General features: G+C 38.2%; 1 protein-coding gene across 1 annotated transcript; it reads left to right on the forward strand.

Annotated features, from left to right (window-relative positions):
- Positions 1-30915: 30915 nt before the first annotated feature.
- LOC111915032 (uncharacterized) lies at positions 30916-59746 on the forward strand. The gene is made up of 4 exons (XM_023910735.2): positions 30916-31427; positions 36828-36909; positions 57947-58076; positions 58131-59746. The coding sequence occupies exons 1-4, from the start codon at positions 30916-30918 to the stop codon at positions 59744-59746; spliced, it is 2340 nt and encodes a 779-aa protein (XP_023766503.2).
- The last annotated feature ends 11617 nt before the right edge of the window (positions 59747-71363 follow it).

Consider the following 71363-nt stretch of genomic DNA (forward strand, 5'->3'; position numbering starts at 1 on the left):
TGTAGTATACCTTATTCGCAGCAATGGTCATGTAGTAGTCTAAAGTACTGTAACTTTGTTGATGGTTGCACGGTTGTGTTTTGTTTGTAAACGCCTTATGTTCAAATCTAATGTCTTTAAGTTTCCGTATGATTCCGACATTATCATACGACTTGATTCAATATGATCCTTGATATGTGCATAATTTGTTCATATTAAGTATACATTTTTATTCATTTATTAGCTTAATTATCGCATATTATGGACAAAAGGTACTTAAAAGTGTTAAATTATGTTTTTCAGTCCAAAGATGAAGCTCGGAAGCGAAAGGAAGCGGGAGAAACAGTTATAAGATCGAGAATGGAATAAAGAAGAAAAACACTAAAAACGGCACCTACTCGGCGAGTCAGATCGACTACTCGGCGAGTCCAATCGAAGAATCGAGAAGATAATGACTCGAGATCCCATAGAGTTATCGCAATACGGGGAATGTGAGAGGGACTCGACGAGTCACCACTTGACTCGACGAGTCGATTCATATATTTAAAGATAATTCCATAGATCGATTGAGGGGAGTTTTGGGACGATTCAGAAGTACTTTGCTACGATTGAGAAGCCAGAAAAACCCTAGAAGACGACGAAGGAAGCTAGAATTCAATTCCAGAGAGTAATTAAGGCAAAATTTCATCATTCCACTTATTCTTTTGTTTTATCATTATGATTAAGCAACTTGACTTTGTTTATTTGCTGTTATTTACTTTAATTATGAGCTAAAACCTTTAGACTTCTGTTTGGGGATACAAAGTTGACAATATGGTTTGATTGATTGGTAGGATTAATTCCAAGTTGGTGAATTTTTGTTATTTTAGCTTGCTAAAGAACCTTGTGTGTGAATAATAATTAATTTTCTGTTAATAGGAAGATAATTGATTAGCATGAACATCTATTGATTATTGACCTCATATGCTATGTGATCACTATGCTATATGTCTAGGATTAATGAATATGAAACTAGAATTAATAAGAAAATTGAGTAAATTCATGTGCAAGCTTGTAAGATGACCATCAAACAAGAAGTTAATTAAAAGAACAAATTAGTTAACTATTGCAAGTCTAACTTAACCCGAATAATTAATCTAGTGAATATAATTAAATTAGACAATTGGCCACTGTTTAAGTTAGTTTATTTGCTAAGGATTAGGATAGTGAACACGAATCTAATCACTTGAATCGGTAACCAACGAAAGAATTAATCCATTGCACCATTACCTTGAAATCAACCATAGAGTTAACCAAGTTGAACTAAACAAAAGTTCTTTTCCAATTATTGAATCTAGTTAAGTCGTTATTTTCTAATCTTAAATTTGTAATAGTTAGTAAGTTTCTAGTCTTGTAAAACTAGAGAAAAACCCCTACTTCTTAATTAACTTAGATAAAATTAGTTTTTAATTTAATTTGTCGTTCCTTGTGTTCGATACCCTGCTTATTTAGCTATACCATAATTGATAGGTTCACTGCCTTTTGTGTGTTATTTGATAATTAAAAGTAGGTTTAAAACTAAGTGAGTTTGCACACATCAAGTTTTTGGCGCCGTTGTAGGGGAACGGTTCTAAAATTAGTATTAAATTCTAGTTTAATCGATCCTTTGTGTGGGATTTATCTTACCCAAAGTTATTTACAAAGTAATTCAGTAAGTAGAATTAGTTTGAATAAAATTTTGTTTTTAGGATAACTAGAATTTTTTTTTCAGTTTTTGCTTTGAACTCGCCGAGTGCATTCGTGCCGACTCAGCGAGTACATCGCGGTTTCAGCTTTAATTTTTTATTCCTTTTTTGTTCTTTTTACGCGTTTCGTTTCTTTTGTTTCGTTTTTTTCAGTTGTTTCATGACCCGAGAATCTGATACACCTCTGGTACCTCCTTTGGAAGACCCAGAATCCGCACTAAGAAGAAGCAAAGGAAACGCCGTTGGAGAAACCACATCTTCAAAGAACTCACCAATCAAAAACTTAAAATCCGTTTTCAGCAAGAAGAAGAGCAGCAAATCAAGAGCATCCAGTGCCTCGTTGACAGTTGAAGAACCAATTCAAGAAGATATCGAGTACGAGACCAAGGAAGAAGAAGAGCATACTTACGAGCACGAAACCGATTCCGAAGAAGAGTTAGCTATCACAATGGCTAACATTGATGAAGTCCCCATGGGGGAATGGAAGAAAAGGATGCATGATGACACCGGGCCGGGACTTGTGCAACCCGCAATTCCCGCGACCACCACTTTCAAACTAAAAGGCCATATTCTCACCCAACTCAAGGAGATTCCTTTTTACGGGAAGGATCACGAAGACACTTACAAGCACTTGGACGAAGTGAATGATGTGGCCGATTACTTCAATGTCCCAAATGTTCCACACGAGACCCAGCTTCTTCGAATGCTTCCTGTCACATTTAAAGGAGCTGCAAAAGATTGGTTAAAGTCACTTCCTCCCGGATCGGTCACCACATGGGCCAAGATGAAAGAAGAGTTCATAGACCATTTCTGCCCGCCCTCCAAGATAGCCAAGCTAAAGAAAGCCATTGCCAAGTTTGAGCAACAACCCAGAGAATCTCTTTATGAAGCTTGGGAAAGGTACAAGAGCCTACTTAGAAATTGCCCACACCATGACCTTAATAGCCAACAAGAGGTCTCTATTTTCTATGATGGAGTCAATGTCACCACAAGGCAATTACTTGATTCTCAAGGCCCGCTCACAAAGAAGGCGCCCCCGGTAATTATAGAATTAATTGAAGAATTCTCTAAGCACTCTAGAGAATACCACAATCCGAGAAACGAAGTAAGTCGAGGGGTAGTAAACGCGACAAATGATAGCATGGCGGCAGTGATAGCAAAGCTTGATAGTCTAGATCGAAGAATGACAAAAATGGATCAAGCAATCCATGCTATTAGGTTAGGATGCGAAAATTGTGGAGGGCCCCATCTCACAAAGGATTGTGATTTGGATGAGAATGGAAATAAGAAAGCTCAAGTCTTTTATTCAAGTGGTGATCGATATGATGAAAATTGGCGAAAACCTAAGAAGGATTGGCTACCATATGAGGAGTATAAGAAGGAAAAGGAGGAGAAATACAAGCAGAAGGAGAGGGGACCATACCAAAAGGAAGAACCGATAGAAAAGAAAGCCGATTTAGAAGAGTTATTCACTAGATTCATATCCGCGTCCGAAAAAGGAAACAATGATCACGATGCTGCCATACACGAGACCAGAAACATACTTAGGAATCAGCAAGCATCAATTCTTAACATTGAGAAACAGCTGGGGCAGCTTGCGCATCAAGTGAATGATAGAAGACCGGGTCAACTTCCGAGTAACACCGAACCCAATCCAAGAATGGAGAATGTAAGTGTAATAACTGTTGGATTAATGTCTAAGTCCATAACTATATTTGGTAAGACTTGACCCGACCCGGCATGGTCCATTTGGGTTGCATACCATCATGCACTTGGATAGACTATAATGAGAGAAATAAGACACTTATGGTTATTAATATATTATAAGTTCTAGTATATTAATAATAAGAATAATAAGATTATTTAATTAGTATTGATCAAGAATTAATCTAGGATTAATTAAGTGATCAAAAGAAGAATAATTAAATATATGGGTTGATTGTGTAAATCATCCATTCTTGTATAGTGGGCTAATGCTCCACGGATAATCAAGTTGGGCTAAAACCCATAGGATGGTCCATGGATGCTCCATGGTGTATTTGTACCCATGGATCATGGAAATGAAAGGCCATGTCAATTAGGGTTTACATGGTGTAACCCTAACTATATAAGCATCTTATTCTTGACCAAAATTGGTCACTAGTGTGTGAAGTGAAAGGGCTAGCCGATTTCATGAGTTGTAGAATTCTCTCAAGCTATTCTAAGTGTTTTGATGATTGTGATTCCATTTGAGGCTCCCACACTATTGGGGCTATGCACTCAAGTTTCATGAAGACTTTCTACATCAAGAAAGGTATGTAGTCTATCTTGTTACATTCATTGTTTTGTATGCTAGATTAGGATAATACCTTGGAAGTTCTTATTTGCATGTATAATAGAGAAAACATAGATCCAAGGTATTTAGGGTTGCATGTACACTTAGGAGTGTTAGAATGCTCAAAACCCAACAGTGGTATCAGAGCATAGGCTTGTTTTCTTGTTATACCTGCAATAGAAGCTGAAAAAAACGAATTTGGTGCTGTCTGATCATCAGACTCGGCGAGTCCATCAGAGGACTCGGCGAGTCCATGCCTAAAATGTGATCAATTCGATCCAACTCGCCGAGTTGGTTCATGCACTCGACGAGTTGGACCCCCAGACAGCATATTTTCGAGTTTTTTGGCTAGAAATGGACTAGGAACATTACCCTAGGTTGTTTTTGAACTTATAAACTTGTTTTTGATGTGGTAATGTTCACGCTAATCCATTTTCAAAGATAATTGTCAATAGATTCATGTTTTGTATTAGTTTAAGGTTTAGACTAATTACATGAAAAAGTTTGATTTGAATTATCTTGTTCTTATGAGTTGCTTAGATTAATAGAAAAGTTAATTGAAATAGTTGTTTTCAATCCATTTTAATCTAAGAGTTGAGTATAAAATGTGTTTGTGTAACTTGTCCTCAAGTTACATGAAGAGTCACATTAAAGACTCATAAAATTCATAAAAGTTGGCAATGGTTACAAAATGAAGAGTCTTGTGTCATTGAATAATTTTTTATGACTCCATAACTTGTCCTCAAGTTATGGAAGTTCAAGAGTCACTTCATTAAAGGAAAATATGTAACCATAATTAAATCCATAAGTTATAAAATAAAGAAATAGTTCTTTTATTAGTTTAAAGTCTTCCATAACTTGTCCTCAAGTTATGGAACTTGAAGAGTTTTTGGATTAAAACTACTTTAAACACATAAGTTATGGAATTAATTAGTTTTGAATAGTTTCAAAACTTGCCCTCAAGTTTTGGAATTTGAAAAGTTTTCACTTATGAATACTTTAATTCCAAGTTAGCCCTTAGAATTTTAAAAGTTAAAATTCAACCCTTATACTTTATAATATTATAAGTTAATAATATATATATGTATAAGAGTAAAGTCAGTCTTACCGCTAGTACGCCTCATTCACGAAGCCGGTCTATAAGGTGGGTATAAGGTTGTTGCCTATAAAATGGCAACTTAATTGGTGTCCACTCTCACCCACCGCTTGCTTGACCGGTGGAGGGTCGTTAGCCGAACGGGTTTGACAAGACTATAATTCTCCTTCATTAAAAGTATTAATGATAATACTAAGTAACTAAACTCTTAATAATACCCAATCTTAGTTACTTAGGAAAAATGTGAATAAGGTGCTAACCCATGAAATTACACTTTACACTTTGTCTAAGTCGTTAGTGGAGCGTGTGTGGTTAACCGGCACACTAACTTGGACTTAACAAGGTAGGTAAAGGGTGACTTAATATTTATCATAGTATCGATGGAGTGTGTGTGGTTAACCGGCACATCGATTGAGGGGTAATTTATTAAGGGTACCAAGTGATTTGCATGGTTACTTCACACCTTGTTTTGTGATCCTCGGCATCCCAGTCACAAAACCTGAAGGGCACACTCGAGATTGAAACATGCCTTTGAACAGTTCAATGAATCTCAAAGATCTAGGAGTTTCAAAACCAATTAAAACCTAATAATACATTTCGTTTATCTTGGTGGAAATTGGTGAATCGTCATTCACCTACCTTCAAATATTTTATAGCTTGGACTACGGCATACCTCTTCTAAGTTATAAAATAGTTTGTTGGGTCCTAGCCTTAATATTTCATATTGGGTGTCATATTAAGGACTTAAAATCAACTATCTTGAATATCTCCCAAAAGATGTCTGGTTTAGACACCTATGATCTTCCCAAATCTCTTGAAACAAGGTTTCCTAATGAAGATGATGTCCCATGGAAATCATACTTCATTCACCTCCTCCAATTATTCTCCCCAACCCACAAGTTCTTGAAAAGTTCAAGGTCACTCAAGCCCTATTGGCAAGGCAAGGTCTAGGTGTGATCCCATCTTGGAGATGTAGTCACATATTGACAAGCCGGGAGAGTTGGGTGTCAAAGTCTTGAGAAAGTTGGTGGTTCAATCACTTTCTAAGTCACATAGTGAGTTCTTTTGGAACACCTATGAAACAGACTATGACAAGACCCTTAATGATCTTATCTATTTGTTAAGATCAACTTCCTAAAACTTTATGGACATTGACAATGATGACATTGGATATCTAGTAAAGCTCTCTCTTCCCGGTGGAAAGGGATCGGCCATAGTCAACTCGGTTGACCAAATGGTAAAGAGAAAGCTAAGTCTGTGATAGTCATGTGTATCTTTATCAAAGGGTCCATATGTTTATATTGCCAAAGAAAGAGGCATTGGTTGCGAAGCTGCCAAATTTACCTAAGGATGTTAAAGTCCATAAGTTTGACTCTACGTCAGGTAAAGTCCACTATCTAACTCTGCTAAGTTTCTATTCTGAGATTCTTGATACATGATGTGACTGGGTCACATGGTGATGTTTTAAGAATCAAAGAAAAGTGAAGAAACTTAAAGAAAGAATATGCTGAATCTGATCGCATAGATGGATTTCTATCGCATAGTTTGAAAAAATCGGATTCTTGAGCTACTTCTTAGGAGTTATGAGATATTGCTTAAGGAATAGATAACAACAAGTTTTCATATGGGTTGTAAGGACAAGTTTTTCCGCAAAGTTTTAAAATAAAAGAAAATTTTTGATTTTATTTATTTTAAAATATCCTTACAATTGCATTTGAGGGAAAATTGTTGCTTATATGATTCCATTAAGAGCAAGAGTGGAAATATGAAATTGATTCTTTCATTTGTGGTAATGTCTATATTTACCAAATAAGGAAAGATTCTCATCACCCAAGTTTCAATTGGACCGAAACTTGGAATCATGCAAGTTGTATAGCATGATGAATGAGAACTTTCAAGTATTGGAAAAATTAAGACTAATTACTTGTTCACATGGATGTGTGAGTCAAGTAAAGGACTAAGGGATCGAGTACACATTCTTGTGCACTGATTAAGTCCACCACAAAAGTTTGATAAGACTATTCGTCATAGTTTACTAAAGCTCAGTAAATATGATTATACTTACAAGCTTAAGTGTAACTCTAAGACATTGGAAAAGGTTCCAATGTATGGCAGAGCGAATAAGAAGAATCAAATTAGGCAGAAGGATAAAAGTTTCTCAAATCTGAAAAGATGGGAGAGCACTTTAGTATCAGTTTTTGTGATCATCTTAATGATTAAGAAACCATAGCACAATTAGTTCTCTAAGGAAAATCTTAGTGCGTTTTTATGACTAAGAAAAGGAACTTGAATTGTTGAAATGGTTAAATCAAGAAGATGAGTCATACTTCGTTCCAATACAAGTCTTAGAGTCCTACTCCAAGATTATAACTTGAGTGACATGTCTTAAAGAAGGTTTAAAACACTTGTCAAATGTAAGAGTAAAAGTTTTCTACTCTTGTACATTTGAAATTAGTGGTTGTGATGTTTTGGATAAAACAAAGACCAACTAAGGCCAATTGTGTGAAGTGTTTGTCTTGATTAGAATCCGCACTATATCTTGGATGTTTGACAAGGGAGTCTTATATGTCAAGAGGACAGTGGGAGTCTTAAAGGTCTTGAAAGTCTCAAGAACTAATCAAGAATAAAACCTAAAGTTCTTCACTAGCACACAACTTGAGGTTCATAACCTATCGTGTTGACATATTGTGTGCCCATTCCAGTTAAAGTTGGCTTTGCATATGAGTTCTTAGAGTTCTCAATTTGTTGCACAACAACTTGGAAGTAATGGCAGGCCCTTGAGATGCCAGGTGGCAAGAAATTAAGATTGAGTTCAATCCATATGGTTTTGGATTTGTCATTATCTTTGTCTTGTGATTATGGTTTTGAAAAATTCATATGGGTAGGAACTCATACACCATATAAATCTAAGTGTCATAAGGTTTCTCTCCGATTCATGAAAATGATGGTGAGGAAACACTTTCACTAAGTAGATTTTAGCTAGATGACAATTGTGATATTTGCATTCTCAAAGTCGTTAGTGGAGCGTGTGTGGTTTACCGGCACACTAACCTGGACTTGTGAGAAGTGGCAAAAAGCTCTAACCATTATGATTACGACATACCTCTTCATAATTGTTTAGACACACAAGTGTGCTATCTAAGGGAAGGTGTATGGTTTTGATAAAGTTTTATCAAAACAATCTAGTATCAGAAATCTAAACTTTGGTAAGAAAGTCAATGAAGTATTGATTTCTAGAAGTCCAGGTGATTTCTGAGAACATGTCAAAGCTAGTGGGAGCATAAGTGTTATGCTAATAATCATCATGTTAGTGGGAGCATGATAATTATGATAAGTATTGCAAGTTAGCAATGTTAATTATAGAAAACAAAAGTTTCAATTTGGAAAGAGTTGTTATGCTATAATTAAGGGAGAGGAAATTATACTTCATCTCAAATCTATAAGCTTAGATCGTGAGGTTTTAATCATTTAGTCAAGGATATATATATGAATTTCATGTTGGAATGGCTCAACATAAGGAAATTCTGTATACGGTTATACTTCATCTCAAATCTATAAGCTTAGATCGTGAGGTTTTAATCATTTAGTCAAGGATATATATGAATTTCATGTTGGAATGGCTCAACATAAGGAAATTCTATATACAGGTCCATTATTTGCGTTCTAAAATTCGATTATGATTACGGCATCCCTTTTCATAATCTGAATTATGAGAACTTGGCAAATTGAAATGGTAATAGTATAGCAAAAGACTGGTTTAGTCTTTATGTGAGACATCATGAATCGTGTCCCATATGCTTCGGATATAGGATCGATTACATGTGCTATATTCATCCTTTCTAAAATTTTCCAAATGCCTGGGGCATTAAGAAGGGAAAAGGTTTAGAACTAGATATGACTAAAAGGATTAAACAATTGTCGAGAACAATCTAAGGTTTACCAAAGATTGGTTGCTCATGGATAGTTGGAAGTGTAGTGATAATTCTGGAAGGACCATATTGACATAGTCTGTAAGGAGGCAACTCTTGTTCAGAAGTGATAGTCAAAATGGAATCTGGAAATGTTTCAAAGTTAGAAATTATTCAATCTGTGTAAGATTAAGGAAACTTAATGCAAGAAGGATGTTTCCAAGGAGATGATCTCCTTTGGAATGCTCTGTAATGTTTGTTGTCAAGTCTTTCTGACTTTGTGCATAATCATTACAAGAAGATCAATGCATATAAGTTTAGAATCTGACAGATTTCAGTAAATGGCATGAATTTGGAATTCTTGCATTTGCAGTAAGGATTTGGGAGTGTGAAAAGAGAATCATTGAAGTTATGTTCAATTGATGTAGTTCACAAAGTAAAGGTCATAGACAAACATAGTATGCATACTTGGTGTATGGCATGACTAGTGTTTAAGAAAACATAGTGTACATGCTTGGAGCATGGGACAACTATTGTTTTAAATTCAAGAATAAAGTTGATAGCTGAAACAGTATACAATGAATAATGTGTAATGATATGGTGATAAATAAACGGTATTTTATTTATGTTCAAAGTGTTGATACCATATTGGATTCAATTATTGTTGTGTTTCATTTTGCATGTTTTGACTTCCCGAATAAACTGGGTTATTCTTCCGGAATGACTAAGTTATTCAAACCATCCACAGTCGATCATATGTTGGAAGTAGATATGAATTAAGACTGTCATGGGTTGGCTTGTAGAGGTCTAAGGTGTTGGACAAAGGGCTACAACACTCATGAGTGCTCATAAGTTCTGAGTATTGGATTCAACCCGCGCTCATTGGAATCACTTCATGGATTTTATCATGAGTGATCATGAGATGATAATATCTTATATTCTTCAAACCTAGAGATATGAGTTGTTACTATGAGTTGGTTGTACATTGATTGCACGAAAACGCATACGGTAACTCGGTGTTATAAAACGTGCCTTTGTGTATGATTCAACAAGTAGTAGAACAAGCCATATGAGTCGAAGTTTATCCATTCTTTTTACCTTCGGGATAAAAGCGATATCTGTGGGCCCCTCGATGATTTGATGATGACAAATGGAAGTGCTCGGCCGGGCCAGGACTGATTTGATTTGTTCAATTAGTCAGTCGTCATAAATTGAAAATCGGGAAACAACAAATGGACAGAGAGAATGATTATAATCCATGTCTCAGTCCATATGATATATAGAATGGAGGAATATATGATCCCTTATCTAATGGACAAGTCACTGACAAAGGTCAGAGTTCATCTACAAGGTCAGAGTTCGACAGAAGCTTTTGAGAGCTACGATTGCCAGTTGGTTCCTGAAGTCATACGCAATAATAGTTTTAGACTTATCCAAGTGGGAGACTGTTGGATTAATGTCTAAGTCCATAACTATATTTGGTAAGACTTGACCCGACCCGGCATGGTCCATTTGGGTTGCATACCATCATGCACTTGGATAGACTATAATGAGAGAAATAAGACACTTATGGTTATTAATATATTATAAGTTCTAGTATATTAATAATAAGAATAATAAGATTATTTAATTAGTATTCATCAAGAATTAATCTAGGATTAATTAAGTGATCAAAAGAAGACTAATTAAATATATGGGTTGATTGTGTAAATCATCCATACTTGTATAGTGGGCTAATGCTCCATGGATAATCAAGTTGGGCTAAAACCCATAGGATGGTCCATGGATGCTCCATGGTGTATTTGTACCCATGGATCATGGAAATGAAAGGCCATGTCAATTAGGGTTTACATGGTGTAACCCTAACTATATAAGCATCTTATTCTTGACCAAAATTGGTCACTAGTGTGTGAAGTGAAAGGGCTAGCCGATTTCATGAGTTGTAGAATTCTCTCAAGCTATTCTAAGTGTTTTGATGATTGTGATTCCATTTGAGGCTTCCACACTATTGGGGCTATGCACTCAAGTTTCATGAAGACTTTCTACATCAAAAAAGGTATGTATTCTATCTTGTTACATTCATTGTTTTGTATGCTAGATTAGGATAATACCTTGGAAGTTCTTATTTGCATGTATAATAGAGAAAACATAGATCCAAGGTATTTAGGGTTGCATGTACACTTAGGAGTGTTAGAATGCTCAAAACCCAACAATAACCTCCAGCAGTGAAGAAACAGTTACAGAAGCACTGAGAATCTCCAAGAAGAAGGCAGAAAAGGTAGAAGAATCGGACCCAGCAAAACCCGATCCGACTCGCCGAGTCACTCCAATGGACTCGACGAGTCCATGCGTAAATGAGAAAACTGTCAGTTCTTTGAAGCCTTATAATCCTCATCTGCCATACCCAATCAAAGCCATGCTTGCAGAAAAAGTAGAAGCATACAGAACCTTCATGACGCATGTTAAAGCTTTAGAAGGCAATGTGCCATTTGTGGAAACAATGCTACAAACACCTAAGTACTTCAACTTGCTTAAGGGCCTTTTTGCTGCTAGGAAAGATTTGGCTGAAATCGCGGAAATATTGATGAGTGAGATACCTGAAAAGAAGGGTGATCCGGGAAATACGGTGATTCCGTGCGAATTTGGTAATGAAGTTTTCACCCGAGCATTAGCTGATTCGGGGGCAAGCATCAATTTGATGCCTTTGTCATTCTTTAAGAAGTTGAATTTACCAGAACCAAGGCCGGTGAATATGAAGATCCATTTGGCGAACAAGACGATAATTCATCCACAAGGCGTTTGTGAGGATCTCCTAATAAAATCTGACGAGTTTATTTTCCCAGTAGCCTTCGTGGAAGTTGATATGAAAGAAGACCCCGAAATTCCAATTATTTTGGGGAGATCATTTTTGAACACCGCGTGTGCTTTAATTGATATATGTGAGTCTACATTGACATTAAGGGTGGGTGATGAATCTATAATGTTTAAAGCTATTCCAGAAGCCAAGCAAGAAGAGGAAAAGAATGAAGAAATCTCAATTATCCAATTGGATGATGAGATATTACAAAGAGAGCTTGAACTTTTGCTAAAAGATGATCCAAGCAAGTTTTTGATACACTCTGAAGAAGATGTAGATGTTTACAAGGACTTGGAAGAGTTAGAAAGGCTACTGGAAGGAGCCAACTCAGAAATCACCCAAGAAGTGATGAAACCTGATCAGACTCGCCGAGTCACTTTAATGGACTCGACGAGTCTAGTCGAATTTGACAAAGACTTGGCCGACTTAAATCTGTTTGTTACTAGTTCTTCACATACCTTGGATTTAGATAGTATTCATGATTCTTTATAAGAAAAAACAGCAGAAGGAGGAAAGGGAAGGAAAGTTCAATAGACCGATGTAGCATGTCTTGATACAATTCCATTTGAAGATGGGTTGAGCACTGGAAAGGATGAAGAGACAAAGGAAAGGAGGGTGGAAGCTGATCAACCATTCGCTACTAAACCTAAAGCATGAACCATCATGAAATGTGAAGTAATTAAATTTAAAGAGAAGGAGGTGCAAGAGAAGGTGAAAAAGAATGGGGTAAAGAAGAAAAAGAGGAAAAGGGAAGCCCAAGCAGCTGAGGATGAGGCTGTGAAAAGGAAAAGAGATGAATTGAAAAGGGCTTACAAGAAGAAGATTCACGCTTACAAGACCAAGTACAAATCACAAAAAGTTAGGCGTGCCTTCCCGATGCTCGGAGATGACGAAACGTAGACGGGAAGGAGTTTAGCTAATGACTCCTTAAAAAGAAGCGTTTGGCGGGACGCAACCCGTTATATAGAGTTTGCTTTCTTTGACTTTTTAGTTTTTTTTAATTTTCCTTCGTTTTTAGAATTTTAATCTTCCAAATCATCGGACATGTCTGCTTGAGAGTGTGCATAGGTTAAGTGTGGGGTGAAATGATTATAAATAAATAAAAAAATTTTGAAAATTATGAATTTTTTTTGCAAGAGACTCGCCGTGTCTGACCACGACTCGATGAGTCCATATGGATTTCAGAAAAAGTTTGACTTCGCGACCAGACTCGCCGAGTCTGACCCCGACTCGATGAGTCGGTATTATTTCCAGAAAAAAAATAATTTCGAAATTACTTTTACAACCGGTAACTAGGGTTTTAACCCTAAGAATCAGTTTTTCACATACACACTCGCCGTGCGCCTTTCTCTAAACTATCTCTCAAGCATTCATCTTTGTTCTTCAAGTTTTCTTCAAATTTCTCAAGTTCAATCTCAAAAGGTAACAAATTTATTCTTGTTTTCTGTTAAGAACGTGATTATAAGGCCATATATGGTAGCAATTGCATGAAAAACCCGTTTTTGAAAAGTAGTAAATTTTTAGGGTTTTGATTTTTCATGAATTATGTTGTTGTGACTGCTTATTTTGGCCTTAATACCTTAATAGTAAGTGCTTAGACAAAACCATTGACGAAATTTCCAGGTTTCATGGTCTAGTTTTCATCGACCCGCCGACTGACTCGTGCAGTTCGCGCGACTCGCCGAGTCGAGCCTGGACTCGACGAGTCGAGTCGGGAAACATATGGGAGATGTTTGTTTTTTAATTATATTCTGTGTTTTCTGGGTTTTGTGTATTTGTTTTGCAGAAATCATGTTCAGAAGGGGCAAAGTTCCAGCGGCAACCAAGGGGATTTTCCATGGCTAAACTTCCCACAAATCGAGTCCGCTTCGACATTGCGGAAATGGAAGAAGAAGCTGGCTGATATCAAGAAGAAAGAGGTCTATGTGCCCAACCGGATAGATTGGGATTGGCTGCAGAATGTTCGCTATGAGGAGGAGTTAGCTCCTTATCTCTTGAAGGAGTTTCACCATGATGGCGAAACAATGGTTTTTGACGGGTGGAGCCGGGTCTTCCGTATTCAAGAGCCGGTTTATTTGGAGCTTTGTTTGGAGTTTTTCTCCACGGTATCTTTCACCGGGGGAGTGGATGCTTATCACCCGTCCAGCTTCAGTTTTTGTCTTGGGGGAGAGTTTCGTCAATGCTCTATGGTGGATCTTGCCTGTCGATTAGCGGTTTATGATCAGCCCTTGGTCTCAACACCCATCTTTCGGGCCTTTTTGGCACAAACCCATATGGTGTTTCCCGAAGGAGTTACGAGTACCTGCTGGTGGAATACAATTGGTAACAAAGTCTATATTCCAAAGTCGGCACAGGAAGGGAGCATTCGATCCCCAACACATCGCCTCATACACCGCGTCATTTCATCCACCATCAATCAACGAAAGGATGATGACAAGGTTTCCAACCTTTACGTCTTCTATTTATGGAGCATCATTACACCCGACATTTTTTGCAACATTCCTTGGTGTCTAGCTTCATATCTCTCGGAGGGTGCGGTCAAGGATCGCAAAACTTCCCGAATTAATGGTGGGATGTTTGTCACCCGGTTGGCCAACTCATTCGGGTTGATGAACCGCGGTGCGTGGAACTTCATGACGATGATCCCTACACCTCCGTTCAATCCAATTCTTTTCCGGAGAGTGAGGATTATTGAAGATTATGGTGGTGGCCATTTTGCCATCCCGAATGATGATCCAGTTGTTGGTCCCGAAGCACCGGGGAGGAGGGTTCGTTCGAGGAGAGAGCGGGATATTGAGGAGGAGCCGCTGGTGATTCCGGTTGAGAATGACGAAGTACTAATGGATTGGTACAATGTGGAGATGAGGCGACTACAGGATCAAATGGCGTGGGGCTTAAATTTTAGCAACCAATCTCATATCCGACTTTTTAACCACTTTAACATTCCACACATCGATGGTGGTAACTTTCCATATATTCCATAATGGGAACAAGTGATAAGTGCAAGAAGAAGTGGGGCTGGAGGAAGTGGAGTAGGGCTTGATAATGATGATGAGGAGGATTGATTTTTTTTTTATGCATTTTTATTGAACAATTTTTAATTTTGTGTTTGTTTGTTTTATTTGGTTTGTTTGATGTTTTTAAAACTTGATTTTGATGTTTAATTGATGTTTGATGCTTTGACAATTTTTCAGAATTGAATTAGGAGTGCTAGCTTCAAAAGGGTTTAGAGTTATAGAATCAAAGTGAGAAAGAGAGTCAAGAAAAAGGAGTGTTAGAGTTAAAGTATTGAGTCCGGTCTTTAGAGATGTTGGCAAGGGAGTCTAGAAGTGAATAGAAAGTATAGAGAGTTTATTGGAAGCTGGATCAGATGCAGAATTCTATTATTTTCATTCAGTGACCAACTCGTCGAGTGCACTAAACTGACTCGACGAGTCGCCCTTAATTCTCAAAAATCCGAAGATTTCCCGAAGTAACTCGACGAGTCTGGTATACACTCGACGAGTCGTTTGGTTTCATGTCGAAGGGGCTGCTGATTTGATGCTAATTAGAGTACCACTTGACTATTTATTCTTTCCATATTAATTCCTGAAGATCTTACACTGTTTTCCACGTATTTGGAGCGACCCACACGAGACAAGACACCCAAGGCGTGGATGAGATGTTACCATGTCTAAAGTTAATTGAAGTTGGAGCTAAAATGAAAGTGATCAACCTATCCACTGCAATCCTAGGGGAGTTTGTTCCAATTCCCTCTTTAGTTTCTTTTTATGTTTTTATTATGCATAATATGCAATGAGGCCATTGCATCAAATAAGTGTGGGGTAGGGGGTTGGTTACATAATAGAAAATTTAGAGTCTTAATTTAGGTTAATTTTAAAATTTTGCATACCAAAAGTATTACTTAGGACTTATTTAGAAAATTTTGGTAAAAGTAATTAGGACTCCATGTTAGAGTTGTGTTGATAATTGCATGATAACCCAAATGTTTAGTTGAGCCTATATACGTTCTAGTGCATTTGTGGCTTCCTTATTCCAGTGAAATCATGGGACAAAAACACAACCTTGCTCAGCCCGAGGGATGCAATATGTTTAGCAGCCTAAACTTGAAATGTATCCAGGAAGATTGTTATCGTTAGCCAATAAAGGTTGAGATTGAGCGCCCCTGCTTAAGCATGTAAGGATTTGAGTGAAAAAAGTGAGGTACATGTTAAAAAACGAGAGAATTACAAGAGAAATTGTATGAATTCTGGAGCAATTAAAGTGAAGATCAAAAGATCAAAATTCCAAGAAATCCAAAAAGTTGAAGATACCCGAAAGTCGAACAATAAAGGTGGTGAATTCAAAGAGATCAAAGCAAATATCAAAGAAGAGATGAATTCAAAAGAGCTCCATAGTGGTATCAAAAAGTTGTAATTCTAGATTATGTACGCTTAGGTTGCTCAATTAAAAACACCTTGAGGGTAAGAGGTTTTCTGCGGATGGATTCAGAGGGTTGCATAAAATGAGCATAGTTCGGGGTGAGTGGGCAAGTGTTTATGAGGATTGTGAGTATTTGGAGTATGAGAGGTTTTTAGGAAAAATTTTAGACACAAATGCATGCGTTGCGGTCTTGGCATAATGGCTGGGTTAAATTGGAGTTATTATATATGATTCTAATCTGTTTAAAACTCAGTTTTGCTTGGGGGCAAGCAAAAGACAAGTGTGGGGTATTTTGATATGTGCATAATTAGTTCATATTAAGTATACATTTTTATTCATTTATTAGCTTAATTATCGCATATTATGGACAAAAGGTACTTAAAAGTGTTAAATTATGTTTTTCAGTCCAAAGATGAAGCTCGGAAGCGAAAGGAAGCGGGAGAAACAGTTATAAGATCGAGAATGGAATAAAGAAGAAAAACACTAAAAATGGCACCTACTCGGCGAGTCAGATCGACTACTCGGCGAGTCCAATCGAAGAATCGAGAAGATAATGACTCGGGATCCCAGAGAGTTATCGCAATACGGGGAATGTGAGAGGGACTCGACGAGTCACCACTTGACTCGACGAGTCGATTCGTATATTTAAAGATAATTCCACAGATCGATTGAGGGGAGTTTTAGGACGATTCAGAAGTACTTTGCTACGATTGAGAAGCCAGAAAAACCCTAGAAGACGACGAAGGAAGCTAGAATTCAATTCCGGAGAGTAATTAAGGCAAAATTTCATCATTCCACTTATTCTTTTGTTTTATCATTATGATTAAGCAACTTGACTTTGTTTATTTGTTGTTATTTACTTTAATTATGAGCTAAAACCTTTAGACTTCTGTTTGGGGATACAAAGTTGACAATATGGTTTGATTGATTGGTAGGATTAATTCCAAGTTGGTGAATTTTTGTTATTTTAGCTTGCTAAAGAACCTTGTGTGTGAATAATAATTAATTTTCTGTTAATAGGAAGATAATTGATTAGCATGAACATCTATTGATTATTGACCTCATATGCTATGTGATCACTATGATATATGTCTAGGATTAATGAATATGAAACTAGAATTAATAAGAAAATTGAGTAAATTCATGTGCAAGCTTGTAAGATGACCATCAAACAAGAAGTTAATTAAAAGAATAAATTAGTTAACTATTGCAAGTCTAACATAACCCGAATAATTAATCTAGTGAATATAATTAATTAGACAATTGGCCACTGTTTAAGTTAGTTTATTTGCTAAGGATTAGGGTAGTGAACATGAATCTAATCACTTGAATCGGTAACCAACGAAAGAATTAATCCATTGCACCATTACCTTGAAATCAACCATAGAGTTAACCAAGTTGAACTAAACAGAAGTTCCTTTCCAATTATTGAATCTAGTTAAGTCGTTATTTTCTAGTCTTAAATTAATAATAGTTAGTAAGTTTCTAGTCTTGTAAAACTAGAGAAAAACCCCTACTTCTTAATTAACTTAGATAAAATTAGTTTTTAATTTAATTTGCCGTTCCCTGTGTTCGATACCCTGCTTATTTAGCTATACCACAATTGATAGGTTCACTGCCTTTTGTGTGTTATTTGATAATTAAAAGTAGGTTTAAAACTAAGTGAGTTTGCACACATCAATCCTCACAAAAACAGCTTCATAGGTACATCTCTTTGTCAGTAAACGTCTTTTTAGCGAAACCGCCATTTCAGAACACTGAAGTACTCATGCGAGGAGTACCTCATAGTTCTTCTCTTTTCCGAAGAAATCCCCGAAGTACCACTCGTGCAGTACGTCAAGTTTAAGCCAAGGATTCATGCGGTTGATCTATCACTGAGGAAGGTATACATAAGAGTGATATATAATCAAGGTTGTACAAGTTTAGAATTGATGATTCCACTTTAACTTCTTTTCCCCATTGGGATGTGAGCTTAAAGAAGAATGAGTTATTCGACTACCTTTTCAATCTTAATTATATACGACTCATATACACGAAATGGTGATCGTTGAACCATGTATGAATTCTAATATGAACTTCAAGACGGAGAACTGTCCAAGACTACGAGTAATCGCATCGTCATGTGAACAAACTTAGAATCCAGTATGACCCCTGAAAACAGATCGCCCTACAGTCTAAACAACTACAGAGATACAAGAACAGCCCGGACAACTTAGCGAACTACACAAAAATAGAATTAGAAGACTAGGCTTCTCACCATGGAGAGCCCTGGTCTTATTCTTCCAGAGGTCGATGGATTGCATCATATGTACCTCTGATATCGACGACTCCGTCAAGATTTTCCATTAGAAATCATTGTATCTGCCTCGCATAGATGAAGTGGTTGAGCAAACGCAAGGAAATAATCACTTTCAGAAATGGACCTGAGATCCGAATATCACCAATTTGAGTGTGAGGGAAGGATGTTCGGAAGACTACCTTCCGAACTTAATTCGGACACTTCGAGTCCGTAGTGATACCCCTCGGATAGGACCAATACGCCCGAAGCATTCATGAGTTTAATGAATAAAGTCCGTCAATCTTACTTGGATCAGTTCGTCATTCTCCATGTAACAACTTACTTATCTACCCTAGTAGTAAGAAGGAACCCGCGAAAACATTACCCTCGGAGATACTTTTCGCAAGGTTCTCTGAACACGAGTTTTGGAATTGAAGAGTCAAAATTTCCTAAGACACACTATTAGTGATGTGGAAATTCTTGAGTATTCTGTCAATTTATCAAAACCGTTGAGAATTGGTCGACACCAGAGCCGCCGACAGAAATTCGCCAAATTCTAGGTCTTACATACCTACTGTCATAGATCATCCAGAACTCCCCGCAAATCACAGAAACCTTTACGACTTTGACCATGCAGAGGTGGCCCCCGACTGGGAAGTTAAACAAGAAAAAGAAACCTTGGAAATTCCAAGTGAGAGACCAAGTCCTTTAGGAAAACTCACTCTGGGAATGGCTTAATGCGCTTCGTAAAGCGTGGAAAGCTAAATCCAAGATAGTTAGGACCTCCGAGATTCTTACTAGAATCGGTCTTGTACCTCACAGACTAAACCTACTCCACGAACTCAATAGCGTACATTTTACCCTTCGCATCTCGAATTTGAAACCATACCTTTCCGTTAGGATTCTTGTAAGTCCACTCGTCGAGATCCTCGCCTTCGTATTAGAACCGTAGTGACCCTCGACAGAGAGGTCAAGCGGACGAAGCAACGCCGTCGCCATTTAGTGAAGGTTTGTTGGGATACCAACCAAGGACCGGATATCACTTAGGAGCGTGAGAACCAATTGGTTAGAAAGTTTCCACCTCATGACTCGATCATTCATACCTACTTCCTTACCTAAATTCTAATTTCGGGACAAAATTCCCTTTAACAGGGGGATGATGTGACAACCCGCAATTTCCATTCTGAACAAACCATATCAAGTCAATAGAAGTTAGAACAGTTACAGTGAAATTCTAGACTTTGGGTATAAGTTTGAGTATTTCAGGATTTGCACTTAAGGAGATATCAGGAGAGTGGATGCACTAAGGTTTTGTGCAACACTGTTATTCCAAAACTCTATGATATTAGAGTTCATTCCGGGAATAAAATATTTTCTACAAAAAGTCCCAGGACTATATATAGAAATTGGATCAAAACCCCAAGATTAGATAGCTTAGATTGTGAGTACTTCTATCTAGTTGTATTATATAGCTTAGATTGTGCCTAATAACATCAAAATTGGATCAAAACCCCAAGATTTGAGAGTTTACCGCCCAAGAACACTTGGAGAGTAAACTCTTTTATAAGGGCCAAAGTGTGCCCAAAGTCCCTCCAAACCTTGGAAATGAACCTTGAGACTACCCATAGCTGGTTTAGACATCCAAAACATTAAGAATCAAGCGTTGAAAGTGAGTTCACGGCCAAGGATGTTCTTGGGCCGTGAACTCCATTTTAAGGTGTCAAAATGCCCTAAAATCCTTCCTTAAGCCAAGAGACTAATTTATACATGTACCCTAAAGAGTTTAGGACTAGCAAACACCATTAGAACACCAAGAGTAAGGTGTTCACGGCCCAAGAAGTTCCAGGGCCGTGAACTCCAAACAATAGTGCCAAATGGTGCTATAAACTCTTCTAAATCCTTGTACACTAGCATAGTTTAGTTCCTAGTTAAATTAGGGACTTGAAAACACCACCAACACCCATCCAAGGGAGATTACGGCCGTAATCTCCATGGGATTTGGCCCATGAGTCGTGAACTCCTCAAAGGAGTTAAAAAGAAGCCCTAACACTCTAGTAAGCCTTGAAGCACTTCACCACTTGATTTGTAATAACTTTAAGCTTCATTTAGTGACCCCATAGAGAGTTTACGGCCAGGAGTTTACTCCCCTGGGCCATAAACTCCAACACACATGGTCTTTAGACCATAAACTTCCGTATGAGGTCTTGCACTCCTTTGTTGCAACCCATTAGCCTCCTAGCACTTGACCAAAGTGTTTTCCTCACATTAGGATGTTTATACATGTTTAATTAGTGCTATAATCACTAATTTTGTATATACATATGTCTTCATATGTAATTAGTGTTTGAAAAGTGTCTAAGGCTGCAACTATATTAGGCAAGTATTTGACCCGGTTGTGCATGGTCCTTTTGGGTTGCCTTCACCATAGCAACTTGGCAGGATGATTTATTATGAGAGAATAAATATTATTAATATATTATGAGAATAATATAAGGAGTAATAATATTATTATTTGATTAATATAAGTCATAAATTAATTAGGAATTAATTTGGTGACTTAAAGAGATTAATTAAATAAAGGGGCATAACCTGTCAATTGTTTGATAGTTGTAATTTGGGCTATAAATCCCTTAAGGATAAGGGGGGACGAATTTTAGGGCTTAGGATAGGCTTAGAATTCGTCCAAGGCTTATCAATTAGGGTATTGGATTGCTTAGGGCCTAAATTATCCAATAAGGGTTTAAGGGTGAAACCCTAGGAGCCTCACTAGTATAAATAGACCCTAGGGGTCAAGGGAAATCGACACTTGTGCTTTAGAAAGAAACCATGGCCGATTTTGATCCTCTCTCTCTCTCTCTCAAATCATCCTCTTGCTAGTTGGTGTTTGTAATCCATTAGAGGAGTGACAATTGTGACTCTAAAGCTCCAAGGGCAAGAAGATCAAGCAAGTGATTCAAGGTAAACTTCTAATTCTGATTTCATATTGTTATTATAGTCTATTAGCCATTAGAAGACTTGGATTCAATGTATGTTCAATTAGAGAAACCTAGATCCAAGCATTAGGGTTGCATGTGCACATAGGAATGTTCATATGGCTAAAACCCATCAGTGGTATCAGAGCCTAGATTGGTTTCTATTGAATTGATGCATTGTTTTCTTGTTTGATGCCTTCAAATTTCGAATTTTGTGTTTCTGTCTGATGGACTCGGCGAGTCCCATAGTGGACTCGACGAGTAGGCTCGACTCGGCGAGTCCATTGGGGTACTCGGCGAGTCCAAGCGTCAGAAAGAGGAAACTTCGGGATTTCTTGTTGTTTATCTTTGAGATACTTGCCTTAATCATATTAGATCAATATAAATCCGATTTTATGATATATATATATATATATATATATATATATATATATATATATATATATATATATATATGAGTATATTCTTGACCTAATTGAAGATATTTATCAATTAATAAAATATTTATTTCCTTATGTGATAATTGATCGATTATTTTAATTAAATTGGTAAATTGTTTTGCAAGATATCATTAAATAAATCAAATATGGATAATTATGTGAGTAAATGTTAATTTAGATTATTTGTTATTTGATCCCCTATGTTTTGAAAAGTTTAAAACTTGCCCTCAAGTTTTGAAATTTATGTTTTGTGATTAAAAGTTTAATTTAGACAATTTAAATTTCAAACCCTAGAATTTTACAAGTTTAAAATTCAACCCTATACTAATATAATATTATAAGATTAATATATATATATATATATATATATATATATATATATATATATATATATATGATTAAAATGCTAGTCTTACCGCTAGTAGGCCTCATTCACGAAGCCGGTCTATAAGGTGGGTATAAGGTTGCTGCTTATAAAATGGTGTTTAATGGGTGTACACTCACAACCACCGCTTGCTTGATCGGTGGAGGGTCGTTAGCCGAACGGGTAGGATAGGGCAACCTCATCTCTTCATTAAAAGTATAATATGAAATACAAAGTAACTACATGTTTTCCAAAAATTCCCAATCTTAGTTACTTTAGGAAAAGTGAATTGATGCAATCCTATTAAATTACACTTTGCACCATTGCTAAGAAGTTAGTGGAGCGTGTGTGGTTTACTGGCACACTAATTGGTTCTAATCAAAGGTGGCAAAGGGTGATTCATTATTTATCATAGTTCGATGGAGCGTGTGTTGTTTACCGGCACATCGAATAGGTGATTGTTACAATGAAGGCACCATGTGAATTTGCATGGTAATTCACACCCACTTTGTGATCCTCGGTATCCCAGTCACAAACGAGAGGGGCATATCGAGATTTAAACATGCCATTGAAAAGTTTCAATGAATCTCATCCAAACCTAGGAATTCTCAATACATTTAGAACTTAAAGTTATGTTTTCATGGTGGAGAATTAGTGAATCGTCATTCACTTACCCTCAAATTGTTTGCATGTTAGATTACGGCATCCCTTTTCTAATATGTAAATATCGTTGTTGGATCCTAGCCCTAATTTTTCTTATTGGGTGATAATTAGGGATTCAAATTCTAATCTATCTTTGTCCTTTCTATTTGTAGATGTCGAACGCGAATAATGCTGCTGCTAGTTCATTCACATTGATGAGCCTTTGTCAAAAGGTGACTTTCGATGGGACGAACTTTAGCGAATGGATAAGATACATTCGCACAATTGCTCGCTACGAGGACAAGGAGTATGTCCTCGATGAGAAGCTCGAGAAGATCAACCCAGAAATCGCTACTCCGGCTGAAATGACTGCTTTTGAGACTCATGAACGTGATGCAACGAAGGTACATTGCATCATGATAGCCACTATGAACGCCGAATTCCAAAAGTCCTATGAGGACATGTATCTGTACGAAATGCACCAAGACTTGTTGGAGAGATACCACCAAAACGCGAGGCAAGAACGTTACGAGATTTTCACTAACATGATTTCCGCCAAAATGGGTCATGGAGAATCTCTTACCATGCACCTGCAAAAGATGCAAAGGTATGTCGATCGTCTTCGCAAGTTGAATGTTGACTTGGGGGAAGACTTGGCGATCGACATTGTGCTTCACTCTTTGCCTCCGTGTTACAATCAATTTAGGATGACCTACCACATGAACAAAGAAGAGGTCACCCTAAGTAAGCTCCAAGTTCTCCTTAGGGTTGCTGAAAGCAACCTAAAGGAAAAGTCTGTTGCACCTACTCCCAATCCACCCGTTGCTCCTGTTTTGGCCATTGGGCAAGGAAGAGGCAAGAAGAGGAAGGCTCCGTCTAAGAGCCACCGCAAGGGAAAGTCCTGAGATGGTTCCTCCTTTAGTGGGACCAAAGTTGATCCCGCTAAGCCTATCCCCAACCCAAAGGAGGCAGAGTGCCATCATTGCCATAAAATAGGGCATTGGAAGAGAAGCTGCCTAGACTACCTGCAAGCCATAAGGGAAGGAAAGATCAAGCCATCTTTCGCAGGTATATACACAATTAAATCTAACGATTCATCTCATGCTATTTCTTGGGTCCTTGATACTGGTTGTGGTTACCACATTTGTTCTGAATTGCAGGGACTAAGAAAAAATAGGGATGTGGAGCATGGAAGAATAAATCTAATCATGGGGAACAGAAGATCGTCACCTGTGACCAAGATTGGCGTGTATTCTTTAGTGCTTAGGAATGGTTTATGTTTAGATTTGAACAATTGTTGCTATTCTCCAGAAATGGCAAGAAACATCATTTCATTTCATGGTTTGTTTAGACAAGGTTTTAGATTTTCTTTTAATAATGAGAATGGTTCTATTCTTGCTTATCTAAATGGTGTCTTATATTTTTAAGCAATACCGTGTAATGGAATTTATGAAACTGTTATGATTGTAGATAACTTAGGAAATGATGTTTTATGCATGGATTTTTCCAATGGTATGGATAGAGCATCCTTGTGGCATTGTCATCTTGGATATGTCAACAAGAAGCGCATAGCCCAACTCCAAAAGGATGGAGTGTTGGAGTCATTCGACCTTAGGGAAGATGACACATGCGAGTCTTGTCTGCTTGGAAAGATGACTAAGTCACCCTTCACTAGTACATGTGAAAGGGGTGAGGGTCTATTGGACCTAATACATACCGATGTATGTGGACCGTTTAGATCATCCACGAAGGATGGGAACCGCTTCTATGTGACTTTTACCGATGACTATAGTAGATATGGGTATATCTACTTAATCAAGCAAAAGTCAGAAACGTTTGAAAAGTTCAAAGAGTTCAAGAATGAAGTGGAGAATCAATTGGGCAGGAAAATCAAGATGCTTCGATCCGATCGAGGAGGAGAGTACCTAAGTCTTGAATTCCACGACTATCTCAAGGAGTGTGGAATAGTTTCACAATTGACGCCACCTAGGACACCACAGTTGAATGGTGTGGCAGAAAGGCATAATCGAACCTTGTTAGACATGGTCCGCTCTATGATGAGTCATGCTTCACTACCTATCTCATTCTGGGGGTATGCCTTAGATACTACCGCCCATATCCTTAACCGAGTCCCTACTAAGAAGGTTGCCAAAACACCTCACGAGATGTGGACAGGGAAGGCTCCCTCGTTAGCACATATCAAGGTTTGGGGTTGCGAGGCTTTCGTAAGATGAGATACTCACGACAAGCTCGAACCTCGTAGTGAGCGATGTATTTTCATCGGCTACCCGCAGAAATCCTTTGGATATCTCTTCTATAGACCGAAGGACAATGTTGTCTTTGTTGCGAGGAGAGGAGTTTTCCGAGAGCGAGAACTCATAAGCCAAGGAGATAGTGGGAGCAAAATAGATCTTGAAGAGATTCAAGAGTCGATAGATGAAGGAACCTCTACCGCTGGCACTCAACCTGAGGAGGAAACTCCGGTTGAACCGATTGACAAGTCCTTGCCTCTTAGATGTTCCGAAAGAGTTAGAGTTCAACCCCAGTTTTATGGTTTTCATATTACTACCGAAGGGGACACGTATATTAGTGATGGTACACTAATAAATCTAGATGAGCCTAATAGCTATAAGGAAGCCATGGCAGGCCTAGAGTCTGCGAAATGCAAAGAGGCAATGGACAGCGAGATCCAGTCCATGTATGACAACCAAGTTTGGAATTTGGTTGATAATGTGCCCAGACGTAAGACCGTTGGGTGTAAATGGATCTTCAAGAAGAAGACCGACGTGGATGGAAATGTACACACATATAAATCGCGATTAGTTGCGAAGGGCTTTACTCAAACTCCCAGAGTTGACTATGATGACACCTTCTCACCAGTTGCGAAGATAAAGTCTATTAGAGTGATGCTAGTTATTGCCGCATTTCATGATTATGAAATTTGGCAAATGGATGTCAAAACCGCTTTTCTTAATGGGAAGTTGGTTGAGGATGTTTACATGGCTCAGCCAGAGGGTTTTGTCGATCCGAAGCATCCAAATAGAGTGTGTAAGCTTGAGAAGTCCATTTATGGACTTAAGCAAGCGTCTCGCAGATGGAATCTTTGCTTCGATGAGAAAGTCAAAGAGTTTGGATTTGTACGAAGCGAAGATGAATCATGTGTATATGTCAAAGCCAGTTGGAGTATAGTAAGCTTCCTCGTTCTGTATGTCGATGACATACTACTCATAGGAAACGACGTCCCGACTCTGTAGGAGGTTAAGTCCTGGCTCGGGAAGTGCTTCGCTATGAAGGACCTCGGAGAGGCTTCTTATATTCTGGGAATAAGGATAGTGAGAAAAAGAAGTAAGAGACTAATAGGACTTAGTCAGAACACTTACTTAGATAAAGTACTGAAACGTTTTAGTATGGAAAACTTGAAGAAGGGAGAATTACCGATACAAAGTAATGCCAAGCTGAGTAAGACTCAAAGTCCGAGTACCAAAGCTGAAATAGTAGAAATGAGCCGAGTACCATACACTTCCGCAGTTGGCTCAATCATGTATGCTATGACTTGTACTCGCCCTGATGTAGCCTTTGCTTTGAGCATGGTTAGTAGATATCACGGGAACCCTGGCAGAGCCTATTGGATTGCGGTCAAGAATATCCTTAAGTACCTTTGGAGGACGAAGGAATGGTTCTTAGTCCTTGGAGGGAGTGATGACTTGAAGGTGCGGGGGTATAGTGACGCCAGCTTTCAGACCGACAGGGACAACTACCATTCGTAGTCGGGCTGGGTCTTTACCCTAAATGGAGGATCAGTAACTTGGAAATGTTCCAAGCAGGAAACCATAGCTGATTCAAGGTGTGAATCAGAGTACATTGCAGCGAGCGAAGCGTCGAAGGAGGCAATATGGTTGAAGAACTTCATTGGTGATCTTGGAGTTGTGCCTGCCATAAAGGAGCCTATGGAGATTTTCTGTGATAATGAAGGAGCGGTTTCCTTGACCAAGGAACCGAGGGATCATGGTAGATCTTGACATATCGACAGAAAATATCACTTTATTAGACATCGTGTAGAAGAAGGACAACTCGTGGTGAAGAGGATATCATCAGAAGATAACCCAGCAGATCCGCTTACGAAGGGACTGAGTAGGGTTAAGCACTTGCAGCATGCTAGGAGTATTGGGTTGAAGGATGATATTAGTATAGATTAGATAGTAGCAGAAACGTGTAATAGATAAATGTAATTAACATTTGATGATTAAATAAAAGAGTATTATCTATGAGTAATGTTACTGTCTTATGTTAATCGTTTAACTATTGTTTCTCTTTGCATGTTTTGACTTCTAGAATAATTGAGTTTATTAAGAATAATCGAATTATTCAAATTGTCCACAATCGTTCATATGTTGGAAGTAGGTATGAATGAAGATTGTCATGAATTGGTGTGTAGATTGTCTAAATGGTATTAGACATAGCAAAAGGTTGCTGCAACGTTCATGAGTGCTTATGAATTGGTTTTGAGCATTGGAACAAACTCGCGCTTGCTGGAATCACCTTATGGAATATGATAAAAAGGGTGATCGCAAGACGATAATATCATATGGTCTTAAAACCAAGATATATGGTTTGTTATTTGTTAATTGGTTGTACATTGATAATGCAAAACCGCATCAGTAACTTGATGTTATAAAACGCATTGTTGTGTATAGTTTATTAATGAATAAGTAAATGCATATAAGTCAAAGTTTATCTGTTACTTTTATCCTAAGAGGGTAAAAGCGATATCTCGGCCGCTCGATGATTTCATTTGACTTATGTGCCGCGCCTGGCCAGAACTGAATTGATGTGTTCGATTAAGTTCTATGTCAAATAAATCGGAGATCTAGAAACCAAATGCTAGACAAATTGGTTCCATAGAATTGTCAGCATGATATTTAAACAGAGGACTGTACGATCCCTTATCTAAACGACAAGATTGATTAGATCAGAGTGTGACAACGTCTTTGAGAGCTACGATTTCTAATCGGATTATACTTGTGCATATAGTTACTAGACTTATCCAAGTGGGAGACTGTTGGAATAGTGTCTAAGGCTGCAACTATATTAGGCAAGTATTTGACCCGGTTGTGCATGGTCCTTTTGGGTTGCCTTCACCATAGCAACTTGGCAGGATGATTTATTATGAGAGAAGAAATATTATTAATATATTATTGGAATAATATAAGGAGTAATAATATTATTATTTGATTAATATAAGTCATAAATTAATTAGGAATTAATTTGGTGACTTAAAGAGATTAATTAAATAAAGGGGCATAAACTGTCAATTGTTTGATAGTTGTACTTTGGGCTATAAATCCCTTAAGGATAAGGGGGGACGATTTCTAGGGCTTAGGATAGGCTTAGAATTCGTCCAAGGCTTATCAATTAGGGTATTGGATTGCTTAGGGCCTAAGTTATCCAATAAGGGTTTAAGGGTGAAACCCTAGGAGCCTCACTAGTATTAATAGACCCTAGGGGTCAAGGGAAATCGGCACTTGTGCTTTAGAAAGAAACCCTGGACGATTTTGATCCCCTCTCTCTCTCTCTCTCTCAAATCATCCTCTTGCTAGTTGGTGTTTGTAAGCCATTAGAGGAGTGACAATTGTGACTCTAAAGCTCCAAGGACAAGAAGATCAAGCAAGTGATTCAAGGTAAACTTCTAATTCTGATTTCATATTGTTATTATAGTCTATTAGCCATTAGAAGTCTTGGATTCAATGTATGTTAAATTAGAGAAACCTAGATCCAAGCATTAGGGTTGCATGTGCACATAGGAATGTTCATATGGCTAAAACCCATCAATTAGGACCATTATGTGTGTCTAAAGTCTTCACTTGACACCTAGTAGTCCTACGTCTTCAGTTCATCCGTATCACCCACAACAGGTGAGTTCATACCCCTTAATCAATGTTTTAACTATTATTAAATGTTTTATGGGGAGGGGATACAAGTAGAATCATGCTAGTTATTATATCAATCACTTGTGATTAATAAACAACATTCAAATGATTGGCTACTCATTAGCCGTTTTACCAAACAGTTTCCTTCAAATGTTTATCGTAAACACTTATTATGTTTAAAAATCCTTATTAAACTGTACATTTTACTCTGTATGTTCCATTCAAACTCATTTACAATTGTGTTTCAAACAAATGTTTCCTTATACTTAAACTGTTTTATCAAACCCATGCTTTCAAACCGTTGTATAGATTGACATCAAGTCGATCTTTTCTTAGATAATAAAACTTATTTTATGCTTTTATATTATCAATTGCATCCCTATATATGTATAGTATATAAGAAATGTTTAAAAGACTTAGGAAGGCTATCCACCCTATTTTCTTTTCGCGCTTGAGATGTGGTCTGGTGGGACATCGGGTATCCATCCGAAGGTTGTTTAAATATTAGTTATATCTCATATGTACGTATATAGTCATAAAGGTCCTTCCAGTTCATCCAATGCCCTTGGGTAGCAAGGGTATACATCCATGTCCATACGTACCAGTTAAATTACTAGGAAGATACTAGAACTATTACTAGAACACGATATCATATAATGAGTCAGTTCATTCATGAGTCAATACTTGCTAGATAGAGAGAACATACATTACAACTAGTACTCACAATACATTACTATACCTGCTAGATAGAGAGAGAACACACACATTACAGCTAGCACACGTAGAACGATTAACAATACATTACATATACAAATATACTAGAAGAAGAACATATACGATTATACTAGGAAGAGAACATATACAAACAATACTAGAACGAGTAACAATACATTACATATACATGAATACGTTAACAATTGTGACCCACTGTATCGGAGCATGCCTTCAATATCATGGCCCGAGTTGTAGCCAGAGTCTCTTGGAGGGAGAGCGTGAGTTTGTGTATAGATCTATACTGGATTGACTATCCTACACCTTGCTGCTAGCTACAGTCGGACCTACAGGTCTGCGGGTGCCAAACGTCATACCTTTTTACGACCTACATTTGTCGTTGTTACCTAGTTGATAGTATGGTACAATTAATCACATGATACCTTAATATAAATCTGGTTTAAGGTAGTTAGTATAGCAGTAGCTCCTATAATACAACACTACAATACTACATTAATTTCCCCTTTACATATATTTAGTGATCATTTCACTTAAACATTAAATGTACAAACTATATTTTTTTTTAATGATAGTTACACTTGGGAAAATTACACACTTTTACAAGAAACGAACATTTAGAACAGTTAGGTCTTGGTAGAAGACAACCTTATATAACAGTAGGAATCATAGGGATTTCTAGGGTTTTTCAAACGTTTACAGTTGTTTTACAAACATTTTTATACTTACAGTTCATATACAAACAATTTCTTACATATAAATTAAGACACTAAAATACTTATGATCTCACCAGCTTTAAAGCTGATACTCGCTTTCAAAATACTTGTATCCTCAGGTCATCAATAGACAGGTACCGCTGCAAGGTTTAGAGAAGATGGAGCTCGTTCAAGACTCATCTTTCATTTTGATTATACTTTAGTGTTTATCATAATTTGTCAGAACACTTGTATTAAAATTATATTATTAATGCAATGGATGATGTTGTTGCTTGTTTACTACTTTTCATTGTTGTGATACTGTACATGACGTCCTCCGCCCCAGAACGTTTCCGTCGTTCTTGGTTTCGGGGTGTGACACCAAGGTGATAGAAAAATTCATTCCTTAACACTCTACAAAGTCTGTGGAGAACTCCAAGCACAAGAATCCACCGTACTCAAAGACTGTACTGACTTCAGAGGACCTCTAGCTCTCATAGCACAAACCCCACAAAACCAATCTTACACTCCCTCGTATGATACTTCACCGCAGTCATATGAAGCTAATATGGAGTATGACGATGAAGAAGAATTTCAAAAGGCAATCGCTCTTGTCAGCAAACAATTCAATCGACTACCACCTCACTCCTTTCGCAAAAACCAACAATTCAACAAACCACCCGTCAATCATAACTTCAACCCACAAACAAATCACTCACATTATCAAAAAAATTCTCATCCACCACCGCAATCTCATAATACTCAACCTAAGGAAGCACCGCAGCCTACTAAAACCTCTGACTTCGGTACTCCCTCAGAAGACAAGATTGATGTTGTTTTTTGTCACAAATGCAACAAAGAGAACCACTTCGCAAGAGATTGCAAGGCCAATGTAGTTAAAGACAGATCATTCTACCTTAGAATGGCTCAAGAGCTGGAAGAAAAGGAGAAAGCAAGGCCATACATAGCCCATGTCAAGAGAGACCATCAAGTCTGGTTATCCGGATATGATGATGAAGCTATCAGCAGTGTTAATAGCAAAGGGAAAATCTGCATGATGGAAACTATGGATGATGATGGGTCTACAAACATGAACAAAAACTACTGATACATGGCAAAGGATGGAACTCTAAGCATCGTTGAACAGGTAAAACTCATGATCCAAACTCTAAATTATAGCATGCATGATTGTCAACCTTACATAGATAATTTTAATGACACATGTGTTGCCGTCCTTACAGACTATAACAAAGCCATAGATGAGAAGAACATTGTTTCCCAGGAGATGTTCCATGTGAGAGGACGACTAGATAACAAAAGACTCAAAATGACTATGTTAGAAAGAGATTTAGAGTTAGAAAAAGATGCAAGAACCGGGTTAATAGAGAAGTGAGACTTATGAGCCTCCTCCATGACTGTCTGTCTGACCCCACCAAACATCGGAACCCATACCCGACCGCATCGGGTCAATAATCCCCAACAATCCTGCACAAACCGGGTGTTCTCACCCCTGATCCTTTCCAGCTTCCAGTTCTTTGGCCGCATGCCCTCGACCTGAGCATCTTTGATCAAACTCACAAGTGGAGAATCCACCACTACCCTTATACATACCACTTGGGTGGAAGACCTAGCTGACTTGCGGCTCAAAGCGTCCATCACCATTCGCTTTACCGGGGTTGTAAAGGATCTCACAATCATAGTCCTTGACTACATCCAGCCACCTGCGCTGCCTCATATTTAGGTTCGACTGATCCATGATATGTCTCAAGATCTTGTGGTCCGTGTATATGGTACAACGGACCCCATATAGGTAATGTCTCCATATCTGAGAGCAAACACCACCATTCCCAGATCTAAATCATGAGTAGGATATTGTTGAAGCAAAAAAGTGATCCTCTTGAACTTCAGCTACCGCAGCCTCCAAGCCACCGCAGTCAAGCAAGCTTCATCAGCAATCATCAACCGAAGTCTTCAAAACCGCAGTCTCTATCTAGTTTAAATTTGTCTTTTCTGTAAAACACTTTATTGTCCAGTATGCCTTGCATGGCTACTCTTAGAGTTATAAATTTGTTATCTTTATGAGTCTCTATAAATAGAGCTCATTCACATGTATTCAAATATCGCATCCAATTCTAATACACATCTCAAAGTTCTCTTTCTGTCTTACTTGTTCAATCTTCTTACTCTCTTAATCAATCACAATCTCTCCTCGGAGCAAGTCCTTTGTGACTTAATCACTAAGTTTGATCTCACTTATTAAGTTGGTTTGAATGCACTCCTCGTTATGAATCAGCTTATGTGTATACTTGATATAACAATTAATGTCATTTACATTTCTTTACTTTTCCGCAACTAACTCTCTAACTTCTAACTCTTAATATTATTGTTGAGCTTTTAGATCCTTCGAGATTAACTATTCTGCTATATACTTGTTCTAACGTTCTTTCAAGTGTGTCTCAAAGTTTTTCTCTCAACAGATATCTCGTCTCATGCGGTTTCAGCTGCTGCGATGCGTAGGCTATCACCCATCCTCTCTGCATGAGGACTTCCGCCAAACCTATTATAGATGCGTCACAAAACACCACAACTGCTGACAGAGAGTCTCAAACGCCCTCTGCTGCTTAGGGCCCCACCGGAAATCCACTCCTTCCTCGTCAGATGTGTGAGGGGTACTGCAATCTTGGAGAAATCTCGAATAGATCTCCGTTAGTACCCTGATAATCCCAGGAAACTCCTGATATCTGAGGGAGATCTCGGCACCTCCCACTGCATGACTGCCTCGATTTTGGCCGGGTTGACCAAAATCCCCTCCTGATTAACCAGATGCCCTAGGAACTGGACCTCCCGCAACCAAAACTCACACTTCGAGAAATTAGCATACAATCGTTTTCGTATCAGAGGAGCTGCCTGGGATACCGCCAGAGAGGCAGGAGGAGTTCAGGATCGACCTGGTCCCTCGTGCGGCACCGATAGACAAGGCGATGTATCGGTTGGCTCCTCCTGAGATGCAGGAGTTGTCTACACAGCTGCAGGAGCTGTTAGACAAGGGATTCATCAGACCAAGCAGTTCGCCCTGGGGAGCCCCGATACTATTCGTGAAAAAGGACGGGTCACAGCGGATGTGTATAGACTACCGGGAGATGAATAAGGTAACGGCGAAGAACCGTTACCCACTCCCGATGATTGATAACCTCTTTGACCAGCTTCAGGGAGCATCTTGGTTCTCCAAGATCGATCTGCGTTTGGGTTACCATCAGATGAGGGTCCGAGATCAAGATGTGTAGAAGACTGTGTTTCAAATGCGAGATGGTCATTATGAGTTTTTGGTGATGCCTTTTGGGCTCACCAACGCTGCTGACGCGTTCATGGATCTCATGAACCGTGTGTGCAGACCAATGTTAGATCGATCTGTGATAGTTTTCATTAATGGAATCTTGGTCTATTCCAAGACTCGAGAGCAGCATGAGGACCACTTGCGGGAGGTGTTGGATACCCTGAGGAGGGAGAGCTTGTATGCCAGGTTCTCCAAGTGTGAGTTCTGGTTGTGCGAGGAGCAGTTTCTTGGGCACCTTATCAACCAGAATGGGATTTCAGTCGACTCGGCCAAAGTGGAGGCCGTGATGAAGTGGGAGGTCCCAAGGTCTCCATCTAATATTCAGAGCTTCCTGGGACTGGCAGGTTATGGAGATTCCTATAGGACTTTTGCAAGATAGTCGAACCCTTGACCTGATTGACAAGGAAAGTCGTGGTCTTTCGTTGAGGGCCTGAGCAGCAGGCCACATTTAAGATGTTGAGACAGCGGTTGTGTGAGGCGCTAATCTTAGCCCTGCCAGAGGGTGTGGAGGATTTTTTTGTGTATTGCGATGCGTCCATCTTGGGTTTGGGCGCGATATTGATGCAGAGGGGGCATGTTATCTCCTACGTTTCGAGGCAGCTGAAGCCTCATGAGGCGAGCTATTCAACGCATGACTTGGAGTTGGGGGCAGTTGTTTTTGCCCTCAATATTTGGCTTCATTACCTATATGGGGTCCATTTTACTATTTACATAGACCATAAGAATTTGAGGTGCCTTATGGATCAGCTGAATCTGAACATGAGGCGGTGTCGGTGGCTTGATGTGGTGAAGGATTACGATTATGAGATTCTCTACCACCCGGGAAAGGCCAATGTCGTGGCCGAGGCGCTTAGCCGCAAGGCAGAGCCGATTAGAGACATCTGCATGAGCATGACCGTGGTGACTCTGCTATTGAAGCGGATTCGATAGGCCCAACAAGAGGCAATGAAGGAGGAACATCGTAAGAGTGAGCGTATTGTGGGCCAGCTTTCCTCCTTCGATTATGACAGCCATGGATTGTTGACTCTACACCGTAGAGTGTGGTCCATATCATGGAGGTGTGCGCCAGGCAGTGTTCTAAAAGGCGCTCCATGGCGTGAGGCATGGCTCCGCCGTTACGAAAAGCCTCATAACGTTGCTGTTAGGCGTGGCGCGTGGCAAGGCATGATATGGCACGCCATGGCGCGTTATGGCGTGTTATGGCGCGTGTTTTTTCGTTTGAGACACGGTTTTTTGCTCTTTGTTATGTCTTTTCTAATCATTGATAAAGGCATTGTGGTTTTCGTTAATTTTTTATTACTAGTTATTGATCTAACACTTATAAAAAGTAGTTATATTTAATATAAATTTATATTTATGTGGTAATATAATTTTAAATTAATAAAAACTCGTCGCCTTACATCACGCCTTGAAAAACGTCATGGCTTGCCATGGCTCGTTAAGCTTGAGGCTTGACCTTCCCGCCACGCCACGCCTCACGCCATTTAGAACCTTGGCGCCAGGTACTGATGGAGGAGGCACATAAATCCAGGTTTTCTATCCATCATGGGGAGACGAAGATGTACATGGATGTTCTTCTTGATTATTGGTGGCCCTGCATGAAGAGGGACGTAGCTTGGTTCGTTGAGAGATGTCTGGCTTGCAGGAAAGTCAAGGCCGAGTACCAGAGGGCTCACGGCGAGACCCAGCCGTTGGATATTCCGTTGTGTAAATGCGAAGATATCACTATGGATTTCATCACAAAGCTTCCCAGGACCGCGTGGGGAGTGGATTCAATTTGGGTCATTGTGGAGCGGTTGACCAAGAGCACCCATTTCATTCCGATTCAGGAGAGCATTTCGGCCGAGAAGTTGGCCGACCTCTATATTAGAGAGGTAATGGCTCGGCATGGGGTGCCAGTTTTGGTGATTTCCAACAGGGATGTGCGGTTCACTTCCAGATTCTAGAATAAGTTTCATGAAGAGCAAGGTACTCGTCTGCACTTTAGCATCACTTTTCACCCACAGACGGATGGTCAGAGTGAGCGGACCATCCAGACTCTGGACGATATGCCGCGGGCATGTGGTTTAAACTTTGGAGGTAGTTGGGATACTTACCTTCCTTTGGCTGAGTTTTCCTATAATAACAGCTATCATGCGAGTATTGACTGTCCTCCCTTCGAGATGTTGTATGGGAGGAAGTGCATGACCCCGATAGGCTGGGGTGAGGTTGGCCAAAGGGTCGTGGGGAGTACCAAAGTCATACTCAAAACTATGGACAGGATCCAGCAGGTGCGGAGCAGGCTTCAGATTGCTCAGAGTCGGCAGAAAAGTTATTCCGACAAGCGTCGTTCGGACCTGGAATTCGAGGTCGGGGATATGGTGCTCCTGAAAGTGTCACATTGGAAAGGTATCATCCAGTTTAGGAAGCAACGAAAGTTAGGCCCCAAATACATTGGACCTTTTAGGGTTGCAGCCCGGGTGGGCAAGGTGGCATATAGGCTGGACCTACCAGCCGAACTCAGTCAGATTCATAGCACTTTTCATGTCTCCTAGTTACAGAAGTGTCTGGTGGATGATTCGGCAGTGGTGCCTTTTGAGGACATTCAGGTGGATGACAGCCTGAATTATATCGAGCGACCAGTAGCTATCCTCGACAGGAAGTCGAAGGATCTGAGGAACAAGAGGGTCAAACTGGTGAAGGTGCAATGGCAGCACCGCAAGGGCTCGGAATGGACTTAGGAGCCGAAGGACCAGATGAGGGAGCACTACCCCGAGCTTATTCAGGGCTCAGTAGTAGACTTCGAGGACGAAGTATAAAATAAGTGGGGGAGATTTGTAACACCCGGTTCCTAGTATGTATTTAAATTCAAGTATTGTTGTAATTTCCTCTGGGACTCGGTGAGTTGGAGGCCCAACTCATCGAGTAGACTCGACTTTTGATCGGGCGTTTAAGTGATCTACACGAAGAGTCAGGAGACCGACTCAGCGAGTAGGAGTTGTTTGGACAAAACCCTAATGTTTAGGGTTTGCACCCTATTTAAACACTTTATCTCGTCCCAAACCAGCCTCCATCACCCTCCCAACTCAGCAAAACTCTAGATTGAAACCCTAAACCCTTATTGAGTGTTCTTGAGCCTTTTTTGTGCTTTTTGTGTGTGTTTGAAGTTGGAGAAGAAGAAGGAAGCTTGGAAGTTCAAGTAGAAGCAAGGAGATCTATAAGTTTTACTTCATTCTCAGCTCATTCAAGGTAAAAAGTTGGAACCTTTACCATCTATCTCTTAGATTTTGATTTGGGGCTATTTCTACCTTTTTTATGAGTATAGAGAACCAAAAATCGGATTTTGTGGGTGCGCTTAAAGTTGCACTTCGGATCTGGGGCTATTTGGGGTCTTTATGGCATAAAGGTGCTTTGTTGCCATAAACACCCCATGCATCTTGTAGACCTCCTTTTATGGCTTTTTAAAGGCCCCATGCATGTACATCAAGTCTGTAGCTTTACGTACAAAATGGACCCTAGGAAGTCAGATATATGGTTTTCATGCATTAAGACCCATTATAATCGACTGTATATTTTTGGACAAAGAGGGACTCGACGAGTTGTTCTTGGGACTCAGTGAGTCGGGGTACATTTTCCACCAAAACCTTTCTGTTTATGGACCAGACATTGAGATCGAAGGTTCCCTAGTTGTTTAGGTTCACTAGGGACCTGGAAATCATAGGACAAAGCGAGTGGATGAACAGACTCGGCGAGTTCAAGGCAATGTCCCAGTCACATGAAGACGGGCTTGACGAGTTCAAAGGGAACTCAGTGAGTCATATACTGAACACCTTCTTATGGATGAAGATGAACTCGGTGAGTCGGTTGAAGATATTTTGATGTGTTGTTTGTGACAACCCGAAATTTCCATTTGTACGAACAATATCTATTCAATAGAAGTCAGTCCAATTTCAGTAATTTTCAGACTTTTCCGAACAAGTTAGTGTACATTAGGGTTTACACTTTAGGAGATATCAGGAGAGTGGATGCTTTTGGGTTTGTGAAATTTGAACATTTCAAGTTTCATAATGTTACAGTCCAAGTTCAAGAATAAAAATATTTTCTGTCAAAATATTTCAGGACTATAAATAGTTTTCTGAATTAATTTAATTCATTATTCACAATTCCAGCTAGAGAAAAGCCATTTTCTCTCTGACAGATCTTCGGGTTTTTATCCCAGATTGTGAGTAACTCTTTCTAGTAGTGTTAGAATACATATTAGATGCTTAAAACATGATTTAGATGGCTAAATCATGAGATCTAGGAGTTTACTCCCCAAGGTGTTCTTGGGCGGTAAACTCCCGAAACAAAGCCAAAACTGACATTGGTGCTAGGATAAGGCCTTAGAACATTAGGTATACATGTTAGGGACATGAAAACACACACAAATTCACCCAAGATTGGGAGTTTACGGCCCAGAACTCTCTTAGGCCGTAAACTCCATTTCCTAGCCCTAAATGGTGATTTGAGGACTTAAGGACTTTAAGGCTTGCATCTAGGTTATTCTCCCAAGTAGCTTAAGGTCTTAAACACATCAAATGACACAAATGAAAGTGAGTTTACAGCCCAGAACTCTCCTAGGCCGTAAACTCCATGTAAATGAGCACAAAGGGTGTTTTCAAGACACCTAAGGCCCTAGACCTTTACAAGAAATTGTACCCACTAAATGGAAGGACCAAACCACACCAAAATCACTTAACCAAGTGAGTTTACGGCCAAGACATGGTTCTTGGGGCATAAACTCCTAAAAAGGGCACTAAGTGGTGCCTAATGCCTTCATATGCTAGGATTAAAAGTCTAGAACACATCCCACTAGTACAAGAGGCTTGAAAGCAACAAAGGAAACACCCCAAGGGAGTTTACGGCCGTAAACTCCAAGGGGAAATGGCCTTGAGGCCGTAAACTCCTATTTGGAGTACTTCTAGGCCTTAAACCCTTCCAAGAACATAGCCACTAGGTTAGAATAATTCTAGAAAGCATTATGGACTTCAAAACACACCAAACACAGATGTTTGGGAGTTTACGGCCGTAAACTCAAGAGTTTACAACCGTAAACTCCATGTGTGATGGTTTATGGAGAGTAAACTCTCATATAGGGTCCTTTGGAAACCCTAAACTCAAGTATCCTGTCCCACAATAGCTTAGATGAAGTCCTTATGGCTTAAAACACTTATATAAATTGTTAACTATGTCTAGGATGTCTTAAACATTATCAATTAGTCTTTTGTGTCTAATTGAGTGCATATATGTGTGATTATATGTTCATTAGGATCGTAGTGTGTGTACAAGTCCTCACTTGACACCTAACAATCCGATACCGTTCAGTTCATTCCAATCACCAACTACAGGTGAGTTCATACCCCTAATCAATGTTTTAAATGATTTTAAATGCTTTAATGGGGGGGGGAATACAAGTAGAAACAAACATGTTATTAAATCATTGATATGTATTTTATAACTGTGTTTGTCATTTAACAGATTTCACATGCTACAAAATGTGATGCATGAAATGGTTTTACATCCTAAAAGCACATTGTTACCAAATGTTTTACTTTTGAAATGTTTATTCAAATGACATCAAGTCATTGTTATTTATTGTTCAAAACCCATAAGATGTCTTACAAAACCATTTTTCATTCTTGAACTAAACTATGCATATCCATTTATATTCTTATATATGTGTTGATGTTATAGTTTGCATCTTTCATTTAGTTTCTCACACCCTTGAGTAGTAAGAATGTGTAAACTTACATGATCAACTAGTTATATTATAGTAGATTATCATAGGGATAATGGGAAGATATCAAACATTACTTCTATTACAAGGAGTCACATAAGAGTCAGTTCATTCATGAGTCTATACTAGTACATTACCTGATACATGAGTACTTACAGATGTTTACTTGATACATGAATATGTTTACATATACTTACCTGTTACATGGACACACATACATGAATACCATACAGGAACACTTTCACATAGGTGCATTATCATGTATTCACTTACCTGGATACTTGTACTTAGGACTATGAGGATGATTTAGTAGTACATACTGTGTAAATTGTCTTCCTTATCCCGGTTCAATGGGAATAACTAGACGGGACTTACCATTCCGAACCCCACTGTTTAGCACCAGTGGTCGATGACCATCTTCGGAGGTCTAAGGTTACTACTTATATTAGGAAATCGATTTGGGACTAACCCTTCCACCCACCTGCTGCTGCTACAGAGGACAATTGGACAATCTTCGGATGTTCATTAGGTTGTACATTTCGCTTAATGCGATGTTGTGTTGGTCCTAGTACCCAGTGACAACACTTACAATATTATATTTTTCCTGTTTACTTTATTTTGTGACACATTCACATAAACGATGAGTTAGACTAAGCACTTTTAGTACTAGTCTACACAAAGGAAAAACTATCATTTTACAAACAGAACATTCGGGTCTTGGTAGAAGACTACACTTCATACTTACAAAACATTCGGGCCTTGGTAGAAGACTACACTTCATACGTACAGAACATTCGGGTATTGGTAGAAGACTACATTTCATACTTATAGAAAATAAGGGTTTTTCTAGGGATTTCATACTTACATCAACATTTTCATTTAAACGATTTACATGGCCTTCATAATAGATTTTCACAAACAAGGCAATGACACTTATATACTTATGAATTCACCAGCTTTAAAGCTGATACTCGCTTTCAAAATAACTTGTATTCTCAGGTCACCAGTAGACAGGTACGGAGGCCAGGTTTTGAGAAGACGGAGCAGACAAGTCTCGTCTTTTATTTTTGATTGTATATTTTTGGTGTCTTACTACAATGAAAGAACACACATGTATAAAACTTTACTTATAATGCAATGGATGATGTTGTTGCTTGTTTATTATATTACACTGTTGTGATACTGTACATGACGTCCTCCACCCCTGAACGTTTCCGCCGTTCGTCGTTTTGGGGTGTGACATTGTTGAAGGCGAACTCATCGAGCTCTTGCTAAACTCGACGAGTAGGGACGGGATTATTGCATTTTTTGGATATGGGGACACGACGAGTTAGCGGGCCAACTTGTCGAGTCGAGTCAACCAGATGTTGACTTTGACCAAAAGTTGGCTTTGACCAAGGATTTGACTTTGACTTTGACTTGGATTTGAGTAACTATTGTAAGGGTTATGAGTTTGATTTGATAACTTAGAAAAGTTGTCGTGTAGGGATTGAGGAGTTGGGGAAAGTCGATTTTCACACCGAGGGTAGTGCAGACACTACACGACTTTGAGGTGAGTTTTCTCCTAGTGGGAGTGGGTCTACGACCACAATGTCGGCCCATGAGTAAGAGTGTTGCATAGATGATTGTCTTTGTGATAATTATCCAGTGTTGATATGAGATATGATTACTGTGCCTGATATGATTATTGTGATTGATATGTTTACTGTGCTTGGTATGTGTTAGCAGTAGTGGTAGAAAGATACCGAAGGGGAGGGTAGCTCCCAGTTCCCGGTTGAAAGATACCGAAAGGGAGGTTATTTCCCGGTTACCGGTTGAAAGATACCGAGGAGGAGCCTGACTCTTGGATATGCCTGACAGTTACCGGTTGAAAGATACCGAAGTTTTTACATTATTTGGTATGGGTATGATGGGGAAACTCACTAAGCTATGTGCTTACGATTTTTATTTTTGGTTTCAAGTACCTCTTCATCTAATGGGAAGGATCCGGCAGGGTAGCAGCGCATTACACATTCACACATGATATTCCGCATTTGAGAAACCTGGGATTGTACTCTGATATTATACTATTTGATCATATGGTTTTGAGACTTGTGATTTGTGACTTTATGTTGAAATGATATCAATGTTGTTTTCCGTTAACTGTTTTTTACAAGTAATTTACTCTAAAACAAAAAAAAAAAAAAAAATTGGGTCTCAATTTTAGGATGTTACATGCCAAGTCACCTGAGCGACTCGTCGAGTTCCTAGAGTTTGCGGCCAATAACTCTCTGGCTAACCCGTCGATTTTCCTTGCAATTCCTCGAGTTCATGCATGTCCAAGGATCGGGAAGACCCTAGCTGACTCGCTGAGCCCAAGGCAATCTTCATCGGACTCGCCGAGTCACTCATCCGACTCGCCGAGCCTACGACCATCTTCATCGGACTCGCCGACTTGACCATGCCACTCGTCGAGTCCCTTCAGACCTTCATCCATACAGATGCTTTTTAATCCATGTAAATACTCCATATTGTAGATCCAACTTCTCAAGGCATGCTTATCACGTAAAGTTGCAAACTTTACATGCATGCAAAGCTCTAAAGCCTTAAAATGACAAAACTAAGCTTACAATGAAGTCTAGCACTTGAGGGGAGCTTCATACTTGTCAAAGCTAGCAACTTTATGGCCCTAGAGATCAAAGAGAGTTCAGATTTGAAGTTGCAACTTCAGATTTTAGCTCAAACACAAGAAAAGCTTCATCCAAAAGAGATCTAGGAGGAAATGAGCCAAAGCAACAGCCTAATACATTCAAAAGAGTGCCCACTGAAGTATATGTTTGATTCCCTACGAGTTCATTGCTACAATTTACTTGTTTTCCCCAAGCTTTTCCCACCAAAATCCTTCTTCAAATCTTAACACACCAAGAAAGCACACACACACACACACACAAATTTAGGGTTTGGAATGACAAGAGGCTGAAGAGGGGAGGCTGAGGTGGCCAATAACCCTTTAAATAGGGTGCAAAACCCTGGAAATTAGGGTTTCATCCTCCAGCTCCTACTCATCGAGTACCTATTTGGACTCGGCGAGTAGGTCACTTAAACACGTGAACCAACCCGTTGTTACTCGACAAGTCGAGCAACCAACTCTTCGAGTAGACCTTGAAACCACAAAGATCTTATAACAACAGAAATCAATACCTGGGAATCGGTGCATTACAATAAGTCGTTATTATGAACCTATAAAGAATATATGTGCTATGTATTATAAAATATAAAGTTTTATTATAATATCTTTTAACTATTCGTGGTACGGGGAATACAGTTTTGAAGGGTCGCGTAGATTTGTTGGATTTCAGAAGTGCTATAATGCCAAAATGGTCCTGCCCTCCAGTGTTTCATGTATGGACCCTGTCTGTATATAGGGGTTGAAAACTATTGTTTAACACTTATAAAATAATAATGCTCGTAAATAGTCGCGATAAATATTATACTAAAATCTTGTGGCAATAATACTAGGTTTCGTCGAAGGAAAATAATTTATTAGAAGCAAAGCGCTGCCCGAGTTCGGAATCATCACTATAACAAGTGATTGCATAGTTACTTTCATCTTACACATAGATATGAAGTATTTAATATAAATTACATGCTATGTGTGCATATTATTTGTGTTCCTGATATCTATGTTTGATGAATGATTTATACATGTTTTAAATGATTTAAACTTTATATGTATTCTATATCTACGGATATGTTGGGTAGAACATGGGTAGATGAAATAGTTGACGTGTAATGAAATAAAATGATGAGAGGCCTCGATATTTATGATGATCCAATCATCTAGCAGAGTATATATGACGACCAAAGACTATTCTAGATAGTCTAGTGGAAAGCTAGCAGGCTCGCAACCTGTAGGTGTTTGTGAACGATGTTTTCACCGGTGTGCTCCATCCCTTCTCATGGTTGCCTTATGGACATATATCATCAAGGAATCCCCTTAGCATTAATGTCCACCCTGATGAAAATCGTTAGGCTAGGTCCCTTGAATTAGATGCTTTAGGGACAGAAAGTGAGGATACCAGGAATGGGTAATCGGATTGATTGATGTGATAAAACTAATAAGCTTAATTATTGTGGTTTGAAAACCCTATGCGCTCACCAGGCTGCCAAGCCTAACCCACTCAGTTTCTTGCATTACAGGTAGTGGCACAAGGGCATAGATGTGATGGTCGGATGAGAGTTTATGGATTACAGGCCAATAGATATAAATAAATGTTGCAAGGCCTATGTTGTTCCAATTTATGCTTTTGATCTGAATTAACAATGACATCCCAATGTTTTAATATAATGAAATACATTTCTTCAGAAATGATTTGATAAAATCTTATGTCATATTTTGGGAAACAAATTCCGCAACACTTTCTTTAAAAAAGTTAATATGAGTTTTATATAAATCATAAACAAAATCGGTCTTTTCTGGCCGTGAAAATGGGGACGTCACACATATACTCAAACACTTGGCATGCTAGTTACAAGCTTGATTCTTGAAATACTCTCGAAAAACACAACAAATTTGAACTTTACAAAAACACATTGATGTTACAAAATGTTTACAAATCAATGTTTCCAAAATATTTATCCAATATCAGAGTATCCCAAAAGCATAAAAACCAATAACAAGGAGATGTTTATGGTTACATCTTCACCTTTCCACGATCATCCGGAGTACCTGAAATAATAAACTGAAACTGTAAGCCAAAGCTTAGTGAGTTCCCCCAAAGTACCAATACAAGTAGATAACATATACAATCAAACATGTCGGGTCCAATCAACCATCGGGTTGGAATACCCCAGGCCTTGTCAATCATAGGGTCCAGTCTTCTTCGGGATGGAATACCCTAGATTCAAATGCCAATATATATATATATATATATATATATATATATATATATATATATATATATATATATATATATATATATATATTGGGTCCAATCAACCATCAGCTTGGATTACCCCAGGCCTAGTCAACCATAGGGTACAGTCATCCTCGGGATGGAATACCCTAGGTTGGAATGCCAATGTCGGGTCCTGTCATCCATCGGGATGGAATACCCTTGGTCTATTGGCTCACGCACAAAGTAGTAGAGCCTCAACCACTAAGAAAATATGTGCACATATACTGATAAACATATAACCAGTCAACATACAATTAGCCATATCTACAGATCACTAAGCATAGCATCATACTACACATAACAGGATATATAATCCAATGGGTCGACCTCGGTGCCCTAGACCCATAAGTAAAGTGAGGAAAACTCACCTCACATACCGGATAGAAGTTGATGAGGTCTCGACTCCGAATCTTATCTTTAATCATCACCTATAAGCTACTTTTCCAACCCTGGAAATCACTCGAAAATGTCGAATATACTAGGGACCCAATTTCCCCATCTTATTGAAGCATATCACACCTTTACAAGGTGAGACCTTCAGTAATACCATATCACCGACTAGAAACTCCAACTCAGATCGGCGCCAATTGGCATAGCTCTTTTGCCGACTCTATGTTGTACGTATTCTCTGCCTAATTTTCTGAATAAGCTATGTGGTCTGAAGAACTACTTCAGTCCTTCCCATGATCCTACAACCAACCTCTCCCCCAACAATTCGGGGTACAACATCTCCAACCATACAAGAGCTCAAATGGCGGAGCACCAATGTTGGAGTGATAAATTTTGTTGTAGGAGAACTATGCAAGAGGTAGGTAGGAGTCCCAACTCCCACCAAAATCAATAACACAGGCTCGCAACATATCCTCAAGGGTTCGTATAGTCTACTTGCTCTGACCTTTGTTTTGTGGATGATAAGCGGTGCTGAAATGTAACCTCGTGCCCAGTTCCTCATGGAATTTCTGCCAGAAGAGGGAAGTGAACCAAATATCTTGGTCTAAAACAATAAAGACCGGAACCGCATGATGGGTAACGATCTCCTGGCTATAAACTTCGACCAACTTCTCGGCCGAATAGCTCTCCCGGATGGCCAAAACATAAGCACTCTTGGCCAATCGATCCACAATGACCCATATAGCATCAAAACCCTTTGTTTTCATCGGCAACTTGGTGATGAAGTCCATGGTAATCTGTTCCTATTTCCAGATAAGAATCTCTAGAGGCTACAGCTCTCCATGCAGCCTCTGATGGTCGACCTTAACCATCCTGCAGGTCAAGCACATCTCAACATACCAGGTAATCTCCCTCTTCATACACGGCCACCAGTAACTCAATCTCAAATCACGATACATCTTGGTGCCTCTCGGGTGTATAGAAAAACGAGACTTATGAACCTCCTCTAACTCAATCTGTCTAATCCCGCCAGAAACTGGAACCGAAACCCGACCACACTAGGTCAATAACCCTCGACTATAAGTTTCAAACTTGTCGATCTCGCCCCTGATCCTTTCCTGTTTCTAGTTCTCTTTCTGAACTCCCTCGGCCTGAGCCTCTCTGATCAATCCCAAAAGCGAGGAATCAATTGATATCCTCATACACACCTCCCCGACCGAAGACCCAACCGACCTGTGGCTTAACACATCTGCTACCACATTCACTTTACCCATATGGTACAGGATCTCAGAGTCATAATCCTTTACCACATCTTGCCACCTGCTCTGCCTCATGTTTAGGTTTGGCTGATCCATAAGATGTCTCAAACTTTTGTGATTAATCTAGACCATACAATGGATCCCATATAGATAATGTCTCCATATCATGAGGGGAAATACCACTTCCCCCAATTCCAGGTCATGAGTGGCATATTGCGTCTGATGCGGCTTCAGCTGCGGCGAAGCATAAGCAATCACCCGTCCTCTCTACATAAGGACTGCCCCCAAACCGGTGAAGGATGCATCACAGAACACCACAAAATCCTCGACCCCCTCTGGATGGCTCAATACCGGGGCCTCACATAACCTCCACTGAAGAATCTCAAACACCGAATGCTTCTTGGGGCTCCATCGGAAATCCACCCCTTCCTCGTCAGATAAGTGAGGGGTACCGCAATTTTGGAGAAATCTTGAATAAATCTCCGATGGTATCTTGCTAAGCCCAATAAACTCCTGATCTTTGAGGGAGATTTTGGAACCTCCCACTGCATCACTTCCTTGATCTTGGCCCGATCGACCAGAATCCCATTTTGGTTAATGAGGTGCCCCAGGAACTGGGCATCTCGTAACCAAAAATCACACTTCAAGAACTTGGCATAAAGTCATTCCCGCCTTGAAACCCCTAGAAGCTCTTGTAGGTGCTCATCATGTTGCTCTCTCGTCTTGGAGTAAACCAAGATATCATCAATAAACACAATGACAGATCGGTCAAGCATCGGCCTGCATACCCGTTTCATCAAATCCATGAAGACAGCAGGCGCATTGGTGAGCCCAAATGACATCATCACGAGCTCGTAATGCCCATAACGAGTCCGAAACATGGTCTTCTCCATGTCCTCCTCTCTTACTCTCACCCGATTATACCTAGACCTCAGATCTACTTGGAGAACCAAGATGCACCTTATAATTGATCAAAGAGGTCATCAATTCATGGAAGGGGATAATAGTTCTTCACTGTTAACTTGTTTACCTCCCGGTAATCAATGCACATCCAGTGTGAACCATCCTTCTTGACGAACAGTATCAATGCTCCCAACGGAGAATTGCTCGATCTGATGAAATGCTTTCCTAACACCTCCCGAATCTGAGATGACAACTGCTGCATCTCAGGCGGTGCCAAGCGGTACGACACCTTGGAAATTGAGGCCGCACCCAGTACTAGATCAATCCTGAACTCAAACTGCCTCTCAGGAGGCACACAGGGCAATTCCTCGGGGAAAACATCGGCAAACTCCCTGACAATTGGAACCTCTAAAAATGAAGTCTACTCCCCAACCTGGGTGTCAACCACATAAGCCAGATAACCTGCACACCCATGCTGAATATACTGTCGAGCCCTGGCTGCCGAGGAATACCCCAAACCAACTCTGGTACCTTCACCATAGATAACCAGCTATCTCCCACTTGGGGTTCAAACTACCACTCGCTAGCCCTCGCAATCGATCATGGCACCAAACCTACTCATCCAGTCCATACCTACTATCATGCAGACATCCCCTATGGGGATATGGATCATATCAATCGGATAAAGCACCCCGAAGATCTCCAAGACGCAACCTTGATACACGGTGGATGTAGAAACCCCGTGTTCGTTGGCGATCGAAACCTGCAACGAACACTCTAACTCCCGAACAGGCATATCAAACTCCCTATTGAATGATCGAGACACAAAAGACCGACTCGTACCCGAGTCAAATAACACAAGAACAGATGAAGAGTTCACTAAGAACGTACCTATTAGGAGCATAAACATGATCATACGATAAAACATAATTAATAGAATAATAAATAGAAACATATTGGTCACGACGTCTGGTTCCACCTTGGCCTCCTCTGTCGTGAGTTGGAAAGCATGACCTCAAGCCCTCAGGGGATATGCCCTACCCTGACTCCCATCCGTGATCCTCTGAGTATTTGGCGTTGTAGCCTGCGCCAACCTAGCAGCAAGCAAGGGGAATTGGGCCTTTTATGTGGCCCACCTATTCACAGTGATAGAAAATTTGAATACCAGGTATTGGAGCGTGTTTTCTACAATGTCTCGCAATGTGGCCCTGCTTGCCACATTTCTGGCATCCCGAAGAAGATCAACAAGCTCCATCACGAACCTTGCTGCACTTTCCTCAAGTGCAGCCCCTCTGACTTCCTGATCTAACATCAGCGGCCTTGAACCGATTTGGCTCAGGCTATGACAACGTCGGGGCCTATCTCTGCTCCCTGGTCTGGAGCTCAATCTCAATATCACACTGCCTAGCGGCCTCCTGTAACTCCAACAATGAGCCATAGCGTTGCGTGGCTACAAACTGTTAGATGTCTATCTTGAGCATTCTCAAGTACTGGGTCATCTGAGCCTGCTCAGAAACAATAAACTCATGACAAAACATGGCCCTCTTCGTAAACATCATGGTGATCTCCGTCACTGACTCAGTCCCCTGTCTCAATTCTAAGTACTCATTGGCCAACCTCTCACACTCCACCAGCAGAACATATCTAGAGCGGAACATCTATGAGAAATGCTCCCAAGTCACAGAAGCCTCTAATCAGAAGAATATGAGCTAGTAACATATCGATAATCTCCTTGATCTGGTCCTCAGTCACTACAGGCCTATCCTCGCCACACACTCTAGATCCTGATCTGGATCCTACCTCAAATCATCTTGTCATCACCATACTGTAAATAAACTAGGAAGACATCAAATAGAACACATATCATACTATGGGAACCAACTCGAAACAAAGCCATAGGGGTTGTGACTTCCCTGCTACAAGTACGGGTCATGTGCTTCCAGTAGTATGGGCCCATACTACCTTCCACACCTACCCATATTTGTCTCAGAGGACCATCATAATAGCCCTAACAATACTCACTAGAATATGCATACAATTTATACAGACTTTCCTAGAGGAAGGCTAAACATTGTGCAATTGGTCTGCTGACCCCACACAACTCATCCATGAAACTTCCACCAACCCTGCAATATTTTTGTATGATAATCATACATAACATTGGATACTATAGACAGTCAAATATTCAACCTAACCTTAAGCCCCAAAACAAAAAAGGAACAAGAAATAGAGCCAAATCGAACATTCTCAGGTTATAGAATCTTAGTTATGTACAACCATGATGCATACACAAAGCAACTTTAATAATGATGTCAATTTCATGTAAGGAAAACCTAGGCTATTAGGCATCATATAATCAGGCAATTCCATCTTGCAATTCCTGAAGATCCCTAACCTATCACTAGCATGTCATTATAACATATCACAATATCAAACAACATTATGGTAATTTGGGGTCTACTTACCGGCTCTGGTTGATCATACACATCGCATCTTCCTTGGTTATTTTGAAAACAATTTCAAAATCATTTTTAAAACTTTTTCCTTAGTTTGATACTGGATTCACACGAGTGTTCCTCGAATTCACTCAAACCAAGGCTCTGATACCAACTTGTAACACTCTCGAAAAACACAACAAATTTAAACTTTTCAAAACACATTGAGTTATAAAAATTTTACAAATCAATGTTTCCAAAATATTTATCCAATATTAGAGTATCCTAAAATCATAAAAACCAATAACAAGGAGATGTGTATGGTCATCATTTGTCTTTCCACGATCATCCGAATTACATGAAACAATAAAGTGAAACTGTAAGCCAAAGCTTAGTGAGTTCCCCCAAAGTACCAACGCAATTGATGCTTGATGTTTAATAATTATCTTATCCATAAATTGTTTCGAATATGTCGTATAATTTAAATAAACCAATAACTTATAAGAAATCATATGAAACTAAATCTTTGATATGATTAAAAAAGCATAATATATTGTATAAAGTCATAATAAATATTATACTTGGTCTACCAAAAATAAAATGTAGATATCCGAGATTTACATCTACACTTGGATTAAAACATGCAACCAAATGTTTAAAAAACATCTATTAAATACTATTACCAACTCAAAGTATTTTGATGATACCTCTGAAATTAACTTTTATGTATAAAGGTATCCAGAAATGCAATTAGAGCAACAAATTAAATAAATGAACAAATCCATACACTTTCGTGGGTAAAAAGAAACTTTATGGTATAAAATAAAGACAAAATTGCAAGAATGGTCCATATGGTATGTCAAAACTAGCAAGTTTGGTCCAAAATGGGTTTGGCCTGCAAGGATGGTCCAATAATTTCGTTTTGTTGCGAGTTTGGTCTAATTTGGTTTGAACTTTTTTGTAAAGAAGATTTTACCCCTTATTATTTAATTTTTCATTTTTATTTTATTACCAACAATTAAAAATTAATTTAAAATAAAACAAAAATAAACTACTCTCTCTTTCTTTCTTTCTTTCTCTCTCTCTCTCTCTCTCTCTCTCTATACGCCACTGGTGACAAAAAGGTGTACCGACAACCCTTCTCCACCCCTCCTTGTTGTCGATCGGAAAACACCCCCTGAGGATCGCCGCTTCTCTCAGCTGCTACGTCACCATTTGTTTCCCTCAACCAAACACCTCTGTTCTGATTCCATTTTTCTTCCTTCTCCCTTCGATCCAGTCGTTTCCCTTTCCCCCTTGATTTGTGGACGCTAACGAAGAGAGGAGAGCCAATAGGAGATCGTCGGAAATCGAATCCCTTTGCGTGATCTATTTGACCACCAGACCACCATTTTGACTACTTCCATTTGTATTACTTCTTCCTTCTCCCGATCAGCGAAGACGAAGAGTAAACCCACAAAGGGTTGTTGTTATCGACGGACCCCCTTGCACTTCATCGCGATTTCTCATCCGCATCGAAGCTCTCGTCGATCTACCTTTCATTCAAATTGATGGTGGGTTTTCATTTCAGGTAGGGTTTTGTGTGTGGTTTTTGTTTCAAATCTACCCTTCTTCATCTTCGTTTCAGATTTGGAACTAAGAACATACTCACCTTCAACTTTTAGATTTGGGTTTTATTTCAGATCCAAAATCAAGAACGCATAACACCCATTGTGTGTTTATGTGTGTGTTGTGTTCTACACTCACTGAAAAATGTTCATCAGAGGGATAAGAAGAGTTACACACATAGTTCGATCTTGAAATATTTCGCATGTACTCCGATCTTAAAAGTCAATTTCATCTAGGTTTACAACTTGAAGATCGTTCTTGAGTTCTTGAAGTTCGTTATTTAGTTCATGAAATCAAGGTTGAGTCTTGATTTGTTAAGAACATACAAGGGGCCACACACACACAGAGATAGAGAGAGAGAGAGAGAGAGAGAGAGAGTTTCTTTTTTTTATTTCTATAATAAAAAAATTGAAGAGGGGGAAATACCAAGGGCAAATCTGTCATTATAAAAAGTTTTAAAATTTTTGGACCAAACTCGCAACAAAACGAAACTATTGGACCATCATTGCAGGCCAAACCCATTTTGGACCAAACTTGCTAGTTTTGACATACCACAAGGACCATTCTTGCAATTTTGTCTAAAATAAAGTTGCAAAAATTGCTTCCATCAGAAGAAGACACACATTTCCCATTCCCATAACATATACATCCAAAACCAATAATTATATAAATCTCAAAAACTGCTTCTAACCTTTTTAAATGAACAACCCAAATTCTGAATTATATCTAAAATAGATTTTACCTTTGTTAATGAACATCAAATCTTTGTCAAGGTAGTGATGTAAACATTCTAATAGCAAAATAAACATTTTGGCAAAAAGAGACACCCCTGGTTTAAAAAAAATAAATAAATAAATAAACATAGTTGAGTTAACGCTAAAGGGAAAAAAATCTAAATGGTGTGGCTTATATATAATTACACAAATGTTCTAAATTTTCCACTTTTGACCTTACACATGTAATCTATGCAACCTAATCTTTACAATTTTGGTATGAAATTCTCACAATGTCCATAGCCGCCAACCTACCAGCTTCATGTTGAATAATCTCCATGTTACCTTTCACGAAAACAGTTGTTCTTTCAAGTAGTAATCAAGAATTTTAACTTTTAGTACATAATTAAAACACAAGGCACATGTAATTGGGCTCGAGTGGAGGATTAAAATATTGATATCTTGGTTGTGTAGTGTAAACTTTAACGTTATACTTAACAAAGTTAACATCCCTTGAATTGAATCAAAAGAACACTTATTTGAGAGACTAAATTACCTTTTTTTTAGATCCACTCGATGTTGTATTGTTACCTTTTCGACACCAAAAGTAAAATGGATGATGTAATCCTCTTTCTCAAAGAAGAACAAAATGAATTTAACAACCTCCCATTCTAGTAATTTGAGACCTACATCAAAAGGAAACACCAAAAAATACATGAACAATGAAAACTATGTACTTTTGTCCCGTGAACCTGAAGTAAAATAAGATTGATAAAAATAAATAAAAAATAATTTATTTTGGTGATATGCCTAATCTTGTTCCTTTATACCTTATCCTCAAAACTACTTATAGATACCTCCTTTTGCAAATTCTTTTCTTTGTCTCAGCTACCTCACATCCCTCTTCTCTTCTGTTGCTCGTTTCTGCACACCAAATGATCTACATCTAGTGCTCAAGCAGGGCCACATACACTCAATTCATAATAACATGCACACAACAACACACATATAGGCTTTATATCTCAATACCTCTTTGTGTTTAACTTTTAGGTAAAGTGTTAATATATCTCAATACTCTTTGTGTTCAACTAAAGCAAATAAGATTTATTCTCAACAGCCTCTTTACTTTCATTTCTTTTGATTAAAAGATATTTACTTCCATTATGATGTAATTTCTTGCTATTAGTCAGAAAAACATAAAGGCATCCAAATTCCTAGCTACTAAGTTTCTCCAAACATGAATTATTCAGTAGATGAAGAAAAACAATTTTGTTTACCAATAAAACATCATAACTGAAGGCAAAATCCCCAACCTTTGTTTCATTTGCAGATTTCTTCGTAAAAAATTTGCATATCAGGAAAAAAAAACTGCACATAGCAAGTTATAGTTAATACAATCAAGAAATAAGTCAAGCAACAAATAATTTTGCAGAGTGTAAACCTTTGTTTTTGTTGTAGACTTCTTGATAACAAACTCAACATACCAGAAAAAGCACCAAAAATAGCATATCCATAAATCAATAAATAATCTTAAGCAGTTAAAGGACCATCATCGGAATCTCCCAAATCTATAAAATCTTCAAACAGGGCATGAAAGGGCTGAGATGAATGAAATTAACAATAAAATTAGATCGATATAAAATGATTAGATTATAGACTTGTATCTTCTGATATATACACAACTTCAGGATTAGTAAAGTTAACATATAATGTGACAACCCAAAATTTTCTATTATGTACAACCCTTCACTTCAATAGAAGTCAGATCAACTCCTGCTAATTTTCAAGCTTTTGGAATAAGTTTGAGCATATTAGGATTAACACTTTAGGAGATATCGGGAGAGAGGATTCCCTAGAGTATTATGTGCATCTTAAAAGATTCAAAAATCTAGGAGTTTGGAGTTTACGGCTCAAATGATATTTTTGGACCAAAAAAACCCAAGGGTATATATATGGCCCTTAGCCATTTTTATTCATTTGTTCCATTTCCAACTAGAGAAAAACCCAATTCTCTCAAGGATCTTCAGTCTTTCGTCCCAAATCGTAAGTGCTTCTATCTTAGAGTATAATAGGGCTTGTTATATGTCTATACATCAAGAAATCATAAGGAATCTCCAAGATCAAAGAGTTTACGACCCAAGAACACCTTGGACCGTAAACCCTTCTTTAAGGGCCAAATGTGTGCCCTAGTCCCTTCCTATCCTTGTGAAACTAGTCTAGACTCATACCTTAATGTGTATAGGACTTGAAAGCACAAAAATACCATGTCCATGAGAGATTACGGCCGCAAACCCTAAGGGAATTGGTCTTAGGGCCGTGAACTCCTCAAAGGAGGTAAAGGGTGCCCTAATCTCTTCCAAGGACTAAACCATTAAGTAGAAATACTTCTAAGGGACATGTAAGGCTTCAAAATATCAAATGACCAAAAGCTTAGGAGATTACGGCTGTAAACTCAAGGGTTTACGACTGTAAACTCATTGTGTTATGGCCCTTTGAGAGTAAACTCAAGGAAGGGGTTCTTTTGAACCCTAAACTCAATAGCCTTGTCCTACAACACTTAGATGCACTCCTTATCACTTATAACACTTATATAAAGTGTTTATCATGTCGTAGGATGTCTTAACTTTGTTAATTAGTTGTTTAATGACTAATTGGATACATATATGTACTACTGTATGTTAACTAGGATCCTTGTGTGTGTATAAGTCTTCACTTGACACTTAGCATCCTATATCAGCAATATATCCAAACCATCAACTACAGGTGAGTTCATACCCCTTGAATTAACCTTTTAAATGTTTTTAAATGCTTTATGGGGGGATACAAGTTGAATCATGCTAGTTATTATATCAATCACATGTGATTAATAACTAACATGCAAATGGATTTACTATACGTTAGCTATTTTGCCAAACAGATTTCTTCAAATTTTTCATTAAACGTTTTTATATGTTTAAAACTCTTTATCCAAACCGCTTATTACACTGTATGTTTCTTTTCAAACTCTGTTACAAATGTATTTCAAACAAAGGTTTCTTTATACTTAAACTGTTCTATCAAACAAATACTTTCAAACCGTTTCTTTTCTTAGATATTAATCTTTTTCAAAGGTTTTACAAAACTTCTTTTATGCTTTTATATTATCAAATGCATGCCCATATATGTATAGTTATATAAGTAATGTTTAAAGGACTTAGGAAGGCTAACTCACTCTATTTCCTTTTCCTCGTATGGATGTGGCTATGGGGTATCGGTTATCCTTCCGAATGTCATCTAAATATTAGTTATATATCATGTATAAATATGTAGACATAAAAGTGCCTTCAGTCAGTTCGGTACCTTTGGCTAGCAAGGTATACCTTCGTTTATACTTGTACATTACTAGTAACTATTATAGGTATAGTTAGGAGATACTACTTGCTATTCCTATTACAAGGAATTACACCAGAGTCAGTTCATTCATGAGTCTATACTAATATATTACATGTTACATGAGTACGTTTACAAAGATTCGCTTACATGAGTACGTTTACATAGATACACTTACATGAGTTCGTTTACATAAATACGCTTACATAGATACCTTGTTAAAAGCATGCTTGTATATGTATAGTTATATAAGTAATGTTTAATGGACTTAGGAAGGCTAACCCACTTTATTTCCTTTTCCTCGTTGGGATGTGGTCTGGTAGGGTATCGGGTATCCGTCCGAAGGTTGTCTAAATATTAGTTATATATGATGTGTACATATACGGACATAATAGTTCTGTTCAGTCAATCCAGTACCTTTGGGTAGCAAAGGTATACGTTCATATATCCCTAGTAAGCTATTATAGGTATAGTTTGGGCTTGTATATGAGTTGGTAATAAATATGGATTTTGACCTAGCGATTCATTGCGGAAGTCACCTTTAGTTCCAAATGTAGAATAGGGACTACCAATCATATTATTACTTACTTACAACGGGTCTCGTGAGAAGACTACTTACTTACTAAGATGGGACTAACCATTACGGCACCTAACTGTTAGCAACAGAGGTAATGAACATCTACGGATGTCTACGGTTGATACCATTATAGGTATACTTTAAGGGACTAACTATTCCTACACCCAGCTATTAGCAATAGAGGTAAATGTACATCTACGGATGTCTTCAGTTAACACTATTAGTTATCCTAGTACAAAAGGATAATACTTAAGTTATTTATATTATTATTACCTTTATCTTGTGAGTCATTCACATAACCTATGAGGTGAATTATATTTGAGTATCCTAGTACCTAAGGATACAATGTCTTATATTAATAATAATAGTAGTACAGTCGAGTCTTGGTAGAAGACTACTTTCAAAATAGTCGAGTATTGGTAAAAGGCTACTTTCAAAACAGTTAGGTCTTGGTAGAAGATTTCATCTATACTAATAGGAATCATAGGGATTTCTAGGGTTTTTCAAACGCTTTCAATTACTTACAAACATGTCCACACTTATATGAACGTTCTTTCAAAACAATATCAAGTCTTTCATTACAAGTTTTGCAAATCAAAGAAACATTAATACTTATGAATTCACTAGCTTTTGGCTGATACACGCTTTCAAAATAACTTGTATTCTCAGGTCACAAATAGACAGGTACGACGACCAGGTTTTGTGAAGACGAAGCAGTCCAAACTCGTCTTATATTCTGATTATTCATTTTATTGTTGTATATTATGAAAGAACACACTTGTAATTAAAATTATACTATTAATGCAATGGATGATGTCGTTGCTTGTTTACTACTTTACATTCTTGTGATACATTACATGACGTCCTCCACCCCAGAGCGTTTCCGCCGTTCTCGATTTTGGGGTGTGACAGATTGGTATCAGAGCATTGTTTATAGTGAATTGAGTATATCAACCCATAAAAGATATAGAGACTATAAATACAATGGGATTAAAATACTCTGACCAAGAGTTAATACTTTAAATAATAAAATATTTAAGAAAGTATACGTGTCTGCATTCATACTAAAATCAGTGTCACAATGACAAGAACAAAAGTATTACGATTGTTGAATATCACAAGTAAGCTTGGGGATGTATAGTCGGTCTTGGGAGTGGCATAGCCTGATCAACTATGTTGGTCCGAGGAGTGATTAGCATATGCCCAAGAATGGTTGTGATGTGGAAACAAGTCTAAAACCTTACCAACACAACCACAAAAGAAATACCATAGGGGTATTTAGTGTTACTGTAATTACTTATTTGAGAACTAAATGGATTTTTATTAGTATGTCAATCAGGGGCGAAGTATATTAAGGGCCAAGAGGGGTTGTGGCCCCCCCTGATTTTTTTATTAGAATTGTAAATAGTCCATATCTTTTTTATCCATATTAGGCCTAGACATTAAAAAATTGGGTTGTGGCCCCTCCTGTGCTTTTCCAATAGTCCGAATGAAACAACAAATTAGATCGTCATTATCGTTTGTCCCTACCCTAGTGCCTCGTCTGAAATCTGAACCAAACACTCCTTAATCGTTGTTGTGGCATGCATCACTGCGTGTTGTCACACTGTTGCCTATGTTGCTGATCAGAAGATCAGTGAACGATACAAAAAATAACTACCTTATATTATTATATATTAATTGCGGCCACTGTATTTGATAATAAAAAGATTCATTATGTGACACTATAACTAAATTCTTTCCTATCACATAATACTCTTTTTGAGTGTTGGTAAATTGGTATGAATATGATGAAACCTGTTGACGTTTGCAAAAAACATAAGGTTATATTTGGTTACATAAAATACTATAGAATGTAACATATTCAGTGAGACCAATTATTTGTTAATTTAAGTATTTAAATACAATAATGATGAAGATGAATATCATTAATTGACCATTATTTGAATCTGTAGTATTTATGAAATTCCTACATGAACAATTATAAAAAGGATAGAGCAAAGTAATGATATTTAACCCCTATCAAAAAAATCTTATAATATAAAGTCTATTCGTGTGTCTAGATGTTTCTGCATTATTGTCCAACAATTTCTTTTTTGTCAAGAAAAAACTTAAATCTTACACACAAGTTGTTATCTATGTTAAACATTTACAACTGTATTTAAGTAATTTAGAATTTTGGAGCATTGTTAATTAACCGATTTCAGATTTTTGCAAAATTTTGCAAAAACATCAAATAAAATTTGTAGAAATAAGATTTTTTTGCAGAATTTGGGTTGTTAGTTTATGAGCTTATTATTTCACTTTTGATTTTTACAGATACAATCATATAAATCTCACAATTTCATGGGAAAAATGAAAACCATTGATTCTTTTTTCAAAAGAAAGAATGATGATGAAGAAACTCATAATGATAATCAACAGAGTAAACGTTGCAAAGCTTCAACAAGTGAGCCGTAACCACAAGAACATGAAAATCAACAAGAGAATGATATTGATGAAGCTACACAATCAAATCCTAATGAAGTGGATCTTAAGCATCTAGAAAGAGATCCCGCTAAACGAAAACAAATGTGGGAATATCCAGTTAATTTAAGGGAACAAGTAAGACGAGCTTATATGACTTTAGGACCTTTCCAAATACGTCTTCAAGAATATCATGCTAAAGGTTCAAAGAAACATCCTCGTAGATTCCAATATTCTTGGTTCAACATTTTCCCTAATTGGTTAGAGTATTCTCCAACAACACATGCTTCTTATTGTTTTATTTGTTATATATTTAATGATAAACCAAGTGTGTGCCATGGTTATGAAGCATTTACTGTTAAAGGATTTGACAATTGGAAAAAAGTTAATGATGGGAAAAATTGTGCATTCTTGAAGCACATTGGTTGTTCACAACATAGAAATGTTGTTACATTTGCTGAAAACTTGATGAACCAGGCAACACACATTGAAAATATTATAGTGAAGCAAAATGAAGCACAAATATTGAAGAACCAGTTACAATTAAAAGCTTCAATTGACACAGTTCGTTGGTTGACATTCCAAGCTTGTGCTTTACGAGGACATGATGAATCGCCTAATTCCAAAAATCGAGGTAATTTTCTTCAACTACTAAAACTTCTAGTGTCTTATAATGATGAAGTTGCAAATGTTATATTAGAGAATGCTCCTTATAATTCAAAGTATACTTCTGGAGATATTCAAAAAGAAATTCTTAGTATTATTGCAAATAAAGTTCGGAAGCATATTCGTAGTGAAGTCGGGGATTCATACTTTTGTGTCATGGTTGATGAGTCACGAGATGAGTCTAAAAAAGAGCAAATGGCCATAGTTTTGAGATTTGTTGATGCAGAAGGCATCATACGGGAAAGGTTCTTAGATTTGGTTCATGTTAGGGATACCTTATCATTAACCTTGAAAACAAATATGTGGAGACAACTTTTGCACTATCAGTTTGATGTTAGAAAAATCTGTGGCCAAGGTTATGATGGTGCTAGTAATATGAGAGGGGAATGGAATGGATTACAGGAACTTGTTCTTAAGGATTGTCCTTATGCGTATTATGTTCACTGCTTTGCTCACAGATTACAACTAACATTGGTGGCTGCTTCAAGGGAAATTATTCCTATACACCAATTTTTTACAAACTTAATTTTTACAATTAATGTAGTTTGTGCTTCCAGTAAGCGTCATGATGATTTACAAAAGGCAAAGGCAACTGAGATTGAACATTTATTAGAAATTGGTGAAATTGAATCAGGTAAAGGATTGAATCAAATTGGGACATTAAGAAGAGCTAGTGATACACGTTGGGGTTCTCATTTTCGTTCTGTTTGTAGTTTGCTTAACATGTTTGATTGTACACGTGTTGTTCTCCAGGGAATAATTGATGATTTATCTGCTACTTATTCTCAACGCGGAGATGCTGATGTAGCTTACTGTTACCTGAAATCATTTGAGTTTGTGTTTAGTCTTCACTTGATGAAAGAAGTCATGGGAAAAACTGATATACTTTCTCAAGCTCTACAAAAGAAATCCCAAGATATTCGTAATGCCATGGAGTTAGTTTCAGCAACAAATGAGAGTTTAAATGATTTCAGGAACAACGGATGAGATTCTTTACTTGAGCAGGTAAAGATTTTTTGTGAGAAACATCAAGTAGATGTGCCGGATATGCAAGCTCCATATACTTCTACTAGATATCGGCCTCGAAAAAACGATAATCAGTTTACTTTTGAGCATTTTTATCGAGTAGATTTGTTTACATTCACATTGGACAAACAGTTACATGAGTTGAATAGTAGATTCAATGATCAGGCGATAGAGTTGTTAAGTCTTAGTTATACTTTAGTTTCAAAAGAACACCCTAAAGTGATTAACATTGATCAGATTTGTCTTCTTGTTGAGAAGTATTAACCTGAAGATTTTACAGAGCAAGAGAGAATTCAATTACGATATCAGTTGGATATTTTTAATATCGATATGAAAAAGAATCCCAGGCTAAGTCATGTATCAACTATTTCTGACCTATGCAAGGGTCTTGTGGAAACTCAGAAACGTGAGACGTATTATTTGCTTGATAGAGTGGTCCGGTTAATCTTGACACTTCCAGTTTCTACCGCAACAACAGAGAGGGGATTTTCAGCAATGAAAATATTCAAGAACCGCATTCACAATAAGATGTCAGATGACTTTCTCGCAAACAACTTGGTGGTTTACATAGAAAGAGAAATTGCTGAAAACATTGATACGAAGTCGGTAATTGATGAATTTAAAGACCTTAAAGGTCGTCGGGCTGAGTTGTAATTCTTCTTCTAGGTATTTTTGGTATTTAATTATTGAAAAAAAAATGGTTTCTTTTTATGTGTAAGACAGTAACTTTAGGAATTTTTGGTGAGTAATTTAGGTATTTTTGGTGTTTAATTGCTGATTTTTCTTTTGGTTCTTTCATGTATAAAAATGTTAATTTTAGTTTGTAATACTTTCGGCCCCCCCAAGTCAATCGCTCAAGCTCCGCCCCTGATGTCAATAGTCGTTTAGTGGATACACTAAGGTTATATGTACTAGGATGTCATAGACCTAGAATCTGTGAATCTTTGCTTTATGTCCTGTCCTCGTTGGGTTGGGGGCTTAGGGTTAGGGTTACTTATTCGAAGGTCTATCCTATCCTAAATACATATAACTGGTATGCATTAAACAAGTATTGAGGCAATTGATAAGGATCATCTTATAATTATCTAAGTTAGTTCATCTATTTAGTTAGTTCTTATTATCCCTTTTCTCGTGTAGATATCATGGTTGGATTCCATCCCCACGACAACCCGTACTACCCGAACCACGACAATGCTGGATGGCTCAGAAAGGAGCCATAGAATGATCACCCAATCCCTTCGAATGATCACTCAACTGAAGACTATTCTGGTAGTTCTCGTCGCCGATAGAATCTCATCGACTTCTCCTTCGGATGTAACCTAGTTTATGTAAAACTCCGGTCTAATTTCCTATTGTCGTAAATCTTATATCTGTTAGGTCTTGATTAGATCGTTGTCCTGTCAAAACTTTCCCATCAATGGTTGATGTAGGGCCTACTCCTAGGCCACTTTTCCAGAACTTGTTACATCTATAATTCCAGTATTTTTAGAAAGATACCAAATCGTATGGACATTATTGTCCAAATGCTTTCACCTTTTGATACTAGATCATCATTCAAACGTGTTATTAAATTGTGTTGTTGGACTATGGAGAATTAGTCCATGAGTCACTCTCCTTATTCGTTTATTCTTACCGTATTGTCATCTTTTCATCGTATAGTCGAAAAAATGCCGCCTCGCAGGAATCCAAGGTGTAACCCTAATAATGAAACACCAATACCACCACCTCCTCCACCACCTCAACCACCTCCTCCTTTCAACACTGCCATGTTCCAAGCAGCCTTCATTGTTGCAGTAGCAGTTTCCATGTCAACCATCAATGCTCCTGTCCCTAGTGGATCGGGAATGGGTGCACCTCCTTCTCACCATGGTGAGAGCCATGGGCATCCCAGGGAATGCACCTACAAGGAATTTACAAATGCTAAACCCTGAAACTTCAATGGAACTGGTGGGGTCATGGTCCTAAGGCAGTGGATTAAAAAGACAGAAGCAGTCTTTGAGATCTGCGCCTGCCCGGAGGGCAACAAGGTGAAGTTTGCTACTTGTACCTTTTCTGACAGAGCATTAACTTGGTGGAATGGCCATGTTAAGCTCCTGACTATAGCAGTGGCAAATTCGATAAGTTGGGAAAACTTGAAGATCATGCTGATGAAAGAGTACTGTCCTCGAGGGGAAGTTCAAAAGCTCGAACAAGAACTTTGGAGTCTGGAAATGGTTGGTACCGATATATCAACCTATACGGGTAGATTCTGTGATCTGGCAAACATGTGCCCGGACATGGTTGCTCCTGAGAGCAAGAAATTAGAGAGGTATATTTGGGGATTGTCTCCCCAAATTCAGTCAAGTGTGTTAGCATCAAGGCCCGAGACTTTCAATAGTGCCAAAGAAATAGCACAATCTCTGATTGACCATGAAAACCATCAGAACTCAAAAAATTTTGTACAAGATCAACAAGGAGGAAACAACAACAAGAACAAGATGAAAGACGAGTCCTCACAAGGATCCTCAAGGAAACAACAACAAGTTATAGTCAATGCTGCTACAGTACCTACAATAGTCTCTACTAGCCCATTACCAGCAAAGCCATATGTAGGTAATTTCCCAAAGTGCAACAAATGCAACTATCACCACCATGGACCTTGTCGAGAGATGCATTGCTTAAACTGCAACAAAAAGGGACACACCATACATTACTGCAAGAGTCCAGCAAGTCCGATCAACCAAGTACCCAGCTCTGGTATGAGCCAGGCTTGCTACGGTTGTGGCAAGGTGGGTCACTACAAAAGAAACTGCCCAGGAGCAGCGAATACTGGCACATACGGAATGATGCTAACGATCACCGCCGCAGGAGAGGCTACTCCGGAACCACGTTAAAGTAATAAGGCGTTTCATTGTAACAGACTTATAAAATGTTTAGAACTAGTGCAACTAGAGTCTTATCTTTTGCGAGATCCAGTCAGATAAGGGATCCTCGTGTTGTGTATACTTGTCTTTTGTAGTATACCTTGTTCGCAGCAATAGTCTTGTGGTAAAACTAAAGTATTGTAGCTTTGTTAAAGGTTGCACTGTTGTGTTTGTCTGTAAATGCCTTATGTTCAAATCTAATGCCCTTAGTTCCATATGACTCCGATTTCATCATACGACTAAAGCCCATTCGATCCTCGCCATACCAGTTTCGTGCGTAAATCTCTCTTTCCGAAACCGTCTTTCTAAGAAAAGTCGTCGTTTCTAAACTCCGAAGTACTCATGCGTATAATACCTCATGTTTCTAATCCTTTCCAAAGGAACCTCAGCAAACCTCCCCAAGGTACCACTCGTACAGTACGTCAAGTTCAATTCAAAGACCCATATGGTTGATCCATCACTGAAGAATGTATGCAAAGGGGTGGTATATAATCAAGGTCCAACAGGTTTAGAATTGATGATTTCACTTTAACTCTTTTCCTCGTTGGGATGTGAGGTTAAATGGGAAGCATTTATTCGACTACCTTTTCAATCATAATTATATACGACTCGTATACACAAGACTGTGATCGATGAACCATGTATGAATTCTAATATGAACTTCAGGACGGAGACTGCCCAAAACTACGAGTAATCGCATCGTCATGTGAACAAACTTAGGACCCAATGCGACTCCTGCAACCAGAATCGGCCTGTAACTCACAAACCCAACCTACACCGCGAGTTCTATAACGTACATTTTACCCTTCACGTCTTGAACTTGAAAACGTACCTTTCCGTCAGGATTCTCGTAATCCCACTTGTTGAGATCGAGATCATTGTGAGCCTCACCTTCGTGGAAGAACCGTGGTGACCATGGACCAAGAGATCATGCGAACAAATCAGAACCGCTTTCCATTTGAGAAGGTTCGTTGGAATGCCAACCAAGGATCCGAATTCACTTGGAAGCACGGGAAGAAAATCGATTAGGAAGTATCCCCACTACTTGTCTCGATTTTTCATACCTACTCCATTACCTAAATCCTAATTTTGGGATGAAATTCCTTCTAACGGGGGGATGATGTGACAAACTGAAATTTTCTATTCTATACAACCCTTCGCTTCAATAGAAGTCAGATCAACTCCTGCTAATTTTCAAGCTTTTGGAATAAGTTTGAGCATATTAGGATTAACACTTTAGGAGATATCGGGAGAGAGGATTCCCTAGAGTATTATGTGCATCTTAAAAGATTCAAAAATCTAGGAGTTTGGAGTTTGCGGCTCAAATGATATTTTTGAACCAAAAAACCCCAGGGGTATATACATGGCCCTTAGCCATTTTTATTCATTTATTCCATTTCCAACTAGAGAAAAATCCAATTCTCTCTCAACGATCTTCGGTCTTTCGTCCCAAATCGTAAGTGCTTCTATCTTAGAGTATAATAGGGCTTGTTATATGTCTATACATCAAGAAATCACAAGGAATCTCCAAGATCAAAGAGTTTATGGCCCAAGCACACCTTGGACCGTAAACCCTTCTTTAAGGGCCAAAAGTGTGTCCTAGTCCTTTGCTATCCTTGTGAAACTAGTCTAGACTCATACCTTAATGTGTATAGGACTTGAAAGCACAAAAATACCATGTCCATGAGAGATTACGGCCGCAAACCCTAAGGGAATTGGTCTTAGGGCCGTGGACTCCTCAAAGGAGGTAACGAGTGCCCTAATCTCTTCCAAGGACTAAACCATTAAGTAGAAATACTTCTAAGGGACATGTAAGGCTTCAAAACATCAAATGACCAAAAGCTTAGGAGATTACGGCCGTAAACTCAAGGGTTTACGACCTTAAACTCATTGTGTTATGGCCCTTGGGGAGTAAACTCAAGGAAGGGGTTCTTTAGAACCCTAAACTCAATAGCCTTGTCCTACAACACTTAGATGCACTCCTTAGCACTTATAACACTTATATAAAGTGTTTATCATGTCCTAGGATGTCTTAACCTTTTTAATTAGTTGTTTAAAGACTAATTGGATACATATATGTACTACTATATGTTAACTAGGATCCTTGTGTGTGTACAAGTCTTCACTTGACACTTATCATCCTACATCAGTCAATACATCCAAACCATCAACTACAGGTGAGTTCATACCCCTTGAATTAACCTTTTAAATGTTTTTAAATGCTTTATGGGGGGATACAAGTTGAATCATGTTAGTTATTATATCAATCACATGTGATTAATTACTAACATGCAAATGGATTTACTATACATTAGCTGTTTTGCCAAACAGATTTCTTCAAATGTTTCATTAAATGTTTTTATATGTTTAAAACTCTTTATCCAAACCGCTTATTACACTTTATGTTTCTTTTCAAACTCTGTTACAAATGTATTTCAAACAAAGGTTTCTTTATACTTAAACTGTTCTATCAAACAAATACTTTCAAACCATTTTATAAACTGACATCAAGTCGATCTTTTCTTAGATATTAATTTTTTCAAATGTTTTACAAAACTTCTTTTATGCTTTTATATTATCAAATGCATGCCCATATATGTATAGTTATATAAGTAATGTTTAAAGGACTTAGGAAGGCTAAATCAATCTATTTCCTTTTCCTCGTTGGGATGTGGCTATGGGGTATCGGTTATCTGTCCGAATGTCATCTAAATATTAGTTATATATCATGTATACATATGTAGACATAAAAGTGCCTTCATTCAGTTCGGTACCTTTGGCTAGCAAAGGTATACCTTCGTTGATACTTGTACATTACTAGTAACTATTATAGGTGTAGTTAGGAGATACTACTTGCTATTCCTATTACAAGGAATTACACCAGAGTCAGTTCATTAATGAGTCTATACTAATATATTACATGTTACATGAGTACGTTTACATAGATTCGCTTACATGAGTACGTTTACATAGATACGCTTACATGAGTTCGTTTACATAAATACGCTTACATAGATATCTTGTCAAAAGCATGCCTATATATGTATAGTTATATATAATGTTTAAAGGACATAGGAAGGCTAACCCACTTTATTTCCTTTTCCTCGTTGGGATGTGGTCTGGTAGGGTATCGGGTATCCGTCTGAAGGTTGTCTAAATATTAGTTATATATGATGTGTACATATACGGACATAATAGTTCTGTTCAGTCAGTCCAGTACCTTTGGGTAGCAAAGGTATACGTTCATATATCCCTAGTAAGCTATTATAGGTATAATTTGGGTTTGTATATGAGTTGGTAATAAATATGGATTTTGACCTAGCGATTCATTGCGGAAGTCACCTTTAGTTCCAAATGTAGAATAGGGACTACCAATCATATTATTACTTACTTACAACGGGTCTCGTGAGAAGACTACTTACTTACTAAGATGGGACTAACCATTCCGGCACCTAACTGTTAGCAACAGAGGTAATGAACATCTACGGATGTCTACGGTTGATACCATTTTAGGTATACTTTAAGGGACTAACTATTCCTACACCCACTTGTTAGCAACAGAGGTAAATGTACATCTACGGATGTCTTCAGTTAACACTGTTAGTTATCCTAGTACAAAAGGATAATACTTAAGTTATTTATATTATTATTACCTTTATCTTGTGAGTCATTCACATAACCTATGAGGTGAATTATATTTGAGTATCCTAGTACTGAAGGATACAATGTCTTATATTAATAATAATAGTAGTACAGTCGAGTCTTGGTAGAAGACTACTTTCAAAACAGTCGAGTCTTGGTAGAAGGCTACTTTCAAAACACTTAGGTCTTGGTAGAAGATTTCATCTATACTAATAGGAATCATAGGGATTTCTAGGGTTTTTCAAACGCTTTCAATTACTTACAAACATGTCCACACTTATACGAACGTTCTTTCAAAACAATGTCAAGTCTTTCATTCCAAGTTTTACAAATCAAAAACACATTAATACTTATGAATTCACTAGCTTTTTGGCTGATACTTGCTTTCAAAATAACTTGTATTCTTATGTCACAAATAGACAGGTACGACGACCAGGTTTTGTGAAAACGGAGCAGTCCAGACTCATCTTATATTCTGATTATTCATTTCATTGTTGTATATTATGAAAGAACACACTTGTAATTAAAATTATACTATTAATGCAATGGATGATGTTTTTGCTTTTTTACTACTTTACATTCTTGTGATACATTACATGACGTCCTCCGCCCCAGAACGTTTCCGCCATTCTCGGTTTTTGGGTGTGACATATAACAGATCTATATCCAGGGTTTTCTTTAGATCACAATACATAAAACCAGATTATTGTTCGTTCTATAATAGAAAAGTGTTCCCAAATTAAGGAGTACATTGGTCAATCCAAGTAAACTGAACACAGCAAGAAGAAAAGAAAGTCGATGCCAAACCAGAACGCAAAAGAGATAATGGTGGCATATGACTTATCTGAAAAACAATCGATCTAGTATGGCGTCTGATGAAATAGACTGTGGCAGTGGGGATTGCGAACCCTATCAGACATATAATAGTGGGGAAGGGGCAAACTAATGCTGACGACGGAATACGGTCACAAGCGATGCCTATGTCTTCATAGAAAAGCAAGAGATATCAAAATAATATGAAAAGTGAGTGTGGGTGCTAGGGTTTTTAAAGTGTCTTGAAGAGATTCAATTCAAATTTTAAATCAAATGTGGGGTAAACGGAAATTAGGGTGGAGATTGTGGGATGATGATGGTAACAGGTGAGATAAGGAAAAGATTAGGGATTTCAACTTTGACTGATTCATTTGTACCAGAAGAGTTGATCACAAATATAGGCAATGAGTGGTGAATGGTCGTTTGGTTTCTGGCATGAGTTTGTGACCGAACTGAGAGAGAGAGGATAGGTTAAAATGTAATCAGTCATGACCGATTCATTTGGCTAAAATTGAGGAATACTAATTCATTTTCCCCTTCTTATCTTGATTTTTTCAACAAATTGACCGAGTTCTTACTTATACCTACGTTGACCGGATTAGATTTTAAAGCATAAAATCATTGTACATGAAGTAATACATGTTGTACGTCTTAATTTTCAGGAAAGAGACAATATGTTTAATAATATAGTAAAGATATATATATATATATATATATATATATATATATATATATATATATATATATATATATATATATATATATATATATATATATATATTATAAGTTCATAATAACGATAATAAATTTAAACCTAAGCTATACATAAAGTAAGGTAAGCATAGCTCACTTACCGGGAGGTTTGGCTAGGAACCAAGCTTTGCGGAGCAGAACTTCCGAGCCGAAAAGCACTTTTTCTCGGAGCCCTCTAGCGCTCCAGGGCTTTTCCTCTAGCACTAAGAAGATACTAGAGGTTGGGAGGGCTTAGAGAGAAGTTAGAGAGAGTAGATAACGGCTTTGGTGTGAGAAATGAAGGCATCTCTCGCATGCTATTTATAGATGGGTTGGTCCTCGATGTAGATGGCGCTCCTCGGAAGAACGTTACGCGTTCCTGTTGCGCAGGGCGTACATGCTTATGCGGTGTGCATTAAAGGATAGGTGTTGAGCTTTGGGTGGGGCTACATGGTTGATCCAGAGCCAAGTCTTTGCAAGAATGCGGGGCGTAGGGTTCCTCTACGCGGGGCGTTCATGTGCAATCTCGCAATAGCCACTTTCGACTTCTAAATTCCCTAACTTTCATGTATGAGCTCCGTTTTTGACATTCTTTATATCCACGCGTAGGTGGGGTTGTACTCTACAACTTTCGTTTAGACTCCGTCAGCTAATTTTGAATTTATTTTTAAAGTTATATTTTAACAGGCCGGGACATGTAAAGTTCGGTAAAAACTCATAACTTTGTCATCCGATGTCCGCTTTCGTCCGTCTTTTTATTGTTGAGCTTCTATTAACGAGATCTTCAATTCTTGTTTAGGTTGTGTCGACTAAAAATGGGTGATCTAAAATTCGAATTTCGGGCTGCATATTGGTATGCTAATTCTTAGAAAAATCATAACTTCCTCATACGAAGTCAGGTTTGGAAGTTCTTTTTATGCATGCTATTGGTTTAACGTATACTACGACTTTCATTTAGAGCCCTAAGGCTAAAAAGTATTTTATCACAAACTCACTTTTTTTAACATTCTTGGTGTCATGCCGGTTTTGTCGTAAAACTTCGACGGGTCATAACTTCTTTGTTATAACTCGGATTTCGGTGTTCTTTATATGTACGGAAACCTTGTGACATATACTACAACTCGATTAAGACTATTCATTCTAAATAATCTTATATATAAAAATTCATTTTTGATGCTTATTGTCTCTAAATTAACTAGCCCGAATCTGCGGGCGTTACATCTTGTCATCCATCGGGATGGAATACCAGTGGTCTGTTGGCTCACGCACAAAGCAGTAAAGCCTCAACCGCCAACCAAATATGTGCACATATACAGATAAACATATAACCAGTCAACAGACAATCAAACATATCTATAAATCACTAAGCATAACATCATACTATCACATAACAGGATATCTAATCCAATGGGCCGACCTTTGTGCCTTAGACCCATAAGTACAGTGAGGAAAACTCACTTCACAAACCGGACAGAAGCTGATGAGGTCTCGACTCTGAATCTTAGCTCTAATCGTCACCTATCCAACCAATTGACCAATCCTCAATCACAATTCCAAAATACCCAAAATACCCTTAGGTCAAACTTGGTCAAAGTCAAATCAACTCTCCTCACGTCATGGCTAAGCATTAGTCACGTCATGGTAGTGTACACGGTTCAATTCCTACTTAACTCGCCCCAAACTAGTCAACTCAGTTGAAGAAAACACTTGAGATAGCATCACGATGTGAGCACCCATTCTCACGTCGTGAGTTCTAAGGGTTCTAACAAAAGACGGGGATGCTCCGAATCTCACGTCATGATATCTTACATCATCGCATCATAAGCGATGTCTGAGGCTAATGGTCAACATTTTAAGTCCTTAATACGTTAAGTATTCAATTCTAAATCAACCAAAAGTTAAAGGGGACCCCTAAGGTCCATAAAAATGTTTCCTTTATGGCCATGCATGCATCAAACATGATCATCCACTTTCTAGGTCAAAAAGAGAGTAAATGAGCTTCAATCTTTCATGCATGCCTCAAATCCATACCAACTTTCAGATATGACAATATTATGATCTAGGGACTCTTAGAATCCATAAAGTTGCCAACTTTATAGATTTTCTCCACTCAAGAATGCATTAACATCAATAAGAAGGTAAGCAATAAAGTTGGAGCCTTTGCTACTTACAAGGGTGCAAAAGCAGGAAAAGATGGTGATGATGATGATACTATCCCCACACCACCAGTAGAGAACTTCCTTCTTATTTTCTTCTTCTTCAAGATAGAAATGCACCCAATTGATAAAGGATCTTAGGGAGGAGTAAGATTAGGGTTCCTGGAGGTTTAGAGAGTGAGTGGGGCTGAGGGTGAGCAACCCTAGCACTCTCATTCCCTTAAATACCAAAAATTAGGGTTTTGGTCATCGTCTTCCCTTACATCGTGAGAATCAGATTGCTCACGTAGTGAGCCTGAAAATGACGCACGGGTCTAAATTACTCCTTACAACGTGAGAAGGCATTCCTCATGTTGTGACAAGGGATAATATTGAAACTTTTAACATCAAAATATTAAAGATAAAGTGCACCTGATTTGGGTGTTACAATTCTCACGAATGTCACAAACACTATATACCATTCCCTCTCTGATTTTCCTCCCTACAAGGTTGCAACTAACCACACTACGTTCCTTATCTCATTATTCCTCTGACAATCAGAATTTGGAAAAACATTCCTATAAATCGAGACGTACTCCTTGAAGACCTTAACTTTTCTTAATCCCGCTTTAAGTGTTGAACGCTCATCTTTATCTCCGATGAAGTTTTCGATGCTTGATTTTGAGTTTGAGCAACTCTCAACTCCATTAAACTGAGTGATACATTAAGTGATGGGTGAGGCTTTGTCGATTCAGATGAAATGACAAGAGGAATATTGAGTTCGAATCCAATCTCCCATAGAAGAAAATCATTTTCTTTATACCCAAAAAAAAGTACAAACTGAATTGAATTCTTGATACCAGAATACGACACCGTTGGGATCAACGATTTCCTCTTATCTTGTGAAGTCCCTCTTTGTTGTTCTTATAAATGAGACCAAAGTGATCTTGGGTTCTTTTTACCACCATTTATAGTCAAGATCTAAGATATACATATATTGAAGACGTGGGAGTTGTTCTTCTAGACTTTGAAAGCTTTTAAGGTATGTAAAATTTACCGACCAACATTTTTTTTGTTAAATTTTTATGTGATTCTAAATGAATAATACACTTTGGTAATAAAGTAATTTAAGAGGTTGTAATCATTTTAATCCTATCTAATTTTTTAAAATGGGTTGTCATATTTTGGCAGCTTAATTATGAGAAACTTACCCATTTAGTCACGAACGTTTAAAAGGGGATAAGACATCCACTAAACAAACATTTTTTGTTTCATTTGATAAACTAGATGACATTATCTCTGCGTGGATGGTCGACTATGGCTTGGACTCAACCTACTCAACTTGAATTCTGT

This window comes from Lactuca sativa, chromosome 3 (genome assembly GCF_002870075.4).
Source record: "Lactuca sativa cultivar Salinas chromosome 3, Lsat_Salinas_v11, whole genome shotgun sequence".
NCBI lineage: Eukaryota > Viridiplantae > Streptophyta > Magnoliopsida > Asterales > Asteraceae > Lactuca > Lactuca sativa.

Coding starts and splice junctions, on each gene's coding strand:
- LOC111915032 (XM_023910735.2), top strand. CDS start 30,916: ATGGAGTATGACGATGAAGAAGAATTTCAAAAGGCAATCGCTCTTGTC. Junction 36,910..57,946: donor TCATTCTCAGCTCATTCAAG/GTAAAAAGTTGG, acceptor TGATTTTTACAG/ATACAATCATATAAATCTCA. Junction 58,077..58,130: donor ACGTTGCAAAGCTTCAACAA/GTGAGCCGTAAC, acceptor ATATTGATGAAG/CTACACAATCAAATCCTAAT.